A 72,089-nucleotide genomic window follows, 5' to 3' on the forward strand; every position below is an offset into this window, starting at 1 on the left:
AAAATAGAGCCACTCATAAGAGAGTTCCCACAATTTCACGCTCGAGAGAAAAAACAAGATGACTGCGGAACGAGTGTCAGCTATCAACAGAGAAATACAAAAAAACATTTAGAGAGACGATGCGGCCTGACTATTCTTAGATATATGGCAAGAAAAAGTATTTACTTCTAACCAAAACTTCCATTTGTTTGTTGGTATTCTTGACTTACCGCGTAGTTATGTCAGTTTTTACATCGCGTGCAATAACCCGGTTTTTCTCAAGTGCGAACAGCTCGACGTTCGACTGGCGACAGTTACAATCCAGATTGTAAGTAGATCGAGATCAAACTGAGTCGTGGATTGTGTGAAAACGCAATATAACACTTTAATTAGACAAAACGACAAAAGTTACATAAACCCAATATATAATATCCAAACCCAATTAATATAATTAGCAATATAAATTTCAAAAGCAATTAGACAAACTCGTTTATTTTTAAAATAACAAGAATAATTTATGCAACTCTATACTTAATTGCTCAAAGTAAACTATATGAAGCCAATTCCTTCATAGAAATACAATATTCGGAGTAATCCACTGTGCAAGAAGTTCTCTTCAAGCATGTAATAAAGCACACTCTTGCTTCTTTATATAGTAGAATGCTAATATAATTTCGATTTTTCAACTTTGATTTAGTAAATTAAGCTGAAAAAAAAAGTTTACAAAATGTGTTGTTGTGACAACTTAATTCTTATTTCTTCTCTCCATGGTCATTCTTATTCCAAATATTGGGCGAAGCACAACGTCAGCGGACACAAAAATTTTATCTCGAGGATCCAAAGAGTGAACTTTGAACTGACGAAGTACGTTCGCTAAGATTGTCTTCATCTCGACCATTGCATATTTTTGTCCTGTAGTAAAAACAATTCCATCGTAAACTATTGTATAAAAATTACAGTAAATGCATCAACTACTTACCGATACAGTTTCGTGGTCCTGCAGAGAAAGGCAGGAAGGCGAACGGATTACGCTTCTCGCAGTTTTCTGGTAGAAATCTGTCCGGGTCAAACACTTCGGGATTTTCGAAAACAGTAGGATTGTGATGAATGGCGTGAATGCAAATAACGTAAGATGAATTCGCTGGCAAATTATATCCGTCTATAAATTATAATTTAATCTTAAATAAATGATTTAGAATTTTAACGATAAAATCAATAAAAATTATTAATATAACGACATACATAAATTCTTACACCGAGTTTAATTAGAAAAGTATCATTGAGATCATATTGTTGTATTCTGTATCTGACATTGAATTCCATTATTACTTAACATTATCGGAATGAATCGCAGATTTTTTGAAATCGTTTCCAGCTTGAGGATGTCAATGGGACCTTTTCAATCATACTCATCATTTGAACAATTCACGATGGAAACGGGGAAATTATCATGGATTTCTGGTAGGGTATGGGTCCTGGATTAACGGAAACATCCTGGTATCTGGTGTGGTATGGGTCCGATTATATCCGGGTCAGATCGTCCATGAAAAATTTTTGGCCGTTTATACACAAACCCGAATCCGTGTCTTCGAGAGACCACAGTAAAGTTTTTCGGCCCATTCAAAGAATTTAGAAATGCGGTCTTCTAATCACTTTAATTCTATTATTAGGTTTATTTTCCTCACAGTAAACTTAATTTAGAAATGATTATGATGAAATTTGTAATAAATTTCCACTAACCAATGACATCTGCTGATCAAATTATACAATATCCTTCAATTGCCTTTTCTCTCTCACTACAAACACAACCATCCACTTTACATACATTGTAATAATCCCCTGTAGTTCTTATTTATACAGTACTGAAAGGCTCACAATACGTTTTTTTCTGTGAATAATTGCAGAGTTTTAAACTTTGCAATATGATGTAAATTGTAAGAGTAAGGTAATCGTTTGAGTGCTTCAATGCGACTATTTGACATCTTATTATTGGAAACGTTTAATTACCCATAAGATATTACTTAATTTTATTTTAATAACTCCATTCTCTTTTACATTATCAAGACCTCCAAACTAAATTTTTTATTCAAATATGATCGATTGAATTACAGTCGTATTTTACAATCTTGTAGTATAATAATGCAAATTTCCTAACATATTAAACAAAAATTCGACCTCACTGGAGAATAATAAGTAAAATCTAATAGAACATGAGAACATGATTAAAACTTACCAACTTTCAGCGATGAAGGATTTCTTCTAAATATAAAAGGAACAGGCGGATATATTCTTAATGCTTCCTACATAAAGGAAAATTGTATTACATCATTTATAAATATATTATTATTAATACTTATAATTGATTATATATCAAATGTTTTCTTACAATGTGGAAACATAATATTTTTGAGCTATCAATATATATTAACAAGGACGACGCCAGCCAATGGGTAAGAGGGGGGCAAGATGATGTAAATTGATAGAGGATATGAATTGTATGTAGGTAAAATAGAAACGATTCATAAAGTTTTAATCATTTACTATGTACCGGAAAAGAAATATCTCAAATAAAACATTTTCTTTAACTTACAAGAAGCCTAAGAAGATTATTTTAATTAAAACTTAGCATTTAAATAACTTTTTCGAATTTCTAGGGGAGGGCAGCTGCCCCTCTGCCCCTCCCCCTGGCGACGCCCTTGTATATTAATGTAAAACGTGTATTATTATATATATAAATTCATCTTATTTTCAAAATTTCAAACTTGTCAATTTTCAAGAATCTAGAAAAAAGTGTGTAAAAATAATACCTTAATAACACATTCCAAATATTTCATTTTCTTTAAATCGTCTGTTGTAATCTTTCTGTCGACTTCATCGCCGAAAATATGGTACAATTCTTCATACACTTTCTGTTGGAAATCATCATAAAGGCCCAAAAAGTACAGAGTCCAACTAACGCCCATAGTAGAAGTATCTTGACCCTGATATAAAGTAATAAAAATAACGAATTATTTCATATGACAATTTTAAATTTTACAACAGAATGGCAGTGTTCTGTCTTTACAGTAAAATACATACAGCTAGCATGATGCCATCCACTTCCTCTCTGATATCTTCTTCACTCAAAGTACCATTTTTCATGTGATGATAGAGTAACATATCTAACAATGCTCTTCTCTTTTTAATTCCAAAACCTTCTTTATTTTCTTCAAAATTATCGATGACCTTATTCTCTTTCATCTGTTCTAAGAACATTTCTTTCTTTTCTCGAATCACCTACAATGTGTTTATAACACAATACAACGTATTTGTAGAAATTAATTTATAATAAATAATACAGTGAGCATAATTATATATATATATATATATATTTATACATAATAAATAGGTAAATTGTATAAATTTGACATTCTTAATTAAGATCAAATGATTATTCCTCTAATTTTCTTTACATCTCCCAAGTAAAGAACATGGAAAATTTATTTACATTTCACAAATTCGTTAGTTTACCTCGACAGAATAAGTTAATCAAGTATTTGACGTCTTAACTTAATTAATTACGGTAGATATTAAGATTTAGACTTACTTTTCTATCGAATTGATGAACAACTTCGATGCCTTTATTGAATTTCTTTCCCAAGGGACTTAGATTGAAGATAGGAGAAAACCAATACCACGGTTTTGTGAACCATTGAAGAACGCAAGAGGAAATACTGTTTGGAATAAAAATATATTATGTTTTTATTAACTTTCCATGTTTAGATATACACGGAACAAGATTATTTAAACAGCCTTACGTATAATACGATAAATGTAAAGTATTATATAATTTATAACAGTTGGAATTTTAAATGAAAATTTGTAATAAGAGCTAATACTTTTTGCACTCCATGAATTTCAACATATGTTAAGACAAATTTATTCTACGGTCATAAGTAATACAGTTAATGCTTTCACTTTACTTGCTGTTATGTTTACATCACAAGTGCATTTATTTCTTATCATGTCAAGTTTGAATCATCCAGTTTTTTCTATTTTATGCAAATCTTCACGTTTTGTGACAGGTTTGTCCAGTATTTTGTCTTAAAAATACTGGACAAATCTGCATACTTCCTTTGGTAGCTCTACTTTTCGCCACTACTGTATGTATGTGTTGTTTGTTTTTGTTTAATATCTCAGGATGAGATAAAGATTAAGAAACGAAATTTCGCATGGTAGCTTCTGCATTGATGTTATTAAATTTTTACGGTTGCAGGTTAAAGTTGTAGAGAGTCAGACGTTGGTCACATGTCACATCTCCAGTGAAGCAGACTTTATGAAAATATTACATGTTTGCATTTACACATTTTTAAAAATAAAACTCAGCTCTACACTCTAAATTAACCGTTTAACCATTTTATAAAAAATAAAAATACAGAAAAATCAGTTGAAGTTTACTATCTGGGACCATCATGGCCGCGCTTCTGGTTCAGAGTACTCTCGCTCTCAACGACGTCTGTCGCAAGCGATACGCAATCACGTCACTACCTAACCTAACGCATTCACGCAATAAAATATCCTAACTTAGGTTAATCTTACCTATGGTGCCAAAATGGCGGCTCGTTTCTGATTCCTGCAAACAGAAGAAAGGAAACAGTGGGATGCACTAACCTAACCTATTCTAATAAATTATCATAATTATTGCCAACTAAATTATTAGGGAATAGGGGTAATTTATTATTCTAATAAATTAGGTTAGGTTAGAACGTGCTTCCCCTCTGTTTCAGAGACCAGCCGCCATGTTCGCTACCATAGGTAACATTAACCAATTTTTCTTCAGTGCAATTGACACCCTTCTTCCTCTTATAACCTTTGTCCATCTTGATTTTCACTTCTAGGGCAGCAGGAACAGTTGCAGGTTCCTTCCATATCGGCAAACGTCCCGCACCTGGATAGATTCTGCATATGCGTTGTATAAATATTTCAAATTGTTCTCCTGACCGCAGTTGTTCCCACTTCATTAACATTATATACATAAAAGCAAACAAATAAGAATCGCACAATTGAGACATAATTCGGAAAAATCAGATAACAAATAACGAATGAAATCTACAGTGGTCCAATTCACAAATTTCATTATATATATATAAAATTGATAACTAAACACACTCAAATAAACTCAACAGTAGGATTATCGACTCACACATCACCCACACGAAACAAATTTGCATAATTTCTCACAAGTATACATTTACGTCGTATAATAACCGATTTGCATATCGACACGACAATGTCGCCGGCGCCGCCTACCGACCATTTCTAATCGCGTCTGTACTTGAGATTCCAGAAGGGCGGCCATGATGGTCCCAGATAATAAACTTCAACCGAAAAGTCTTTTAACAGATGCCACGAAACACAATTTTATTCATTTATTTATAATGGTTAATAATATAAAAGTTATTTTTTAAACAAAATGGAATAACAGCTAGGAAAGTTACGCAACTTGTTGGTAGATTTTTTTGTAGGGTTGTTTCGTTGATTAGTATAAACTCTATAATCAGTTTCTTCTATTATTTGACAAGATTTTGTTATCATTTTCGAATGCAACTACACAGTACTCAGTGTTAAATTAATTAGTAATTATTGAATAAACGCATTATGCAATTTGATTTCTTAATTTCCAACGTTTTAACTCCCTACAAGTGAATGTAAATGTAAAAATTACGATTTGGCATGAATTCTTAATAACATAATTCAGGAAATAATTTATTTTCCTTACACTATTGAATTGTACATATGTGGCTTATTTCAGGAACCAATTAACCTAACTATCAAGGATTAATTGCACTTTTAATGGTATTATTTTCTTCTATGAATGTAACGTTTAAATATTGAATACGTTTAATTGAAAAATCTTACACAACAGTTGTCATGTATAACTATAAATTGGTTATTAGACTTTAGATTATTTAACTATAATAAGGGTGGAAACAGTAATATAACAGAAATGTATTCTTTCAGACAACTTACTCTTGAATTGCATGAGCGTAGGCATTATCCTCTTGGGATTGAGAATGGACATGTGCCCCCATGGCCGTTTCTATTAAAGTAATAAGCACAATACGTAATCAACTATAATAATTTTGATGAGCCATCGAATGTTTACGTTTTGTGAGTTCCTACCTCCGATTATGTCGAGAGCGCAAAGATTAACCACATCAACAATATCAAATTCGCCATTTTCCGCTTGTTTCTTTAACTTTTCTACTAAAATATTCGATTGTTCATTAAATATATCTTGAAAATCTTCGAGAATTCGAAAATGGAAACTAGGAGTTATCAATTTTCTTCTATTTCTCCATTTATCGTTTGTACTAATAAATATAATTGTTACAAAAAATGTATTATTAAATTGTCTTTAAAATGTATCTACTTTACCTTGTAAGAAGAGCCTGTCCTAGCCAAGGATGAAGGATATCATAAACCCAGTCTTTATTGATGATTGTAGCACTCTTTAGAACTTCCTATACATTTATATATAAATGTTATAAATTACACGAAGTAAATTAAAATTTAATTCGGTATTAAACAATTCTCAATACCTGAGCCGATTCTGGATGATAAAACATAAAGTACTTATGTCCACCCCAGGTAAATCTTGCTAATTTTTCCTCCAAGTTCATCATACAAATTCCCAGTCCATACTGAAGCATAACTTGAAAAATAAAAGGCGACTTAAGTAAAAATATAGGAAAAATGGAAAACTCAATTAGCCGAGTTGCAATGTTTAATTATATTATAATGTAAATTAATCGTGGTCTGCAGACCTTAAGATTTCCGTATCTGATTTAATTTTTTACGATTATGTTTTCTCTGTGCATCATACTTCTGATAATATTCGAGTCATGCCGGTCATCAATCTAATTTCGTTCTCTAGATTAACAAAGAACAGACAAAGAAATAGAATGAAGACAGCGGAAATAAACAGGTCTGCAATTTAAAATTTGTAGCCCAATTTTGTAAAATAATTGTTTTAAAAGATCAATTAGATGTATCTATTGTATTTGCTGATATTTGAATGTTTGTGTGTATACCTGTGTTTATCATATGATATACACTGTATGTAAGTATACATATTTTTGTGTATACATGCGTAAGTGAATTCAGTGGCTTTATCCACTCGTCTACTTGTGTGCTAGTGCACACTTCATACTATTCTTAGCAGTATGAAGTGTGTTTTATTAAGCGTATTAATACGATTTTTAATAAACACGTTCCCACATTTCTATCTTTTTAAAGGAAATCCACAATCTCTCACTTTTTCAAACACTTCTAGTTCATTAAATTACGCAAATATCTATACATATTTAGTAAAAAATCATTTACAATAATACTTAAAATAATATTTTATAGACTTTTCTTTAAATCATCTAAAAATTAATTCTTTCAACATTAATGTTATCGCTAGACAAAGAAGAGTTGATAAATACTTACATGAGCCACAGAGTATTTCATAATTTTGCGCTTTGTTAGGGCAGAAGAGAAAATTCCAAAGAAGTGACAAACTTGAGATTGTTGGTAACTCTTTATACAGTTTCAATTCGTTTTCAGGCTCATCCGTTTTCTTTGAAACTACAATAAACAAGTGTAATTGGTAAACTTCATTATAGTTCATGCAAAATACATTCCAACCATTAATGATGAAGAACGTATTTAATAAATCGAAGATTTCTAGACGATTATTTTGTTTTAAGTAATTTTATTTCCTTAATTAGGAGTTATGTTATCGACTTATGTGAAAAATTAAGCTTTCTTATGTGAAAACATGAATGCAAACAAGGTTTCATCACTGTGGTTAGGGGAACAATGTATCTGAATAGCTACAAAATATAGATGTTTTTGCATGATTTTAATTGCAGGTGCTTTAAACGACGGACAACCATACTTTGCGTATGCATCGTAAAACTGAAGTATAGGGGTTTATTTTAACAAACACGAAATTTTCATAAACTAAAGATGCATTTCTCGTGTGGTATGCAGCAAATACACGTTACCACTACCATTAAGCGAAGAGAGCGGTATTACATATTATTCAGGAGTCTGTATATAGGTATTACATTATAACAAATGGGACATTTGAGATTGCTTCAAACTTGATGGTTAAAAAATAAAATTTTAGCCGAGATACAAGCGAGAAAAAGTAGAGGTACTCGGCAGAAAGTGTTTTGAAAGGCTCACACAAAATCATTACAGATTTATTAAATGAAATTTTGTCTTGCAAATCCACAGATTTTTCCATAACCAAAGAGCGAATGTCTTTGGTTATTCTGTATATTTACCCAAATAACATTTTAGCAAAGTTTTGCCTGTGAAATTAACTTCTGAAAATGGTTTGACTGGATTAATACTGCAAGAACTGGAGTCATTAAGCCTAAAAGTTGAACATGTGTGTTGGTGAGGTTACGCTAATGAAGGAAATACGCAAGGTACCCATTTCAGTGTCCAAAGACCAATTTTAAACCAAAGTTCCGAAGCCTTTTTTGTTTCCTGTACGTGCTATTTTTTGAACCTTTGTCGTTAGTGACGTAGCGGTAGCTTCTAGGGAAATCACGAATATTTATTCATCGGTGTAAGAAGTGTTTGTATTTTGTGTATTTCAACTATCAGATGAAGAGCTTTAAAAATAGGTAACATCCTTAACCTGGAAAGGCGTAACTGATACGAGATTGAAAAGTTCTATTGATTCATTAAACCCAGAGATAAAATATACCAGAAGTATTGTGTAGAAATTTATTTGAATAATAATATGGTCCATCGTTTCGGCCAGGTCTAAACGTTGTATACAATAGTCAGCTTCTAGGATAAACATTACCTTCCGGAGCTTGTTCTTCACATACTCAAGGGAATTTTTGAGTCTTTTACGGAAAAATGCCCTCTGCGCCATCAAATATGGTAATTGATGAGAGAATACAAATAGTATCTCAATCCACGTGTAAGCCGTGTACAGACTACGTTGGGGAGCCGTCGTAGTACAATACACAGATAGTTCACAAATGTGTTATAAACAAGTGTTTGCAAACACTTCTAGAACGGTTAAGCAAAAACCTTTCAAAGATTTAAAGTTTAAATATTTTTCAATAAAACAATTACATTAACGTAATAAAAGTTAATCAAACGTCGAAACCTGTCAAACGCGGCCGGAGTTGATTTCATAATATTGACGAATGGAAGAAAAATCGCAATTGAATACTGTAAAACCTGTAAAAAACAGAATCTTAATATCAGTCCGGTTTACACAGGCTTCACTACACTAACTACACCCGCGCTCTGTGTAAGGTGGACGCATGACGTTTGTTTATTATTTAAAGTTTACTTCCTAACAAGCGAATGTATACTTATTCTATTAATACACATAATAATGGTAGGTTAGGTGAATGTCTTGTTTTAGTATATAGAAAACAAAACAAAAATATCGTCGGTCTAACTGAAAATAAAGACCTCATATTAGCAAAAGAACAATACTTAGGAGTTTTTAAAAAAAGGCACGTAGTCGATCAGCTAATCCTGTGTTTCCAACAGTACTCAAGAGACTAAGGAATTAAACAGACCCATACGAATATAACATTAAGTAAGACTAGATATATATCCTTATTACTCGAAAGAAATTAATAATTATATTTAAATTAAAAATTTGGCAGTAGATTCATAACGCTGAGGTTCTGAGTGGATAAAATAAAAATACGTAACACTTACCAAATGAGTAAATCTTATCCCAAACATTCGTGCTTGTGGAGTCGACAGACATCTTTCTTCTTTCACTGCTGAATACTTTAATGATTAAAAACGTTCCTGAAATAAAAACTACACTTATTACCAGCAAGTGATTGAGGAGTAACGCCGTCAACATTTTCTTGTACGTAACAGATGATTAATTCGCATCCTTCTGCGTTTTATAAGAGAAATTTGTTTGTTCCTATTTGGCCTTGAATTTTATTGTTTCTTTTATTCTTTTGGAAACTATTGAAAACCCTGTTTGCCTGCGTGTCTTGCAACTTAATTCGGAGGAAATTATCATAAAATTGTTATGATTTAACAATAAATGCAATATTTCTAAGCAAGTTAAGTGATTAAAAAAAAAAACAGGTACAATACGTTAAAATAGTTAATTCGCATAATTAAGGAATATTAAATGCATCTTAATTAAAACTAGAGACATTTAATCGGGAGGTCACGTGCCAAAAGTGCAGATCGTCACTGAAGTAAATACATAAATGCTTGCATAACATTAATTATGTAAGCTTTCGTGTGTTTACTTAAGTGACATAAATTGCACTGTGTGTAGGAGGGAGACAGAATTTTTTTCATTCACTTTAAAGCTTTCGTCGACATTTTATGAAATTTTGCATGGAATTTTGGACATTATGGGTATTAATTCTGTTCAATTTTGGTGGTTGACGGTCGAAGGGGTGGAAAGATATAGGAGAGTCACTTATAATATCTGGAGTGGGATCGGACTTAATTAATGAAGGTTTTACTCGTTATTACCATTTTCAGTTTTTATAAAATTCGTCTCTGCCCTTAAAATTAAGCTTTCTGCCATTTTATAATACGGTAATTAATTATCATCATCATTAATTCTCTGCTTAAGAAGCAGCAAGTTTTAAAGCTTCATCCACTTCATCCTCAACTTTTCTCTGTTTCGCACCAATGTGCTTATTCACTCGTATCTAATGCCATTATTTAATTCGTCCAGCATCTTCATTATTCCTTTTTTTATTATATTAATTAATTATATAATTAATCTAAAAAGTTTTTAAATAAAATTACATAACAGATGACGTTACACAATTTCAACCGTTTTTGCCGGGAAAGTCACGCAACTCATTCGCTGATCACTTTTACAATGATTAAGCTTAAAAGTTACATCAAACCGATATAAAACTAAACAATATCGTAATTTGGGGTAACTTTGGCCCAAAAACGAGAAATATTTATTTCCATTGTTCCAACTCCACGTGTTATTTAAGTTACTGAATTTTGATAAGAAAAAGTAGGTGACAGAAGTAGTTACATGTCCCCAATGGTTATACGTAGTTTGTGCTTTTGCATGAACTACACGTAACACAGGTGCTGTACATCGTGCTTTACGTGCTTTGTTATAAATGGCTATTTGTACGAGTTATGTACTGTACTTGCTGTACTGTACGTGCTATGTTAGAAATGGCTGTTTTCATAAGTGAATACGCCAACAACACCTGAATGGAATAACCTCCCGGATTTTCTTTTGGTAAGTACATTTTATGTACATATGTATCCTTTCTGTTGATTTCTTAGTCGACTTAAATCATATGTAATAAATTTATGACTTTGAATAAGTCTAGTTCAGGATTTGGAGTAATAGTAGCTCATGATAAGTTTACTGTATTGTTAATTTTATGCTGAACACAAGCTCAACGAATGTGTTACACTCAAATCAATGACTTGCAGCTTCATTATTATTCCATATTACCCCACAGCATAGTAACTTTATCCTATACTTTTAATAAGCTTTGGGGCCTTAAAACCTCGACGACACTCAAACTTACTAAAATGTATCTCCTGTTTCGTGCTGCAATACTAACCAAATATATATATATATATATATATATATATATATATAATATTGAAATTGAAGTTTATTAAATTAATAAGATCTCTATAACATTTTATACGGTATAATTACACTTATTTTCATTTTATAAGTGCGCACAATGCTTCGATTTATCCGACGTATATAATAATTCGTGTCAAAAGGTAAATTATGTAAGCTGACAGGTGAATTGAATCGGCAATTTGTATTTAAAATGCTGTTTGCATTTACATCAAGCATTTATTACTTTAAGAAAAAAGTAAAAACGATTTATATAAGTCATTCTTATTAGAACAATTAGAAACAAGAGTGAATAAAGCTTTTCTTTTTTTATTAAAAAATACAAAAGTAATTTTATATTTCGCCAATTAAAAGGAAGAAAACAATATTGCTTTTTCAATTTAATGCTTTGTAACTGCAGTATAAGTCCAATCATACTTAAAATGGGTCCAGTTTCATCATCTTATTCCTGGTATGTGTACCAATACTGGTAAGCCGACAAATACCAGTTGAGATATGCGAGGCTTTGGCTCGAATTGGCAGTCGTAACTTGCAACAAATGTGAGTTGCTTCACACGTATCAACGTCATGTGATCATCTAATAAGAGGCAGAAACCATGTAATGCTGGCCATGTAACCATGTAAATGTCAGTCGTCATGTTGGCACAAAGCAGCCAAACCTGGAAATGGTTTGGCTGCTTTGTGCCAATTTAGGCTACTATTTTTCTGTTTGGCGGATAAAAATATTGTTTTATCTCTGGTTATTTTTTGGGCTTCCAAATCAGCAGCGAATTAAAAACTTCGATACACAAACCAATTATCATTTTATATTCCAGAGTCGTCGCGTTAAAACAAACCTAGCAAAATGAACACATAAAATAAGTCTTTGATTGACTTGACGTTGACGACTTTGATTGACTGCTGATTTGAAAATTTGTGCTCTTCAAGGTCTAATGGGAAACAGCTGACTTTTTCTTTTTTAATAATCCAAACTATAAAGCAAGTCTCTAGAAGCAATTATCCCTCTTGAGATTTTCTTTATTCTTTTGTGTTTCTTATTCACTCTTTTCGAATGACAGTTTTGTAAAGCGAAGAATTTCGAAAGAGTGAAATTCCTTTAATTAAATAGGCATTATAATGAAATAACTACATCCTGCACGAGATAAATTGGCTCATTTAGTTCTTGTACAAAACCTACCGTATACAGGAGCTGTACTATTTGGAGGAGTCAACAGCTTAGATGGAATTTTCACTTATTTTCTGTGGCTATTATTCACTGTCGTGACAATAAAACTCAAAACAAACGTTCTCATTAATATTTCTAGTGTGTCAGTTTTCCTAAATTAAGTCTCGTCCTTGAGATAAACTCCTACAGGGCACTATTAATCACGCGTGTGTATTTATCAAAATTTGTGTGAATTTTTGTTAACTACACGCGAATTATAATTAAATTATTATTTAGATCTTAAAAATATGGAACATATATATACCATAATGTTTACGGCATTATAAATGCTAGAAAAATAAAGAGACATGTCCTACTTTTCAGTACAGTGTGGAGAACATCTATTCATAATTTTGTATTAAGTCTGGTAAATTTATTTTATACAAGAAAGCATATAATACAGTGAAATGTATTCTTTTATTGATAATTTTAGATATATTTTAGAGTATTTATTCTAGTCACACATTATTAAAAGGTTCTCTTCTTCTGTCTAAAGTATTATAATTTATACGATATTTTTCAGTTTATTAATTTGTAATCATGAACTATATTTTGTTCGCGTGTCAAATGCGTAATAGCTTAACAAGTTTTTCTCCAAATGACAGAATGGGAACAATAACTTGAACTTTGAACTAGTAAAATCTATTCCTTTCATAAGCTGACACTTCAACTGCACTTGTCAGCAAGCAATTTAACTTGGTTTATAACATAATCGAAGCTGCACTGTCAAGAATTTTAACTAAATGTGTAAAATATTTTAAATTTTACAAAAAGAGAGAAACTTTTATACATGTTTTCAATTATTTTTTATTAATATTTTTAAGAATTTTTAAAAAAAATTACTTATATTCTCAATTGTTTAAATGCTATTCACTTCCTTCAACTGTTTACGGTTTCTGTATTTCTCTTTGATTTCATTAATTAATGAAGCTACGTAATTCATGACGTAAATATAATGTATTTATTCATTTATTCATCGAAAATTTCTTAAGGTATTGAATTGAAACTGGATTGACTGGTATTTGTAGCAACAAAAGTAAGGAAGTACGACTAAATTTCTAATAAATAATTAGAAATTTTTGTGACAGCTTTTATCTGGAAAACAAATAATTTAATATTTGTAGGTTACAACACAATTAGAATTAATTTTCAATGATTGTTTAGAATATTTTCTGGTTTGACTAATTAAATCAACTGTGTGATTCACGATGTTAAAGGGTTTCATCTCAACCACCGATACTCGAGTGTTAAAACAAATAAGAACACTGAGAATAAGCGTAGACACTTCATTACTTGCTCTTAAAAAAAGTAACCAAAGTAAACAAGAGTCTATTGAAATAATTCTTGTCCTAATCTCTTCCCACTGATCTATTACACCGCAGAAATTTACACTTATTTATTTATTGAACACACCGATTTTCCATTGTATTGTACGGTAGAATAAAGGAAAAATACAGGTAAAAATTATTTTTTACGTTTTCCAATCCGGTCAATATTGAATTAAGTTTCTTGCATAATCGGCCATTATTCTGTAGTGTGTTGATACTCCCTCTTGACAAGTAATATGACCCGCTAAATTAGGCAATCGGTTTTAGTAACAAGTTAAATATATTATAGCAACTTTATTTAGAGGAAAACTAGCAGAAAACGTTTTCTAGTGCTGCATTACACCTAAACAACTTAATAATTATTCTAAATATTTCAAGAATATACGAAAGTTTAATGGTGTTTTTTACATTTCGAAACCGCTGTAATTCGAAGTACAAGTGTTATCGAAGTTAATTCTTGTTAATGAATTGTAGTACAACACCTAGTCTTACTCCTATGTGAAAATCTATGTGATTACCTATGAAAATATTGTTACACGTTTTTAACTTAAGATTTTATAAATCTATTTATAAGACAAGAAGATATTTTTCTCGAAATTACTCTCCCGTATTTAAAATCTCGGTACGAGTAAGCATTGTTTCTAATGGACAGACTATTCGCATTGTGAAAAAAGTTATATGATTTGCATTGTTTCAGTGTCACGAAATTACGTTCCCGGAAATGCGGTATACATTGTATATTAATAATGTAACTAAAAAGAACACGTCACTTAAACACTGGTTTTCTTACAGTTATTGATAAAAAATGTGTTTTATATCAGTTGTAAATGAGGAGTGACAATTGAGCAGTGGTAAAGAAGGGATGATTTTCATTACGTCATAATTGAGTCGATATTTTTCTTATTCTCTCTCACTATTAATTTTTTTTTTTCAATTTAATTTATTTAATGGAAAGTACGAGTGCGTTAATCCTTATTTCTTCTTATTTTAATCCTTATTTTACTGTACAATCAGTAAAAGTTACGACTTATTTCTATTTTTTGAATTGTTTAACACGCTAAATTTAGTTGACTTTAGGAAAAGCAAACAAGATTTAAATTAGTTTTTTTCTTCTATGAATATTTAATTCTAACAATAAATTTAATACAATTAATTCTATATTTAAAAATTGAAATTATGTCATTCTCTGATACTTAGTAAAACTAAAAATTTGGCTATACATTCTATAGTAATAAAATTATTGCTTAAGCATCATCCCTGAGGTTATAGGTCATCCTTGACAGCTAAATTTCCCAGTTATCGCCTCTGACCTCAATATTTTTTTCTTTACTCTTCCCCCCCCAAAAATAATAATAATTTAAATAATTCGTAAATTTTAATAAAAATTACAAGTGAGAATATATAAAAATTTCTAAATTCTGTACGTTCCTTTATCGTTTTTGGGTTATATTTTGACGTTAAACTCGAATTTTTGTGTGTGAAGTGATGGGGATGTATTACAAAAGTTTTCATTCCGTAATTATTACAGCCTTCGGATAAATTTACGAATATTTTTATACGTAAATCGATTGTAAAATCGTATTATTTATATAAATAATTGCTTAAAAAAATAGAAATAATTATAAAATAATACCTGTATTATAGCTTTCTAACGTGGTAGAGATGAGTCTACTTTCATCAAGGACAGAATATAGTAATATAGATTTGTTCCTCATAGAATTTCGCTTAACCTATCAAATAATTTGGCACTTTTTTCCTCCATCCGCGTGCATGTCGCTTTCTGAATACGTTAGAAATTGACAAACCTCGATATAGAGTTTGTCTAAATAGTGCAACTCTCGTATAGCGCCAATGAATGCTTATAACCGAATCATTCTTTTAAAATAAATATTAGAGAATCCTTTGGTATTGTGAATTAATAAATGCACGGTTTTGCATTGTAAGCGACCTTATAACCAAATTATGTGAATTCTAAATCTCAGACTCGAGTCTGTTATTAGATATCGTTCCTGTATCAATTGTTCTTACTGTTTCATAGAGGATAGGAAAATTGTGACAATATTATTGTTAATTGTCTACTTGGACTTTACTTATTAATAAGACTTTATAGTGGTGTTTAAAGATTGGCACAGTAATTAGAGTTTGTTCAGGAAAGAACAAAATTTCTTTATTATATCACCTGTAGTAATAATTTCTGTATAAAGTCCTATTAATAAGTAAAGTCCAAGTAGACAATTAACAACAATATTCGAATTAAGGACAGTAAGGCTTTCACAATTGTTTGTGACAAGATCATTACCTCGTGTCACAAACAATTTTTCTCCAATTCTATAAAATATACTGTAAAACTATAATACATTAATTTCATTGTTTTTATTATAGAAGAATTAAAATTTTACATAAATCGATAAAATAATGTTATATTTACAGATAAAATTATTTACTATTGTAGTATTTCCTTTTATGAAGGAAATACTTAACAAAAATTAACACTGTTTATATTTGAAACCGAAAATTACATGTACACAAGTAAAATTGTATACAAATATACATTTTATGTACAAAAATATACATATGCTTACATACAAAAATAATAAACGTGTAATATGGTCTCCTCATCTAATATCAATAACCAATTTAATTCATACAAGTTAAACTGATGATGAAATTATATTGGTAAACATCATAAGTATGTTTAAATAATAATCTTATACAATATTAATTTACTTTGCGATTAACAAGACACTTTTCCTTATCCCTCTTCCTTAATCCTTATCCTTTCCTTTCCTTATTCTCTTACTCCACTTAATTCTGTACATCCAAATGAATGGAGAGAACTATAATCTTCCTAATTAGCGCTATATATAATTAAAAGTTTATATTAATTTCTCTCATCGTTTTTTGATGGTCATTCTTATTCCGAATTTCGGGCGAAAAATGATGTCACCGGATTCAAAAATCTTATCTCTGTGGTCCAAAGATTTCACTCGAAAATGTCGAATAACATTGGCTAAAATTGTCTTCATCTCCAACATGGCGAATCTTTGACCTGAACAAAGGTGAATACGTCAGAAACGCAGAAAGGACTTAGTCTGGTGTCGCAATTACTCACCTATGCAATTTCGTGGACCGGCAGAGAACGGTATAAAGGCAAAGGGATGACGTTTCTCGCAGTGTTCTGGTAGAAATCGATCCGGATCGAACACTTCGGGATTTTCGAACACCGTTGGGTTATGATGAATCCCATAAATGTTTACTGTAAGAGATGAATTTGCCGGCAAGATATAATCACCTGAAAGGAAATTTAATTGATTTCCATGCAATTTATGCCATAGCTTCAATGTGTAATTACTTTCAAAATGTAATACATACCTACTTTCATATCTGAAGGATTTTTTCTCAATATGAATGGAACCGGAGGATAGATCCTAAGTGTTTCCTGAAATTACTCCTATATTTTAAAAAGTTCTCGAGTACCTGATAATTGAATCAATTTTTGTTTTATTTTCAAAAAGAATAAGAGACCCAAATTTAAAATTGTGATCACTATTTTTCTAGCACTGGATCTACTAACTACTGTTTAAGTATAAAAATAAGTAAAAGTGGCGTAAGTTTACATGATGAAAGTTTATATTATCTGTACTGTATATGGGCACTACTGTCGAATCTGAGGGGACTTAGCTACCTGACAGTCTCTAGTGTTTACAAGTCTGGATTGTTTATACATAAAAAATCTGAGTTGTAATTTTATAAATGGAATCTAATTACAAAAGCTTTTCTGAATACTTTGAGCTGGAGAAAAGCCTAGAAAACATCGGAAATATTCGATCGTCTTTGCCGTAAGATACTATCTAACAAAGTGTCATCCTTGCTCACCTATTGGCTTAGTTTAAAACTAAATGGTTACCTTGATAATACATTCCAGATACTTCATTCTTTTAAGCTCTTCGGACGTAATAGATTTATTCATGTCTTCGCCAAAAATCTCCTGCAGTTCCTGGTACACTCTCTCTTGTATATCGGGATGCAATCCGAGCAGATAAAGAGACCAACTAATTCCCATAGCAGTTGTGTCGTGCCCCTAAAAAGAAAATTGTTCAAACACAAACATTTTTATTTCTAAAGTCGTAAATGAAATTCATTTTACTTCGAACATAAAAGTGTCAACTTCTTCTCTGATATCCTCTTCGTCGAGACTTCCATCCGTTAAATGATGATAAAGTAGTAAATCAAGAAATGCTCGCCTCTTCTTCACCCCTACGACTTCTTTCTCTTCTTGAAAGTTGTCGAGTGTTTGATTGTCTTCCAGTTCTTCGATCAGTTTCTGTTTCTTTTCTCTAATTACCTGAATTGTTTTCATTCTTTGATTACTTTAATGGTTTAACAATAAAAACAAATAAACTTGCCTTTCTGTCGAATTCGTGAACAGTTTCGATGTCTTTGTGAAATTTTTTTCCTAATGGACTCAAGTTGAAAATGGGACTGAACCAATACCAAGGCTTTGTGAACCATTCAGCAAGTGCAAATGTTATTCTGAATTATGAAATAAAATGTGGTTTATAAATTTTTCAATCTTTAAGAAATATTTTAGAATTACATTAAGTATATTTAAAATATAAGATAAAGAGATTTAAAAAAAACTGAATGTGGTTCTGTTGCTTATTGTTACAGTTTTCATTTATAAAGCAATATCTAAACGAAAGTTGTGATAATGCTATTGATTTAATGGTCAAGCTGGGCCACCGAGTGGGAAGCAGTGCTGGGGATGTTAATCCTTCTTGGAGAAAAAATCACAGTAGTTGTTCCAATACTTATTAAACTAACTTTTAAAACTATTTTTTACTAATAAATAAACGTTTTACGTAATTTATTTCTACAAAACCTGTCATTCGTTGTCATCTACTGTAATTACGATTACTCGTAATATTATAATTGAGATCATCGTACAATAGTCGAAAGAGATAGAGATCAACGAAAATATTAATTACGAAGAATTAAGATAACACGTTTACAATATATCTGAATAGAAAGGTTTTATTTAGATTTGTCATTAACCATTTTTTCAACTTACTCATTAATGGCAATGGTGTAATCAGTATCAGATCGATTTTGAGCGTTAATATGCATTCCCATGGCTGAATCTGTAAATAATAATAAAAATAATACACGTAATTTACACCTTTCTTTCTAAGGTTGCCAACATTCAGAGTAGCAAAATTTGAAAATAGAGTGAATAAAGACCAATTTCAGAAAGTGCTGAGCCAAAAAAACATTGACAAATAAATATGAGAATATTTATATTTCTATTGATGATTACGAAGACAATGATACACTCCAATAGACGAGGAAGTTAAAGCGTCAGACTGTTACTGTGAGGAACACCAGAAAAAAGATATTTCATGGGTTCCATTTAGAAATGTCGGGGGCGCCGTACCTCATTATCCTGCTGCCTCCTATCGTGGGAATGGCCGAACTCCCAATGGCTATGATCAAAGCATGTTGTCTTATTGAATGAGCATAGAATGGAGAGAGACAAGTAAAAGAGAATCCCGAAATGTAGAGAAATCTGAGGAGTTTACAATGAAAGGTGCCAAATTTTCATAAGCAAACAAACAAAAGTTTAAAAATAAACATTCTTATATCCTAATTTATTTTTCAAAACATTTTCAAATAGTTTTCGTCTTCCGGACATTTTCTTTAAACAACTGAAATTCCGGACAGTTGACAACCTTATTTCCTACAAGTACACATTGAATAATTCTTACCTCCGATAACATCCAAAGTGCAAACCGTAATCAACTCATCCATAAGAAATTCTTCGTTTTTCTCTTTCTTCTTCAACTTTTCAATTAAAATGTTTGATTGATCGTTGAAAATTCCTTGAAAATCTTTGAGAATTCGAAAATGAAATGCTGGAGTTAATAATTTTCTACGATTTCTCCACTTATCGTTCGAACTGTTTCCATCGAAAACAAATAAATCAATACTTTAATTAATGTGACATATTCAATCGTAGTTTACCTTGTTAGAAGACCCGTCCCCAGCCATGGATGAAGAATATTATAAAGCCAATCTTTGTCGATTACGGTGTAACTCTTCAGTACTTCCTGTGTTAAATAATCAATTGTTAACCTTAAAAAACATGTAAACAGTATGTGTTAAAGCAACTATACCTGAACCACTTCTGGATGAGATAATGTAATGAAATGATAGCCACCCCACGAAATTTTGAGCAATTTCTCTTTCAAGTTTACAATACTTGTAGCACTAATTATTTGAATAATAACTAGAAAATTTATTTAATAAATAAGACATTTACTGATCGTTATTCGTAAAGAAATTTCGTAGATAATAATAAGTTTATATCACAAGATTTAAATAAATATTCTCAAATTATACTTACGAGTGCCACAAAGTTTGCGAAAATCTTGAGCTTTTACTGGACAGAAAATTAGATTCCAAAGAAGGGGCCAACTGGACGCTTTTGGTAATTCGTTTTTTGATTTATTTCTGCTCTTTTTCTTCCATATATAGAGAATTGATAGAAGTATTGCAAATCCCATAATTAATTTCCATTCGTGAACAATTTCCATTTCTAAGACGATCATTTACACCCGCTTCTGTTTTCGATAGAAAATTTGCTTTAAATTATATATGTGAATAATAATTATCTCAATAATCACTTTTATCGAAAAACGTTAAGAAGATAACCCACATTTCAAGGATGTAAACATTAGATGTTGTAATACATCTCTATTTACAATGATAATATTTGCAGTTCTAATTAAATTCACATGTATTTGCTCGAATTTTATTATATCAGTCTGTAATTTGGAATGTATTGAAATATAATCACAACAACAGAAAAATTTTAAATAGAAGTCGATAGCATTTGAAGTTTCTGAAAAGATTTCTGATAATTTCATAATTCTTTTCCACATTTAATTAACGACTTAACATAAATAATTGTTTATGGAATTGTGCTTTTTATGGAAAATATTTTAGTATTTTAAAGATAATATTTATCTGAGATTTTATCGAGCAGTTCAAACCGCTATTGTATCTGATATCGTTTGTTAATTTTGTATTGTATACGTCTAAACGTTGCAGATGTTATCTAATCGAAAATATTGCGAAACAACTCGACTTCAACCCTTTTCATCTTTGATGATACGTTGACAATATAAACATTTTCCTTCTAATAATAATGTATGCAAACATCACTTATCTTCATTAAATATAATTGATTTTATGTGTGTTTGATCATTGAAGATACTTGATGATCAAAAGCAAGTGTATGAAAATGTAATTTGATGTAAATTTACAGTATACTTATAATTATTTTTAGAAAAGAAACATTTGCATTTGTACTTTGTACTCATTTTATCATTCATAATATAAAATCAGTTATGAAGTTCTTAGATAGAGAAGATATTATAATGTATTTTTGTTAAATAACGATATGAATTGTTCGATAAAATCTAAGTTAAATAGTTTTATGATTATTATTCCATAGTGCGTGTTTAAAATAAATTTATAAGCAAAGCTTCGAAGTTATCAGATTTTTTTTGAAAGGGCTCGTTTTTTATTTAACCCACTTAATTAACTGTTGTGTTGTTGATGACATGTTAAATTCTGGACTGCTATAACAAAGTTTACTTCTATGAAACAGAAAGCATGTAAGTTAAAATTAATTGACATGATACAGTCCTTGCCACTAATTAAGCCGAGGATCGTACAGTATTCAAAGGGATGTTCAGCATGTAAGTTGAGTTAACTTACTGCTAGTTCCTGAAATTTCAAAAGCATCGCAATAAATTAATCCTTTATATTGACTTTACTTAATTTAAGGAGACATTTTGGCTAATAAGCTACCTATTGCGATTTAATGGAGCGCGCTTGCAAATAAATGGAAGATGATTGCAGATATTAATTTGGTTTATTTGTTTACGACAACGAGCCACGTGGGCGATCTGACGAAAAAGTGGAGGTAGCTGCCAGGATGTCTTTATTTAGAAACTGACCCTTATTTAGATATTACTACCGTGAAGAAAACTCATGAAACCACGTGGCTAGCCCGTTGGCCAGGAGTGAACCCAACCACTAACACCAACCATAACCACTAACCTAACCTAACTTAACCTAACCTAATCTAACCTAATTTAACCGTACCCAATCTAACCTAATTTAACTTAACCTAACCTAATCTAACCTAATTTAACCGTACCCAATCTAACCTAATTTAACTTAACCTAATCTAACCTAACCAACCAGACAGCCGGATGGCCGAGAAGTCAAGATGGCATACTACCGCTATGGAGACCCAGGATCGAATCCGAACGGGTCGAATAATCCCCAGGAATTTTTCGAGGGGTGGTCCGTTCGGATATGTCGGGCCCCGTCCCTCACCACCCGGTCGCCCCATTGTGGGCATGGCCGAACCTATAATGGGCCTTTTAAAAGAGATCTTCTTAGTGCCCACAGGGCGGAAAGAGTTAAAAAAAACCTAACCAACCATCACCACCAACCACCACTGTTCAGTGGTTTTATGAGCTAGGCTGCTGTTTTTTTCTTTTAACAATTTAAAAAAAATTTTATTTTTTATCGCATAAATGTATTTTACTTGTCACTGTATTAAAACAGGCGATAACTTTTTTCGTTATTTTGCATACAATTCAGATCAGTTATGAGCAACTTTACTAGATACAGATCACAACTAAACACAGTCGGCTTCCAGTTAACCAAAATCATTATTTCCTTATGGACTGGCAGGCTTGCCTGCTGAGTACTAATATTATTAATAGTCTCCAGTACAGCACAATAAGTGCTAAAATAATACACGATAATGGCATGCAAATTAGGTGGTACGCAAAACTTTGACTCGATTTGGCAGTCATAACTTGCTACAAATGTGAGTTGATTCACTCATTAATTTTAATAAACTGTCTGATAAATTGGTAATTTGTGTGCTAAGTAAGGAATATTTTCCAAAATTTTGAAAACTGAACTATTTTGTCAGAATTTATAATATTCTCTAAAAAGTTATTTTTAGATAGTAGCAAAAATTGTAATTTTGAAACTTTTATCTAACTTTTCGATCACGCTAATACGACGTGAAGTATAACAACAGTGTTTACATCAATATCTACACAGTTCATTTTATCTTTTAAAGTGTTTTCGATGCAACTGATTATCGCGATAATTATATTCAAGATAAATAATTTAAAACTGATTGCCTATCGAAAACAGAAACAAAGTGAAAATGGTCGTATTCAATATACAACGTGTTTACGAATGGAAATTAGTTATTGGATTTGCAATATTTCTTTCAATTGTCTATATATGGAAGAAAAAGAGCAGAAATAAATCGGCCAACGAAATACCACAACTCTCCACTTGGGCCTATGTCTGGAATCTGATTTTCTGTCCAGTAAAGGCTCAAGATTTTCGAAAACTTTGCGGTAAATGTAAGTATGAGCATTGATTTGAATGTTGTAATGAACTTTTTAACATTTATAAATTCGCTTTACAAATATCGATTAATAAAACGTAACGCTTTATTTATTCAATGACTTTTCTAGTTATAATTCAAATAATGGGTGCTGTAGTGTATTTCATCCTTGAAAGAGAAAGTAGCAAAAGTTTCTTGGGGTGGCTATCAATATTTTGTGTTATGTCATCCCGAATCGGCTCAGGTATAATTACTTTAACACATATTATTTACGTGTTTTTTAAGGTTAACAATAGATTATTTAACACAGGAAGTACTGAAGAGTTACACCGTAATCAACAAAGATTGGATTTATAATATTCTTCATCCATGGCTGGGGACGGGTCTTCTAACAAGGTAAACTACGATTGAATATGTCACATTAATTAAAGTATTGATTTATTTGTTTTCGATGGAAACAGTTCGAACGATAAGTGGAGAAATCGTAGAAAATTATTAACTCCAGCATTTCATTTTCGAATTCTCGAAGATTTTCAAGGAATTTTCAACGATCAATCAAACATATTAATTGAAAAGTTAAAGAAGAAAGAGGAAAACGAAGAATTTCTTATGGATGAGTTGATTACGGTTTGCACTTTGGATATTATTGGAGGTAAAAATTATTCAGTGTTTACATGTAGGGAAGTGTTGAAATTAAACAGGCTATTTATGAATATATATTAATACTCACAGATTCGGCAATGGGAGTTCATATTAACGCTCAAGACCGATCTGATACTGATTATGTGATTGCCATTAATGAGTAAGTTAAAAAGATTCTTAAAGAGAAATCTGAATGGAACCTTTCTATTCACGTCTGTTTTTAACTTGTTTCCGTAAATTAATAACTTATGAGTTTCTACGGATTTTTTCAATTCTCCCTTAATCAATATTTTCGTTTCTATTTTCATTGATGATTTCAGCTTTACTGCTAAGATTATTCATGATTGAATTAAGTGACGATGCATTGTAGGAAAAAATACTAAAAATGTAAAACATTTTTTGTATTCTTTCCTACGATGCGTTGTCTGTGTTCTGTGTTAACCTGACTTGAAAAAAAATCATAGGACTGTAGTGACTCTATTCGTATAAAATTAATACTATTTATACTTACAGGAAATAGCATCATTAAAACTGCTTTGTTTTAACAAAGAAGCGTTTTATGTATTTTATTTCATAATAAAGAAAAGCTAAAAGGGACCCGCGAAGAGGAAACAATACTAAAAATGTTTTGCATTTTTAGTATTCTTTCCTACGAGTACTCTAACTATTTTCCATTGAACGATGCAATTAAGCATATTAGTGTAGCAGCATCAGACTAGGTGACTATAAGTATTAAATTCATATCATACTTGTTATTACACTTGTGATTATTAAGTCTATCTTTATTGGGCACTATCCAATTCTTTCATATCGACAATAAATGATACTGCTGGCGAAGAAAGAAATTAATTCCTTCTGACTAAACATAAAATTCCTAAGTACCCTTTACGCCCTAGAATGCGGTGCAGGCTAGAGATATCGAAGTACCAATTTGAGAGCGAAGACCGTTAACTTTCCAGTCTTGGCAATAATACCATCGAGAGCTTACATAGTGTTCGAAAAACTAAGTGGTGTCCTTTTGCCTTTTCGCGAGTCTCTTTTGGCTTTTTTTATTACGAAATGATATACGTAAAATGCTTTTTTATTAAAACAAAGCCGTTTTAATAATGTTATTTCCTGTTAGTATAAATAACATTAATTTTATATGAATGGAGTCAATATAATCCTGTGATTTTTTTTTTCGTCAGGTTAACACACAAGCTGTGTTTCTCTCTGATAGTCCTGTTCGGGCCTCAAATTAATTGCATTATCACAACTTTCTTTACAATGTTGTTTTACGAATTAAAACTGTAACAAAATAATATATTTATATTATATTTTAAATATGCTTAACGTAATTACTAAACTCTTCGATGTGGGTTCCTGTCCGTGGTGAGGGGACCTCCCAGAGATGGTTTAGTAACTCTTCTTTACCATCCCTGGGATCTGAACGCCCACCCACGTGTTTGCCGTGCGTGGTGACCCGTATGCCGGAAAGGGGGATCCTGGTAGTTGAGGGGCAACATACCATCCCCAACACACTGCTTTGGCTCTTCGGATAAACGGGAGGCTCAAATCAGGCTCCGTTTGAGTCAATCGGCTGGTCGTTGAGTCATTGTTCACCTCGGCTTGGAGTCAACCGATCGATGCAGACCGGACGGACACATCAGACGATGTGCTTTTCTTGACTGCATTGTGAGGGTATAGCTCCTGGGAAACCCTGATGTGACAGTCTATGGGAGTCTCCCATGTGACAACATCCCCTCGTTGGGCCCCATGGTGGGTGTGGTCACTAGGAGCTGAAATCTTATTTATCAATCATGGATACTAAAAACAATCCAAAAAACTCCAACGAAAAGACAACCAGCCAGCCATCCTACTTAATAGTGCATGCTGCTGGAGAAACACCTTTATCAAAACGTTCCCCTTTTCTGATTCAAAAATTGTTTCAATCTACAGTAGGAAACCTGAAAAAAATACAAAAATTGAGGTCAGGAGATCTGTTTGTAGAAACAATCTCACCCCAACAATCAGCAAAACTTATGGCAATAAAGACCCTCGGAGACATGGAAGTCACTGTCACCCCACACAGAAGTCTAAACTCATCACGTGGGGTGATATCAGAGATTGACCTAATGTCTGAAGACAAATCAGATATTCAGATCGGCCTTTCGGATCAAGGAGTTACTGCAGTCCGACGCATCTCTATTCGTCGAGGAGGCAAGTTAATTCCAACTAAACACCTAATTTTAACATTTAACGAACCGACATTGCCATCTTTCATAACGGCAGGATATCTGCGCTGTCCAGTTCGCCCATACATTCCAAACCCGCTGCGTTGCTTTAAATGCCAGCGGTTTGGACATTCACAAACATCTTGTAGAGGGAAAGGTGTATGCGTTCAGTGTGGAAAAGAAGATTACGAGAGTACCGAATGTACAAGCACTCCATGCTGCGTAAACTGCAAAGAAGCCCATCCTACCTATTCACGGAAATGCCCTGCATGGCAAAGAGAAAAAGAGATTCAACGGGTGAAAATTGTGAATAATATACCTTACCCCGAGGCACGTCGCATGGTCACTTCAAGTGCACCACTGAAACAAAAAACATTTGCTGCTGCTCTGAAATCCACAAAGACATGTGAAGTTCAGACAGACATTTCTGGTTCCCCAAAGGAATCTCTCACTCGCCATGCGAAATGTCTACTGATCCCATCGAAAGATACATCAGAAAAGGAGAACGTAAAACCTAAAACACCACTACCTAAAACAGGGGTAACAACCAGAAATGTGGGTTCTAAAAAGGCAAGTAAGAACCCACTAAATAAACAGAGAGTGAAAGCAGCTCTCTCTAAATCTAAAAAATCAGAGGCTCAATCTATGAGTGAGTTCTCTGATATCTCTGATGAAGAGAATAATATGGAGGTGACACAACCAATGCCACCAAAAGGAAAATCATCTGTGAAGTTAAAGAGGGATACCTTCACAAAAAATGCTGCCTCAACAAACACATAATGGATTACAAAATAATCCAATGGAACTGTCGTGGTTTCCGCAACAACTTCTCTAACGTTAAACACTTGACATCATCTACCACATCTCTTTGCGTGGCACTCCAGGAAACACATCTAAAACCTGGAGAAAAAATTTCTTTAAAAGGATTCGATCTTTACTGTAAAGATGATGATGGCCACACCCGCGCCAGTGGAGGTGTGGCTATACTGGTTTCAAACCGCATCCCATCCTTACCGGTACAAATAACAACAGAGCTGCAAGCTGTGGCAGTCAGAATATCTATGGGCGTAACTGTCACAGTTTGTTCTATATACTTGCCACCAGATGTCAGAGTCAATGAGGATGAACTCGATTCCTTGGTTGAACAGCTGCCAACTCCATTCCTTTTACTGGGTGATTTCAATGGCCACAATCCAATGTGGGGCAGTCCCGACATCAATTGTCGTGGCAGGGCCATTGAGAGATTTATAGGTAATCACCAACTATATTTATTTAATACTGGAGAAGTGACATACTTCCACACCCCAACAAGAACATTTACTGCCACTGATTTATCATTAGCTAGTCCAAATCTGTTTTCAGCGTTTACATGGGAGGTTGGATCTAATCCACTTTCCAGCGACCACTTCCCAATATTTTTAAAATATCGAGGCAGAGAAAGCTGTGAAACAGCCTGTCCACCACGCTGGAAACTCGAAACCGCAGATTGGCCTGCATTTTCCTCTTTGGCTAACATCACTGAGGAAATGGTCAATACTGCTGATATCAATGATGCAGTCAAAGTTGTTACTTGCAGTATTATTCAGGCAGCCGAAAAAACAATGGGGAAAACGTCAACCAGATATCCAAAACATCCAAAATTATGGTGGGATCAGAATTGCGAGGCAGCATTTAAAAAGCAAAAGAAAGCATGGGGGATTTTCAGAAGATACCCCACTGCTGAGAATTTGGTTGCTTTTAAAAAAGCAAAGGCAAATGCCAGAAAAATAAGAAGGCAAAGCCAAAGGGATTCTTGGAGGAAGTATGTATCTAGCATAACATCTTCCACCAGCTCAAAAGCAGTCTGGGATAAAATCCATAAAATTAACGGGAAATATGCTTCTCACTCTCTGTCCATGCTGGAAAATAATGGCACAATAATCAGCGACATAAAAGGTATTGCTGATTTGTTGGGTGAGACATTTTCGTCTTCATTTAGCAGTATTATGTATACAACAAATTTTCAGGCTTATAAAGTCCAAACTGAAAAACAATATCTAAACTTCCACTCTTCATCTAATGAGGAATATAATGTGCCATTCAGCAGAATAGAACTATGTACAGCAATTTCTCGTTCGGGAAATACTGCTGTAGGCCCGGATAAAATCCATTTCAGCATGATTAAAAATCTGTCAAACAATTCCCTCAGTAATCTATTGAATCTGTTTAACAGAATATGGACAGAACATATTTTCCCTGACTCTTGGAGGCTATCAATTATTATTCCCATTCCCAAGCCAGGTAAAGACCGCAAGAATCCCTCTAATTATAGACCAATTTCTCTGACTAGTTGTCTCTGCAAACTTTTCGAGAGAATGGTAAACAGACGTTTGATGTTCCTCCTAGAGGAAAAGAACTACTTTTCAACACATCAGAGTGGATTTCGTAGGAACAGAAGTACCACGGACAATTTAGTAAACCTTGAAACATCTATACGCGAAGCGTTTGTTAGACGACAGCACTTAGTGTCTGTGTTTTTCGATATAGAGAAGGCCTATGATCGCTGCTGGCGATACGGGATACTCCGTGATCTGCACAAATTCGGATTGTGGGGTAATTTGCCAACCTTTATAAAAAACTTCTTGCAGAATCGAAGATTTCAAGTTAGGATTGGCAACACTTTATCTAGGCTTTTCACACAAGAAGAAGGTGTTCCTCAAGGTTGTATTTTAAGTGTGACTCTGTTCCTAATCAAAATTAATAGCATAGCTAAGTGTCTTTCTTCCAGTGTGAAACACTCCTTGTATGTGAATGACTTTCAGATCTGTCAGTCTACTAACATGAGTTTTATTGAAAGACAACTGCAAACCTCTCTAAATTGCATAGACAATTGGTCCAAGACCAATGGTTTTAGTTTTAACGTAGAGAAGACCTCGTGCATCCACTTTTGCCGAAGGCGTGGTTTGCACCTGGAACCTGCAATTTACCTAAATGGGGTTAAAATCCCAATGGTCAACGAAGCAAAATTTTTGGGTGTCGTGTTTGACCATAAATTGACGTTCTTACCACACTTGCGCAATTTGAAGAGTAGATGTTTAAAATCTCTGAACCTTTTAAAGGTATTATGCTGCTCATTCTGGGGAGCAGACAAATGTTCAATGCTCAGAATATATAAAGCCCTTGTTCGCTCTAAGCTTAATTATGGATGTATTGTGTATGGCTCTGCGCGAGAATCTACTCTTCGGATGCTGGATCCAATCCACCATCAAGCATTGCGTTTGTGCACTGGTGCGTTTCGAACTTCTCCTGTCCAAAGTTTGTACGTAGATGCTTATGAGCCTCCACTATCTCTGAGGAGAGAGCAGTTGTCTTTGTTCTATTACATTAAACAGAAATCTCTGGTTAAACCTTCAGTTTATTGTAGAGTATCAGATACTCAGCTGAAAAGATTATTTACAGCTCGCCCAAGTCGTGTCCCTACATTTGACATTAGAATGGAGTATGTAAGCAGCACGATTGACCTGGACACAAGCAACATTTCACAGGCCGAGGTCGATAATATATCACCTTGGTCAACTCCTGTGATAAATGTTGACATTAGCTTAAAGCAGTTTCCTAAGGAATTCACCCTGGACTACATCTATAGGCAGCACTTTGCAGAAATTTAACACCACGACAGGAATTTAATTCCTATTTATACTGATGGATCGAAATCGGTTGATTACGCTGGCTCAGCCTTTGTCTGCCAGGATAAGATCGTGGCAGAACAAATTGCATCGAATTTTTCCATCTTTACTGCAGAGTTGCAGGCTATTTACCTAGCCTTAAAATATGTAATTAGGAAAGGTCATCGTCGCTGTGTTATTTACACTGACTCAGTTAGTGCACTTCAGGCTTTGATCTCACATGAACCTAGTTCTCACTCTATAGTGATTAAAATTCGCAAACTGTTTTGCCATCTTATTGCGAGTAATATTTTTGTAAAATTTTGTTGGGTCCCAGGCCATGTAGGTATAAGAGGGAATGAAGAAGCTGACGCAGCTGCAAAGTCAGCAAGTCCTTCTCAGCATACAATGTTTATTGAAGGAGGTGACTTGAAGCTGGTTCGTTAAAAAACGACTAGCAGAGAGATGGCAAAATGTGTGGAACGAACAAGTCCACAATAAACTTTACGAGATCAAACCTATAATAGAAAATTGGACACACAACAAACAGTATGATAGGAGATCTGAAGTCATTCTTACTCGTCTGAGGATTGGACATACTCGGCTTACTCATCAATACCTTTTGAAGGGTGATGACCAGCCAGTATGCCAGTATTGCATTTGTACTTTAAGTGTTAAACACATACTTTGCAACTGTGTTGCTTTTGATCAGAGTCTCAGACAGCATTTCGAAAATGCAAATTTGAGAGAGATATTGGGCCAGAGGCCAAATCTTGATCAGATACTGAACTTTTTGAAAGTTATAAATATTAATAAAGAGATTTAACTTATTTATTTATTTATTTATTATATAGTTATATTTGTTTTGTTCTGTTTATTTGCACTTGTTTATGTTTTCGTGTTATATTAATATTTTATGATATATATATATTTAGCTTTGTTTAATTTTATCATCTGTGATGGCGCAGCATAGCCTATATGGCTTTTGTGCCAAAAATCTAAAACCAACCAACCAACCAACCAACGTAATTACTAAAGTATTTTTAAAAGTTTGAGAAATGTTTCTGTTACCTGAAACATTTATAATACAGCACACTGTGTTTCATAATTCAGAATAACATCGGCACTTGTTCAATGGTTCGCAAAGCCGTGGTATTGGTTTAGTCCCATTTTTAACTTGAGTCCACTAGGAAAAAAATTTCACAAAGACATCGAAACTGTTCACGAATTCGACAGAAAGGCAAGTTTATTTGTTTTTATTGTTAAATCATTAAAGTAATTGAAGAATAAAAATTGGAAACAATTCAGGTAATTAGGGAAAAGAAACAGAAACTTATCGAAGAACTCGAAGACAATCAAACAATCGACAACTTTCAAGAAGAGAAAGAAGTCGTAGGGGTGAAGAAGAGGCGAGCATTTCTTGATTTACTACTTTATCATCATTTAACGGATGGAAGTCTCAACGAAGAGGATATCAGAGAAGAAGTCGACACTTTCATGCTCGAAGTAAAATGAATTTCATTTACGAATTTAAAAATAAAAAAGTTTGTGTTTCAAGAATTTTATATTTAGGGGCACGACACAACTGCAATGGGAATTAGTTGGTCTCTTTATCTGCTCGGATTGCATCCCGATATACAAGAAAAAGCGTACCAGGAACTGCAGGAAATTTTTGGTGAAGACACGAATAAATCTATTACGTCCGAAGAGCTTAAAAGAATGAAGTATCTGGAATGTATTATCAAGGTAACCATTTAGTTTTAAACTAAACCCTTAGGTGAGCACTTTGTTAGATAGTGTCTTTACAGCAAGGACGATGGAGGATTTTCGATTTTTTCTCGGCCCTTCTCTAGCTCGAAGTATTCAGAAAAGCTTTTGTAATTAGACTCCATTTATAAAATTGCAACTCAGATTTTTTGATGTATAAACAATCGAGACTCGTAAATACCAGAGACTATCAAATAGCAAAGTCCCGTCAAATTCGTCAGTAGTGCCCATATACAATATAGATAATATAAACTTTCATCATGTAAACTTACGCCACTTTTACTTATTTTTATACTTAAACAGTAGTTAGTAGATTTAGTGCTAGAAAAATAGTGATCACAATTTTAAATTTGGCTTTCTTATTCTTTTTGAAAATAAAACAAAAATTGATTCAATTATCAGGTACTCGATAACTTTCTAAAATATAGGAGTAATTTCAGGAAACACTTAGGATCTATCCTCCGGTTCCATTCATATTGAGAAAAAATCCTTCCGATATGAAAGTTGGTATGTATTGCATTTTGAAAGTAATTAAACATTGAAGCTATGACATAAATTGCATCTAAATCAATTAAATTTGCTTTCAGGTGATTATATCTTGCCAGCAAATTCATCTCTCGCAGTAAACATTTATGGGATTCATCATAATCCAACGGTGTTCGAAAATCCCGAGGTGTTCGATCCGGATCGATTTCTATCAGAAAACTGCGAGAAACGTCATCCCTTTGCATTTGTGCCGTTTTCTGCCGGTCCACGCAATTGCATAGGTGAGTACTCGCGACACTAGACAAAGGCCTTTACGTGTTTGTAATTATTTACCTTTGTTCAGGTCAAAGATTTGCCATGATGGAGATGAAGACAGTTTTAGCCAATGTTCTTCGACATTTTCGAGTGAAGTCTTTGGACCATAGAGATAAGATTTTTGAATCCGGTGATGTCATTCTTCGTCCGAAATTCGGTATTAGGATGATTATTAAGAGACGGTGAAAGAAACGATATTCTCCTCTTCTTGTACATATGAAATCTATAAGTGTTTAAAACACTTTGGTTAATGTAACGCTTGGTGCCAAGATGGCGGCTTGTCTCTGATTCCAGCAAGGAAACAGTGGGACGCACGTTCTAACTTAACCTAATCTATTCTAATAAATTAATAAATTATCATAATTATTAGCAACTAAATTATTAAAATAAACCTATTTTGCTCGGTATTTAATGGTTTGCTCGGAAGATTTCCATAGACTTTTGAACGTTTGCTTAATTTATTTTCTTTTTCGAGCAGATTTTCAGCACCCACACCTTTTCTGTAGTCTAGCACAGATCCTATTTCATAGAATTTCTTTGCAATGATTAAACAATAGATTTTTGAATGGCACTGACATTCTAGAATAATTGATTTTTAATACTTTTTGCTCAATAATTTGTGATTCGGAAAATAAATATTCTTCCGTAATAATAATAAAGTACTTTTATTTTTGTATATAGTCTCCATCTTGAACAGAGAGTACCGCATATTTTAAGTCTTGTTTCAGATATGGAAACTTAACAATGGAGAAATTATTTGTATTTGAAATTGTCAAGTAAATACTAGGACCGTCTTTATAATTATTTACTTTTATTCATGAAAATCGATCACATTATTTTTGTTTCGTGTTTATGTTAGTTACACCTCAAAACTGTATATGGTTTACATAGTTCCTTTGTATATAATTAAAGTAAAATATCTTAATAATTTTCAGATGAAATTATACACAAATAATTGTTTATATTTGTTTTACTGTTATCCAAGAAAGCTTTTGATATTCATATAAACAACAGAAGATCACATGTAAATAAATCATTATTCTATCGATTTGCTTTCTTGTATTTATTCTAAAATTCAAATTTATATATTAACATATTGTAGTTTTATATTGTAGTTGTGGGTTCTCACGAACAACTACTAATGTTCAATGGTCTCATCCACTCGGCTACTGATGGGCGCTTTTTTGTATGGAATGATTTCCATAATTTTAAGAGAAATAATAAAAACAAATGATAACATATTTTTTAGAACGCTTTTTTTAGCGAGTTTCCTTATCCCTATGTAAAACTTGGGCTTCAAGAGCACGTAAACTTACATGATAATGACCACTGGACAGATCTCGTGGATTCTACACTTGTTCTCTACTAGATTTTGAAAAGTTTCAAATCTGATGTGTCATTTTCTTAGTGAGATTTATCTATAATTTTTCACAATATACTTTCATACTTACGAAATCAAGACTGGTGTCAAGTTTGAGTCATACATATTATAGGATACTTTATATTGTAATAGTTACTTGTTTTATCTGAAAGTCTACATCTTTAATTGATAAGAGAACCCGATCTATCCAGTTTGTGACCAGGACCTTTTACGTAAACAAACACAGATTAGAATTTGGACAAAGTTTCATCCTACAACATCTCCGAACAGTTTCTTTAATTTTCATTTACATTTCGATGTACCCGCTGTTGTCGCGTGAACACTACATCGAGTTGGCCACGGGTTCGATTCTGAAACACAGGCTGGTCACTTACAGTTTTTTTTTACTTTAATTTATTCGTGTCTAACGTGTAAATAAAAGCTAAGATAGTCGTAGAAAGTCTTCCTCTTGGCAGATTACCCATGCTTCATTTTGCAGTATCCCTTCAAACACAACCAAACCAACGTGATCGAGTCTATGAAGGAAAACGTTAAAAAAAAAGCGAAAATATTCTGATTCAATTCAAGAACAAAAGCGAACATTTTGCTATTTAAGTTTAATATAAATAAAAAAAACGAAAGTAAATAACTTAATTTCACTTTCAACAGTTTGATGATATTAAACTGATATCTCAGTGTTATACTGGTGGGACGATGTGTTTGTTTTGTTGTAATTATATTTTGTGATAACGTTATCATTCGAAAAAGTGAAGATCAGAAACGTGCAATTTATCTTTAAGCTTAGGATAGATGATGAATGACTTTGATAAAATGATACAAACAATACCAATCGATACTGAATTATTCAGTTGAGGTCATCTTGATTAAAGTTAAATACAATTACAGAGTTTGTTTTCTAAATCTGAAATAATTTGAGAAACACTTTCTTCTTTCTTTACTTTAGTTATAAAATTCATTTAATAGATGTTTTTACTCTTTTAACTGTTTCATTGCACAACTAACATTCACAAAATAGCCTGACACCTCAACTATCAAATTTTTTTTGTGTGTATTGGTTTTGAGTATTTTTTGGCATTAGATACATTTAAATAAAACTAAGTATTAAGCATATTAATAATACACAGTGCAAGCCTAATTTATTATAAAAAAAAGTTTCCACCTGTATACAAAATTTAGTAATATTCATATAGAGTATAATGTGAAAACAGGATTTTTAGCCTTTTTAATTAATTTAGGTAAAAAAAATTCTAGTCAAGTTTTAAGTCATAAATCCATGAGGTTATTATATATATAAAAACCAAACTGTTGTACGAATTTTAAAAATTTGGGATATTTAGCTATTAGGATTGATTGTAAATTTTTTGTCTATGTACTGTACAGTATGACAATGCAACATGAATGCTTCCTTATAAGAAGCATTACAATTTATTTCAGTGTAGCTTTAATCTTTTCTTCTAACACCAACAGCTAGATGTCAATTTAAAAGTTAAAGTTGGTAAAGTTAAGAAAATTTATGTTAAAATTGTGAATTATGGCAAATTCTTCCACCCTCATCTGGGCTTAATGGTAATGTATAACACACTTCTCAAAACTTTAACACTAATTCTGTCACTAGATCCTAGTGAGGCTTTGAGGGGTGAGTTATGGAATATGGCAAATAAATTTATTATATGAGACGATGTTTAAAATTATGTTAAAATTAGTAATTATGCCACAATTGGCAACTTTGTTTTGCAATGAATGATGTTGAGCTAGACATATCTGCCATCACTGAAAATTGAACAATGCTGCCAAAAATATTAGGACATTCAATAAGCAATGCACATAGGTCTTTCTCTTAAGCAATGTTTTTTTTTTTTTTTGTTACAAATCCAAATATACTTCATTATTCCCCAATTAATTGGTCACAAGTCCCCTTATTCCACATAGTCTCCATTTAAATCTAAGGCCTTACTCCACTTACATGCCAGTTCAGTACCAATCGGCTGGTCTCTCTCTCAGCCACTTCCTGACGTATTCTATGATTTGCTCATCGTTGTCATATCGCTTCCCTCGGATAGCATCCTTCAGAGGGCCAAACAAATGAAATTCAGAAGGCGCAAGATCCGGGCTGAAGGGTGGGTGAGGAAGAGAGTCCATCTAAGATTTATGATCTTTTGAAGCGTGTGCAGGCTAGTATGTGGCCTCGCGTTATTGTGTTGAAAGAGAATTTGGTTAACATTTTTATGGGGACAAAAGTAGTACAGTAGAAAGTCGTTAATCGGAACCCCGGTAATCGGAATCGCCGGTAATCGGAACGATTTTCAGTCGGACTGTGTCGTGCTGAATCGAACGTTTTTGATACTAAATTTACTTCTAAAGTATAATTTTCATGTTTTTATATTCTTCAATATATTTATTTTGTTTGCACAAAATGAAAAAATAATTTTTAACGATACGATAGCCTCGATTATTATTATAAAAATTTCCGTTAGGCTTAAAATCGACGAAAATTCAACACGAAGCGACACGCAACGGAGAAAAATTTGAACATCGGACAGGTTAATGTTTTTTTTCGTACATAATCGGTAATCGGAACAAATTACTAATGTAAACAACCCCAGTCCCCAAATGATTCCGATTAACGACTCTCTACTGTATATAAAATGTTTCTTCTAGCCGTAATCGTGTAGATGACTTTTTATTAAAAATAGCTAAATTTTTCAATTCTTTGCTTGTTATGAGTGTTTTTTTCCTATTTTATTTTAGTTTTTGACATCTCCCACAACATTTCTTTACCAAAAAATACAATAGTATTTCTGACTGGTATCACGTGGGGGCAATATTTTTAACAAAAAATCATCAAATTTTAACCTTTTATCACAGAAAATAACATATAACCTTCAAAATCTCATAATCTCATCTCATAAACAAACACATCTCATAAACTCATTAAAATTCCCGCCAAAATTTTAATTTACATTTATTAATTTAGTATTGTATTTATATTTGTTTGGTTTTTTAGTAAATTTAAAAAGAAAAAAAGCTGAAGTACAAAGTAGTGACAGCGATGAGCAGGATGAAAAAGTTAAAAAGAGAAACAAAATGGAGATCGCGTCGTATGATTCTAGCTCGTTCACGGCAACGGAAGATGCTCAGTATCAAAAAGTAGATCAAGATCCTAATGCTGATGCACGTCTTCGTGATGATTGTGTGGGTGACCAGGATGCAAATTCTACGATGGATGACTGCAACGAAAATGACATTGGTCGATTTGTTGGGCAAGCGTCCATGTTATTACACGAAAAGAAGAAAGAATTGCTTGAAAATTGTTGGATGCCTCCTAGGGCTTACGACTTTGTGAAAGACGCCGAGCATTTAAAGAGAAAATTTAATTATTCATGGTTGGAAACGTACTCGCCGTGGTTGGTATATTCTCGATGCCAAAAAGGTGGCTTTTGTAAATATTGCACGTTGTTTCCGCCAAATCCGAGTTCCGTTAAAGGTGTATTAGGGTCATTTATCGTAAAACCATTTCGTAAGTTTAATGATGCTCACGATCAATGCAAAAAGCACATGAAAACACACTTTCATAAGGAGGCACTGGAAGCTGCTAGATCATTTTTAGGAAATTTGCCTGTCGATGTGCAACTCAATAAATACTCTCAGAGCCGTATTGAGGAAAATCGAAGAATTATAACGTCGATCGTTTCTTGTATTACATTTTGTGGATCCCACGACTTAGCGGTGCGAGGTAAACATTATGGTGAAGGAATTCTTGAGGACTTGTACCAGCTGCGAATTGATGCGGGAGATGTGGTTTTGAAGAAACACATCGATCATGGGAAGAAAAATGCAAGCTATCGATCGGTTGATATCCAAAATGAAATTATTAGCATTTGTGGAGATGTGCTTAAGGAAGATATTATAAAAGAAGTAAAAGAAGCAGAAGCATATAGTGTATTAGCAGACAAAACAGCTGACATTTCTGGAACAGAACAGTTATCTATTGGACTGCGTTATTTTCATGAGAAAAACAACGAAGTTCAAGAAGCAGTGGCGTAGCGTAGTGGGGGCGGTAGGGGCGGTCTGCCCCGGGCGGCACTTTTAGGGGGCGGCAAAATTTCACAATAAATAATAATACGTTGTAAAAATTTTTGTAATAAATGTGATTATTATATTGTAAAACATATATACATGACTTTTTTATTTGTAACCTGTACAATACACGATAATGATGATTGTTCTTGCCGAAAAGTTTTTTAGAATTACTGTGTATTTTAGTCTTTTAAATTGAGATACCTAAATAAGGGGGCAGCGAAATTTCCTCCATCCCAGGCGGTTGACCCCCACGCTACGCCACTGCCAAGAAGTATTTGTTGAATTTGTTGAGCTAAAAGGTCTGGATGCGAAATCTATCGCACAAACCATTGATGAATTTTTGACAAAAGAAGAACTTATTTCAGTAAAATGCGTTGGATTAGGATTTGATGGTTGTTCGACAATGTCCGAAAAAGAAGGTGCTGTACAAGCAATCTTACGCAAAAAATACACTAAAGCTTTGTTCTTTCATTGTTCTTCGCACAAACTAAATCTAGTAATCAATGATCTCAATGCTCTGCCTGAAATTCGGAACACCATAGGAACCACGAAAGACATTATTTCATTTTTTCGGGAATCAATTTTGAGGAGGAAATTAATACCTAATACAGTAGAGACTCGTAAATCGGAACCCCGGTAATCGGAATCGCCGGTAATCGGCACGATTTTCAGTCGGACTGTATCGTGCTGAATCGAAAATTTTTGATACTAAATTTACTTCTAAAGTATAATTTTCATGTTTTTATATTCTTCAATATATCTATTTTGTTTGTACAAAATGCAGAAATAATTTTTAACGATACGATAGCCTCGATTATTATTATAAAAATTTTCGTTAGGCTTAAAATCGACGAAAATTCAACACGAAGCGACACGCAACGAAAAAAAATTTGAACATCGGACAGGTTAATATATTTTTTCGTACATAATCCGTAATCGGAACAAATCCCTAATCTGAACAACCCCAGTCCCCAATTGATTCCGATTTTCGGTTCACTACTGTATTTCCACGCTCTGCGAAACAAGGTGGAGCGAGAAACATAAAACCATCAGAGTTTTTAAGGATAATTTTCATGTTATAATGGAGGCTTTAGAAACTTTATCGCGTGATGGAAACAGTGCGACTCGAAATCATGCATTTCAGCTCCGTGCCGCCGCTTCAAGAGTTTCGTTTATTCTGTGCCTTTTGTTGATAGCCAAATACTCGGTTTTGATGGAACCCGTGGTAAACGTACTCTAGTCTGTAACTTTGGACGCGATCAAGGTTTTGCAGCACATTAAGAACATTATGCAATTGCTTAAAAGACACCGCGATGATGCCGATAAAGTCACAGATGAAATTTTAAGGGATGCTTTTGTCATTGCAAAAACACTCGGACTGGAGGAGGACATGACATCAGTGCCGCGCATTTTTGGAAGACAAATTTATCGAAGCAACCATCCAGCAAGAAGTCCTTCAGAATACTGGTAAAGGTCTTTAATAATACCATACCTGGACTCCATTATTACTTCTCTTAAAAAACTATTTGCAAAAGAAAATACTCCATCATTCGCATTATCTAAATTACACCCGGCGCAAATGCAAACCATGTCCATGGAAAGTCTCACAAAAGCTTGCCAAACTTTTTCTCAATTTTACGATTTACCAAACATTAAATATGAAATTGAACTGTGGCAACAATTGTGGCAGGATAAACCCAATCTAACTGAGCTGGCCGTTGTGGATGTTCTAAAAGAAACGAAAACTTTTTTTCCCGAAACGAGTAAAGCGCTAAAAATTTTGATTACTCTACCGTGCACAACGTGTACTGTAGAGCGATCCTTTAGCAGCCTGAGACGAATGAAAACCTGGCTAAGAAGTACCATGGTGGAAAGTCGCTTCAATGGTCTTGCAATGATGAGTGTCCATAGAAAGATCATCAATGAGAACATAAGGGATTTTAATAATAAATTAGTAGAAAAATTCACCAAAAACCCAAGAAGATTATGTTTTAATTAAAATAATCTTCTTAAGCTTCTTAAAATTTATGAATCGTTTTTATTTTACCTACATACAATTCATATCCTCTATCAATTTATATCATCTTGCCTCTCCCTGGCCCGTTGGCTGGCGACGCCCTTGCCTATCGTTAGTACGAAATTTCGATCTCTAAATAGAGAAGCTGCGCAGAGATTCCAAATTGAGATGAAGTCGCTCAAATTCATCATCATCGATGAAATGTCAATGATTGGTGCAAGAATGCTTTACATGATCGAGAGAAGATTGAGAGAGATAAACCCCGAGAAAGATGAGCCTTTCGGTGGATTCTTTATCTATTTGTTTGGAGATTTTCGTCAGCTTCCTCCTGTTAAAGATACTTCTCTCTACTCGAGTGTTTCTTACGATGTAATGTCCCAACAAGGTAAATTCGCATTTGATTCTTTTGAGAAGTTCATTGAACTTAGTAATTCTCATAGACAAAATAGCGCAGATAGTTCCTTCACAGATATCTTACAACATCTAGCTTCGGGTGATTTCTCTGATACATGTCTGAACATTCTGACGACAAGAAATCGAGCCTATTTATCCAGAGATGAACTTGATCAGTTCCAAACGGCAGTAGAACTATATCCAAAAAACCGAGTAAACCGAGTTTTTTAACATTAATAACATTATTGCCTATGTATGTCGGCCGGGACCACAGAAAACTGACTGACTAACCTACGGTGTCGAGTTATCCGGGTGTCGACTTATGCGGAGTCGAGTGTATATGATTTTCTCGTGCGACATTTAAACCTTCCAGGTTATGATGAGTAGTGTGATTATCTACAGAGCCGTAACTAGAGTATGGCCAACGTGGCCCTCGCCATAGGCGCCGATTTAATAAAGGCGCCAACGATTGGCCATACTCTAGTTACGGCTCTGTAGTTGGACATTTACAGTAGTTGGCCATTGTAGTTGGCCATTTGTAGTTGGCCATTTAATAAAGGCGCCAACGAGAATGTTTCAGAATAGGCCTAATATGCATTCGAAATTAATAACACAAAAAAGTCTATATTTATATTTATATAGTAGTTATAATCTGTAATTTCTACGAACATATATTTTAAAATAAACCACCATTTTTATTTTTATTTAATAACAAAAATTGAAAAGACGCCATTTTTATTCGTTGCCATAAACGTCCAAAATCCTAGTTACGGCACTGATTATCTACAATTAATAAAGCCGGTCTGTCTGCTGTTAGTCTTGTTTTCTCAATAAACACTTGTAGCCAGTTGTTAAAGGTGTTAGTAGTTATCCAGGCAGAATCAGAACACCAAGCTTGAGAGCCATTGGGAGCTCCGTGCAAAAGACGTTCATACATTTTCTTTCTTTCTTTAAATATAAAGCAAGGTGGGATACAGTTACCAGTTCCACCACAAGCACAGATCACTGTGGTAAGTTGCCCTTTTTCTGCTGTTGCTACGACCCCTATTTGTTTTCTGCCTTATACAGAAATTACTCGAGGAGGTTTGGAAGCACTAGTCTTGACACCAGTCTCATCGATATTATAGATGTCATCGGGACGCGACTAAAAGTTGTGTTGAGAAATAACGCTCCACAGGTTATCAGAGAACCGATCCACCTGCGTGCGATTAAAAGCAGAGCAACGAGTTAAAGCTGTGGGTTCCGGTGACCTATATGTTAGTTGGGGATGCCTTTTTATAAATCCGTCAAGCCATGCCCTCCCAGCCTTCTCACATGTAAAAGGATGCGGTATTTTAATTTGAGTCGCATCCTGATAAGCTAATTGCTGTAGACTTTGTTTTGTTAAACCATAAAAAAGCATGTCTCGTTCAATAGCAAGGTCACAAATTTTTCGCTCTATTTCTTTTGAAAAAAATACGTTAAAACCTACCCAGGTTTTTGGACGCGTCATCTTTTTTGATATGGCGAGGTAAAGTTCCTATCGAATTTCCATATTTTTTGACGCTAAGCTTATTGCTGTAGTTTTAGCTTCATCCATCGCCATCTGCATCGTTTCTTCAGTCCAAGAATCTCTGTTGCTCTTTCTTATATACTTGTTCACCATCTGGAAACAATTACATCCTCAATTAGTTAGATAAATTGAAAACAGAAATCAAAATAATTGCGCGCGGGCAACATAGAAACTATTCCACCTTGCCCTAAAATGCAATTTTCCATCTTGCCCATGTGCCCATTGCCAATAATAATATCAACGCTTTAAAAATCCTTGAATTTTTTAGGGATACTATAGATTACCACCTATGGAATATCGGGACATTGAGTATATATCTGAACTGAGGGGACCGAGACGAGTTCAACGATACTCTTCTTTTGGACCGGAGACGAAAAATATGTTATCATACTTTTTAATGTTTTCATGCAGACGGCATCATAGGTTCTAGTGCTGCCATCTCGCGGTAAAGTCTGCAAACAAATTCAAAAAAAGCACTCTGAAAGGCAAGAAATTGCACGAACAGTCGAATGCCACTTCTTTTTTTTTTCTTTTGTTTAAGAACTATTGTGAATTAATAACTAGTGACGGTAAACAATCGGCGTTAAATTGTAAAAAAAAACGACAGAAAAACGTTCTTTTTAATAAAATAAGCTGCGGGGAGGAAGCTCTATCAAAGTGAAGATGTTACGAGTATCACAAAGAAGTTCAAAGTTGAAAAATTGCTGTAACTGACGATCGAAATAATGGACAACACAAAATTGCAATTGTTTGTGCTGATGGAAGAGCAGACGTTGGAAAAATTACAGACGGTTGCAAATGCAGGCTGTATGTGGAACATAACATGGCCTTAAAGAACTGAAAAAAAAACGTAAGAAAATTGATATTCTTTGTTGGCAATGCCAAGCCTCATACAAATGTTGTAATTATTAGTTATGTGGCGGAACGTGGTGCTAATGTTCTACAACTTTATTGTTTCCCCGATCTAAGTCCTAATGAGAGCCGTAGCGATGTTTTTGACGCTTTTGCTGGCGAATTAGATTTTTTGTCCACTGTATACTAATGATTGCAAAGATTGAGGGCATTAAGCGCCCCCAAACCTATCCATTGAGTTGATGGCCGAGTAATCAAAGTGGCAGCCTACCGCTCTGGGTGACTAAGGATCGGATCCGGACGGCTAGAAAAATCCCTAGGAATTTTTCGAGAGGTGGTCCGTCCAGATATGTTGTCTGTCACCACCTGGCCACCCCGTTGTGGGCTGGTCAAACCCATAATGGGCTTGCTAAAAGAGGCCCTCTTAGTGATTACAGGTAGGAAAGAGTGAAAGAAACGGTCTATACATTGCTAAGGCTCTGGTTCTAATAAGTTGATCTTTTACCAAACAATGTATGGAATTCATACGTAACAAATCGAATAAAATTTTCCCAACCCTTAAAGAAGTTGACTTCAGAAAAAATTTAGAAAATTCACCTTCAGGAAATATTTAACTAAAAGACGATTTCTGAATAACTTTGTAAAATGTTTCCTGAAGATAAATTTGTTAAATGAAAGTTTATTGGACCCAAGGATGATAATTTTGTAATGTTAAACAAATACTTTATATCCTGGCGTAGTTTGCATTTTAAATGAGTTAATAACAATAATAGGTAAAATTTCACCAATTTATGTTTATGTGCACCGTCATAGCGGTGGTCGCGACTGTACGTGCTCTCGACAGACCTCCTGGGGGAAGCTGCCGGCAGGCCGCCGATTGTTTAATATTGTTTGATGAAAACTTATCTTCCACTGATGTAGTGTTCAGAAATGTTATCGATGTTTTGTGGTTAAAAATGTCGTGGGAAGATGGAAAAAATAAAGAAAATGTGAAAAACGCTAAAAAAGTCAAATTTTTTAATATTTTTGATTGTTTTTTGTGACTAATCTCTCGATAAAAATCTCCCACACAGAAACCGGCCAGAAATGTCAACGTGTTTTAAAGTAAAAAAAGTTGAGGGAGATGTATTTTGAAAGTTATATGTGATTTTCAGGGGTAAAAGGTTAAAATTAGATGATTTTTTGTTAAAAATGTTGCCCCCACATGATACCAGTCAGAAATACTATTGTATTTTTTGGTAAAGAAATGTTGGGGGAGATGTCAAAAACTAAAATAAAATAGAAAAAAACACTCAAAACAAGCAAAGAATTGAAAAATTTCGCTATTTTTAATAAAAAGTCATCTACACGATTACGGCTAGAAGAAACATTTTATATACTACTTTTGTCCCCATAAAGATGTTAACCAAATTCTCTTTCAACACAATAACGCGAGGCCACATAATAGCCTGCACACGCGTCAAAAGATGGGCTACCCTTCCTTACCAACCCGGATCTTGCACCTTCTGACTTCCATTAGTTTGGCCCTCTGAAGGATGCTATCTAAGGGAAGCGATATGACAACGATAAGCAAATCTAGAAGGGGCTGAGAGAGAGACCAGCCGAGTGGTACCGAACTGGCATCTAACTGGCGTAAAGACTTAGATTTAAATGGAGACTATGTGGAATATAATCCCAAAAAATACTTAAAATCAGTACATAAAAAAAAATTTGATAGTTGAGGTGTCAGGCTATTTTGTGAATGTTAGTCGTGCAATGAAACAGTTAAAAGAATAAAAACATCTATTAAATGAATTTTATAACTAAAGTAAAAAAAGGAAAAAGTGTTTCTCAAATTATTTCAGATTTAGAAAACAAACTCTGTAATTGTATTTAACTTTAATCAAGATGACCTCAACTGAATAATTCAGTATCGATTGGTATTGTTTGTATCACTGTATCAAAGTCATTCATCTTTTTTCCTAAGCTTAAAGATAAATTGCATGTTTCTGATCTTCACTTTTTTCGAATGATAACGTTATCACAAAATATAATTACAACAAAACAAACACCTGTCCCACCAGTTTTACACTGAGGTATCAGTTTAATATCATCGAAGTGTTAAAAGTAAAATTAAGTTATTTACCTTCTACGACTATCTTAGCTTTTATTTACACGTTAAACACGAAGAAAATTAAAAAAAAAACTGTAAGTGACCATCCTGTGTTTCAGAATCGAACCCGTGGCCAACTCGATGTAGTGTTCACGCGACAATCAGTGGGTACATCGAAATGTAAATGAAAATTGAAGAAACTCCGTCACTCGAAGATGTCATAAAATGAAACTTTGTCCAATTTCTAATCTGTGTTTATTTACGTAAAAGGTTGTTGTCACAAACTGTATAGATCTGGTTCTCTTATCAATTAAAGATGTAGACTTTCAGATAAAACAAGTAACTATTACAATATAAAGTATCCTATAATATGTATGACTCAAACTTGTACCAGTCTTGATTTCGTAAGTATTAAAGTATATTGTGAAAAATTATAGATAAATCTCACTAAGAAAATGACACATCAGATTTGAAACTTTTCAAAATCTAGTAGAGAACAAGTGTAAAATTCACGAGATCTGTCCAGTGGTCATTATCATGTAAGTTTACATGCTCTTGAAGTCCAAGTTTTACATGGGGATAAGGAAACTTGCTAGAAAAAAACGTTCTAAAAAATATGTTATCATTTGTTTTTATTATTTCTCTTAAAATTATGGAAATCATTCCATACAAAAAAGCGCCCATCAATAGCCGAGTGGATGAGACCATTGAACATTAGTAGTTGTTCGTGAGAACCCACAACTACAATATAAAACTACAATATGTTAATATATAAATTTGAATTTTAAAATAAATACAAGAAAGCAAATCGATAGAATAATGATTTATTTACATGTGATCTTCTGTTGTTTATATGAATATAAAAGCTTTCTTGGATAACAGTAAAACAAATATAAACAATTATTTGTGTATAATTTCATCTGAAAATTATTAAGATATTTTACATTGATTATATACAAAGAAACTATGTAAACCATATACAGTTTTGTTGTGTAACTAACATAAACACGAAACAAAAATAATATGATCGATTTTCATGAATAAAAGTAAATAATGATAAAGAAAATCCTAGTATTTACTTAACAATTTCAAATACAAATAATTTCTCCATTGTTAAGTTTGCATACCTGAAACAAGACTTAAAATATGTGTAACTCAAAGAGTTTCTGTTCAAGATGAAGACTATATACAAAAATAAAAGTACTTTATCATTATTATTATAGAAGTATATTTATTTTCCGAATCACAAATTATTGAGCAAAAAATATTAAAAATCAATTATTCTAGAATGTCAGTGCCATTCAAAAATCTATTGTTTAATCACTGCAAAGAAATTCTATGAAATAGGATCTGTGCTAGACTACAGAAAAGGTGTGGGTGCTAAAAATCTGCTCGAAAAAGAAAATAAATTAAGCAAACTTTCAGAAAGTCTATGGAAATCTTTTGAGCAAACCATTACTATTACCTGGCAATCAACGAAACGATTGAACGTTTTGATTAATGTAACCCTTGGTGCCAAGATGGCGGCTCGTCTCTGATTCTAGCAAATAAACAGTGGGACGCATGTTCTAAAATACGTGTATTTTAATAATTTGGTCGCTAATAATTATGGTAATTTATTAATTTATTCAAATAGCTTAGGTTAGGTTAGAACGTGCGTCCCACTGTTTCCTTGTTGGAATCAGAGACGAGCTGCCATCTTGGCACTAAGTATTACACTAACCAGAGTGTTTTAAACACTTACAGATTTCATATGAACAAGAAAAGAAAAATATCGTTTCTTTCACCGTCTCTTAATGATCATTCTTATACCGAATTTCGGACGAAGAATGACATCACCGGATTCAAAAATCTTATCTCTATGGTCCAAAGACTTCACTCGAAAATGTCGAAGAACATTGGCTAAAACTGTCTTCATCTCCATCATGGCAAATCTTTGACCTGAACAAAGGTAAATAATTACAAACACGTAAAGGCCTTTGTCTAGTGTCGCGAGTACTCACCTATGCAATTGCGTGGACCGGCAGAAAACGGCACAAATGCAAAGGGATGACGTTTCTCGCAGTGTTCTGGTAGAAATCGATCCGGATCGAACACTTCGGGATTTTCGAACACCGTTGGATTATGATGAATCCCATAAATGTTGATTATAAGAGATGAATTTGCTGGCAAGATATAATCACCTGAAAGCAAATTTAATTGATTTAGATGCAATTTATGCCATAGCTTCAATGTTTAATTACTTTCAAAATGCAATACATACCAACTTTTATATCGGAAGGATTTTTTCTCAATATGAATGGAACAGGAGGATATATCCTAAGTGTTTCCTGAAATTACGCCTATATTTTAAAAAAGTTATCGAGTTCCTGATAATTGAATCAATTTTTGTTTTATTTTCAAAAAGAATAAGAGAGCCAAATTTAAAATTGTAATCACTATTTTCTAGCACTAGATCTACTAACTACTGTTTAAGTATAAAAATAAGTAAAAGTGGCGTAAGTTTACATGATGAAAGTTTATATTATCTATATTGTATATGGGCACTACTGACTAATCTGTGGGGACTAAGCCACCTGATAGTCTCTGGTATTTACGAGTCTGAATTCTTTATACATCAAAAAATCTGAGTTGCAATTTTATAAATAAAGTCTAATTACAAAAGCTTTTCTGAATACTTCGAGCTAGAGAAGGGCCGAGAAGAGATCGAAAATCCTCCATCGTCCTTGTTGTAAAGACACTATCTAACAAAGTGTCATCATTGCTAACCTATGAGCTTAGTTTAAAACTAAATGGTTACCTTGATAATACATTCCAGATACTTCATTCTTTTAAGCTCTTCGGACGTAATAGATTTATTCATGTTTTCACCAAAAATTTCCTGCAGTTCCTGGTACACTTTCTCTTGTATATCAGGATGCAATCCGAGCAGATAAAGAGACCAACTAATTCCCATAGCAGTTGTGTCGTGCCCCTAAAAATTAAATTCTTCAAACACAAACTTTTTTATTTCTAAATTCGTAAATAAAATTCATTTTACTTCGAACATGAAAGTGTCAACTTCTTCTCTGATATCCTCTTCGTCGAGACTTCCATCCGTTAAATGATGATAAAGTAGTAAATCAAGAAATGCTCGCCTCTTCTTCACCCCTACGACTTCTTTCTCTACTTGAAAGTTGTCGAGTGTTTGATTGTCTTCCAGTTCTTCGATCAGTTTCTGTTTCTTTTCTCTAATTACCTGAATTGTTTCCATTCTTTAATAACTTTAATGGTTTAACAATAAAAACAAATAAACTTGCCTTTCTGTCGAATTCGTGAACAGTTTCGATGTCTTTGTGAAATTTTTTTCCTAATGGACTCAAGTTAAAAATGGGACTGAACCAATACCACGGCTTTGTAAACCATTGCATAACTGCCGATGTTATTCTGAATTATGAAACACAGTGTGCTGTATTATAAATGTTTCAGGTAACAGAAACATTTCTCAAACTTTTAAAAATCCTTTAGTAATTACATTAAGCATATTTAAGACATAATATTATATTTAAGACATATTATAAATATATTATTTTGTTACAGTTTTAATCCGTAAAAACAATATCGTAAAGAAAGTTGTGATAATGCAATTAATTTGAGGCCCGAACAGGAGTATTTGAGAGAGACACAGCTTGTGTGTTAACCAAAGTTGAAAAAAAAATCACAGGATTATATTGACTCTATCCATATAAAATTAATGTTATTTATACTAACAGCTAATAACATCATTGAAAAGCTTTGTTTCAATAAAAAAGCGTTTTACGTATTTTATTTCGTAATAAAAATAAGCCAAAAGAGACCCGCGAAGAGGCAAAAGGACACCACGTACTTTCGAACACCATGTAAGCTCTCGATGGTATTATTGCCAAGACTGGAAAGTTACCGGTCTTCGCTCTCAAATTGGTACTTCGATATTTCTAGCCTGCACCGCATACTAGGGCGTAAAAGGTAATTAGGAATTTTATGTTTTGTCAGAAGGAATTAATTTCTTTTTTTTTGCCAGAAGTATCATTTATTCTCGAATTGGGAGAATTGGACAGTGCCCAATAAAGATTGACTTAATAATCACAAGTGTAATAACAAGTATGATATGAATTTAATACTTATAGTCACCTAATCTGATGCTGCTACACTAATATGCTTAATTGCATCGTTCAATGTAAAATCGTTAGAGTACTCGTAAGAAAGAATACTAAAAATGCAAAACATTTTTAGTATTGTTTCCTCTTCGCGGGTCCCTTTTAGCTTTCCTTTATTATGAAATAAAATACATAAAACGCTTCTTTGTTAAAACAAAGCAGTTTTAATGATGCTATTTCCTGTTAGTATAAATAGTATTAATTTTATACGAATAGAGTCACTACAGTCCTATGATTTTTTTTCAAGTCAGGTTAACACAGAACACAGACAACGCATCGTAGGAAAGAATACAAAAATGTTTTACATTTTTAGTATTTTTTCCTACAATGCATCGTCACTTAATTCAATCATGAATAATCTTAGCAGTAAAGCTGAAATCATCAATGAAAATAGAAACGAAAATATTGATTAAGGGAGAATTGAAAAAATCCGTAGAAACTCCTGAGTTATTAATTTACGGAAACAAGTTAAAAACAGACGTGAATAGAAAGGTTCCATTCAGATTTCTCTTTAAGAATCTTTTTAACTTACTCATTAATGGCAATCACATAATCAGTATCAGATCGGTCTTGAGCGTTAATATGAACTCCCATTGCCGAATCTGTGAGTTTTAATATATATTCATAAATAGCCTGTTTAATTTTAACACTTTCCTACATGTAAACATTGAATAATTTTTACCTCCAATAATATCCAAAGTGCAAACCGTAATCAACTCATCTATAAGAAATTCTTCGTTTTCCTCTTTCTTCTTTAACTTTTCAATTAACATGTTTGATTGATCGTTGAAAATTCCTTGAAAATCTTCGAGAATTCGAAAATGAAATGCTGGAGTTAATAATTTTCTACGATTTCTCCACTTATCGTTCGAACTGTTTCCATCGAAAACAAATAAATCAATACTTTAATTAATGTGACATATTCAATCGTAGTTTACCTTGTTAGAAGACCCGTCCCCAGCCATGGATGAAGAATATTATAAATCCAATCTTTGTTGATTACGGTGTAACTCTTCAGTACTTCCTGTGTTAAATAATCTATTGTTAACCTTAAATAACACGTAAATAATATGTGTTAAAGTAATTATACCTGAGCCGATTCGGGATGACATAACGCAAAATATTGATAGCCACCCCAAGAAACTTTTGCTACTTTCTCTTTCAAGGTTGAAATACACACAGTACCCATTATTTGAATTATAACTAGAAACAGTCATTGAATAAATAAAGCGTTACGTTCTATTAATCGATATTTGTACAGCGAATTTATAAATGTTAAAAAGTTCATTACAACATTCAAATCAATGCTCATACTTACATTTACCGCAAAGTTTTCGAAAATCTTGAGCCTTTACTGGACAGAAAATCAGATTCCAGACATAGGCCCAACTGGAGAGTTGTGGTATTTCGTTTGCCGATTTATTTCTGCTCTTTTTCTTCCATATATAGACAATTGAAAGAAATATTGCAAATCCAATAACTAATTTCCATTCGTATACTCGTTCTACATTGAATACGACCATTTTCACTTTGTTTCTGTTTTCGATAGGCAATCAGTTTTAAATTATTTATCTTGAATATAATTATCGCGATAATCAGTTGCATCGAAAACACTTTAAAAGATAAAATGAACTGTGTAGATATTGATGTAAACACTGTTGTTATACTTCACGTCGTATTAGCGTGATCGAAAAGTTAGATAAAAGTTTCAAAATTACAATCCTTGCTACTATCTAAAAATAACTTTTTAGAGAATATTATAAATTCTGACAAAATAGTTTAGTTTTCAAAATTTTGGAAAATATTCCTTACTTAGCCCTTCCAATTTATCAGACAGTTTATTAAAATTAATGAGTGAATCAACTCACATTTGTAGCAAGTTATGACTGCCAAATCGAGTCAAAGTTTTGCGTACCACCTAATTTGCATGCCATTATCGTGTATTATTTTAGCACTTATTGTGCTGTACTGGAGACTATTAATAATATTAGTACTCAGCAGGCAAGCCTGCCAGTCCATAAGGAAATAATGATTTTGGTTAACTGGAAGCCGACTGTGTTTATTTGCGATATGTATCCAGTAAAGTTGCTCATAACTGATCTGAATTGTATGCAAAATAACGAAAATAGTTATCGCCTGTTTTAATACAGTGACAAGTAAAATACATTTATGCGATAAAAAATAAATTTTTTTTAAATTGTTAAAAGAAAAAAACAGTGGCCTAGCTCATAAAACCACTGAACAGTGGTGGTTAGGTTTTTTTTAACTCTTTCCGCCCTGTGGGCACTAAGAGGGGCTCTTTTAGGAAGCCCATTATGGGTTCGGTCAGGCCCACAATGGGGCGACCGGGTGGTGAGGGACAGGGCCTAACATATCCGAACGGACTACCCCTCGAGAAATTCCTGCGAGATTATTCGACTCGTTCGGATTCGATCTTGAGTCTCCATAGCTGTAGGCTGCCACCTTGACCGCTCGGCCATCCAGCTGTCTCGGTGGTTAGGTTCGATTAGGTTAGGTTAGTGGTTATGATTGGTGGTAGTGGTTGGGTTCACTCCTAGCGAACGGGCTGGCCACGTGGTTTCGTGAGTTTTCTTAACGTTAGTAATACCTAAATAAGGGTCAGTTTCTAAATAAAGACATCCTGGCAGCTACCTCCACTTTTTCGTCAGATCGCCCACGTGGCTCGTTGTCGTAAACAAATAAACTAAATTAATATCTGCAATCATCCTCCATCTATTTGCTACCGCGCTCCATTAAATCGCAATAGGTAGCTTATTAGCCAAAATGTCTCCTTAAATTAAGTAAAGTCAATATAAAGGATTAATTTATTGCGATGATTTTGAAATTTCAGAAACTAGCAGCAAGTTAACTTACATGCTGAACGTCCCTTTGAATACCGTATGATTTTCGGCTTAATTTGTGGCAAGGACTGTATTATCTCAATTAATTTTGACCTTACATGCTTTCTGTTTCATAGAAGTAAACTTTGTTATAGCAGTCCAGAATCTAACATCTCATCAACAACACAACAGTTAATTAAGTGGGTTAAATAAAAAACGAGCCCTTTCAAAAAAATCTGATAACTTCCAAGCTTTCCTTATAAATTTATTTTAAACACGCACTTTGGAATAATAATCATAAAACTATTTAACTAAGATTTTATCGAACAATTCATATCGTTATTTATCAAAAATGTATTTTAATATCTTCTCTATCTAAGAACTTCATAACTAATTTTATATTATGAACGATAAAGTGAGTACAAACAGCGCCGGTTTAAGCCTCTAGCAAGCCCTAGACAAAATTTAAATTGGGGCCCCATTTAAATAAGTTGCTTCTAAACAAATCTTATATAATGTGACATTAGCGTAGCTAGCATGGGTGACACCCGGTGCGGATATCGTGGTGTCACCCCAAGTCACACCGTAGTGTCACCCTTTTTAACTCTTTTATAAAACACTATTGAATTGTAATATCTTCGCACTCGACTTGAACGCTGTATCGTATATGCGATGTCGCGACATATAGGTGTAGATTTAGAAAATAAATCATAACCATCCATACATCGGTACTACCACGAGACGCGGCCCTAGGAATATATCTAGATGGCGAGAGATTCCGTGGCGTTACTTCTGACCCACGGGAGGCTGTTGACCTTTTTTTTTTTTTTAAGGCAATGGCTAGTCGAGAGGAGCTTAGTAAGAAAAGAATTGTTAAGTACAGCATTTTCTGTCCTATCGAATTTCTTAAATTTAACTCATTTTCAAACAGAGAAATCTTCTGCACTGAAGCCGGGCCCCTCCGACTTACGGGCCCTAGACATTTGCCTACTTTGCCTATTCGATAATCCGGCCCTGAGTGCAAAGTACAAATGCGAATGTATCTTTCCTAAAAATAATTATAAGTATTTTGTAAATTTACATCAAATTACATTTTCATAGACTTGCTTTTGATCATCAAGTATTTTCAAAGATCAAACACACATAAAATCACTTATATTTAATGAAGATAAGTGATGTTTGCATACATTATTATTAGAAGGAAAATGTTTATATTGTCAACGGATCATCAAAGATAAAAAGGGTTGAAGTCGAGTTGTTTCGCAATATTTTCGATTAGATAACATCTGCAACGTTTAGGCGTATACAATACAAAATGAACAAACGATATCAGATACAATAGCGGTTTGAACTGCTCGATAAAATCTCAGATAAATACCATATTTAAAATACTAAAATATATTCCATAAAAAGCACAATTCCATAAACAAATATTTATGTTACCTCTTAACAGTGAGGGACGAGAATAGTCGTCCAAGGCGATCGAGTGGCAGTGGTGAGGGACGACTATACTCGTAAAAAAATTCTTATAAAATAACTGGACCATTTCGTGAAGTTTTAGAATTTTCACGAGTAGTTGGGTTCTCCAACTTTGTTTTGGAATATTTTTTAGTTCTTGAGAAATTACAAGAAAAGAGAGAAAATTAAAGTAAATATGAAATTTTACACGGCCATTTATCGACATAAATCGAATTTAAATTTCCCGCCGTCATCTGATTGGCTCGCGTCAGAAAAAAAGTAGTTGTGACTTCTGTAAATGACGCTATTGCGAGAGCACCGACACAACCCGAAAATGTAAACAGCCTACGTCATTAGTCTAACGGTCCTTGTCTGACCTACTTTTTGTAAAATCAACATTACAGTAAGACGTAGTAATTTATAGTAAAACGGTCTTCTCTAATATTCATAGTACTTTGTAAGCTTGAGATTTCAATTTAATAAGTATTATTTAGTTTCAGAAACATTACAAATACGTCATTAAGTAGGAGAATAACGAAAAACTTTATTTTTTGGTATAATACAATTTACAAAATTCAAAAGTTTGTATATCGTAATATTACGAAAAAATTACATCGAAACATACAAAGTCAACTAATTTACTTAAGTTCAGTTCATTATACCACTGTCCATGCTTTTGCCTTCCTCAGTTTTGTCAAACAAAATTCGAAATCTTTAATTAATCCTATAAATCCGAGGGTAGGAGATGGAGGATGATTCCTATCTTCTCTACCTCTTAACGGCACAAGACCTTGAGGTCCGACCTCGGTTGTCGAAAGGATGATTAAGGCTCGAGCGGTCAATGATTAGTTACGGATTTGGGATCGTAAGATCCGGTTTACGTCAGGAACTGACACCAATCTATCAAACTTCTCGCGGATAGATACGCGTTTTTCGGAAGCATAAGATGCCGATGATGAGGCTAATGGAGGAAGAAACGCACACTCTTCTAATATTAAACAAAATACCCGTTTATTTTGAGATTGATAGGGAATACATCAATTAACGTATTTGGAAGTATTTATATCATCGAATCGAATTATTAAACCGCGTCTCGAGTGATCGGAGAGAGAGAGTTTACAAAACATCGCGAGCAGGATAAATACCTTAGTGATCCGGAGATTTGTGATCCTGAGATTTGCACAAAGTCCGAGGAACGAGAGTTCGCTTGAAAATAAGAGTCAATGGACTGTAGATAGATGGAATGGACGGCTTCAACGGCAGGAGATGATAATCCACGGCACACACACACTTGACAGTTGTCGAAACTCTTTCTCTCTCTCTCTCTCGTCATCTTCGTTCGTTTTTCCTTTTATTTCGGGATCTTGGGTTCGAGATTTTGTGAAGTACGTCAAGGGTGGAAGTCCCTTTTGACCAATGGTGAATTACATGATATAATTATTTTTCAACAGTTAACTCATCTTCTACAAGGAAGTATTACCGTGGGAACGATAGTTTATGATTAATTTTTACGAGAAAATTTGTCGGTGTTTTTCCGTTTTTTTGTTTCTGTGTTTGATTTAACCCTAACTGTCGAAAATCGGTTGGCAAATAAAATAAAATTTAATCGAATCTCGTTATTCTTATATTCGAACCTTCACATCACCGCGGACTTTCTAAAATCAAGCTTACTCCTGACGAGCAAGCTGGATTTTTATGAAACGGATGAGTTAACGAAGTTGTTCCGGCTCTCTCTCTCTCTCTTTATATATATTGTACCGCGTTACAGTATTATTTCCCGTTGTGTCGGAAGTTATTGACACGTCGCGATAACGTTGTTGACAATTCGTTGTTAATTACTCTCTCTCTCTCTCTCTTTTCTCTTTATTTAATAACTCTTTATTTAATTTCTTTATTTAATTTAACACATTTAATGTCTCTTTTTTTTTTAATAACACGTTTTTGACATGTTTAGTGACGCGCTTAGCGTGATATTTGTTTGTAAGAAATTACGATTTAAAGCGGTAAAATATAGTTTATTATTATGCAAAATTTTCAAAATTAAACAAGGTTATTGGGTAAAGTTAAATTTATTGAGTTCATTATTGCGTTCCCTCTTCGGTTTCTTGGGATCCTCTTTTTGTGATTTTGGGAAGTTGGCCATTATTTCCTTCTTTAATTGGGCTGGCCTTTCGTTTAGGAATTCGACTTCGTTTAGGAAGTGGGAGGACCCAAGGTCGATCCTCTACTGGGCCTCGACTCCTCAAGGCGTAAGATGTAGTTGGTTGTTCCTCGATAGAGGGTGTAATCTCTGTTTCTTGTTCTTCCTCAGATTCGGATTCAGATGAAGACTCGAGTTGAGATTGTGCCATTTCTGCAAAGATAAATTCGTCCCATGGATCAATGGTGGAAGGGGGTTCTTCCGAAAGGGAAGGTTGTTGGATAGTCGTGGTAGTCGAAGGTTGGTTTACAAGTTCTTTCTGGTCGAATTCTTGTCGAGCAATAACATGTTTGAGACGATTGGCGTGCACTTGAATTTGTTTCTTTGTATCTATATTTTCGATGATAAAATTGACGGGACTCAATTCAGTTACAATTCGAAATGGTCCTGACCACCTAGGTGCTAATTTACGTTTTAATCCAATAGGTATGGTAACCTCGTCGAGAAATACTCGGTCGCCTACATGATATGTGGGTATTTTGTGAGTTTGTCGATGGTGTATTTGTCTTTCTTGAGCAGCTTGCTCGGCATGTTTCTGTGCTACCTGATGAGCTTCAGCCATTCGGCATCTAAGTTCTGATGCGTAGTTGTCGGTGACGTCATATTTCGTTCGAGTGGGGCTGGTTACAAGGTCAAAGGGATAGGTTGGATCTCTCCCATATAATAAAAAAAAAGGACTGTCGTTGGTAGATGCATGAATGGTTGTGTTATAGGCAAAAAGGGCATAGGGGATCCATTCATCCCAGTTTCGCTGATCCTTAGCGACGTAATGGGCGAGGATGTCGATTAAGGTTTTATTGAATCTTTCTACTACTCCATTGCATGCAGGGTGATATGCTGTAGTAAGAAGTCGTTTGATTTGTAACAATTCGCACACCTCTTTAAACATTTTAGATATCAAATTAGGTGCTCGATCAGTAAGTAGTTGAACGGGAGTTGAGTGTCTTAAGACGATATGAGTAACGAAAGCCTTGGCTATAGTCTGGCTTCGGGTATCTGCTAAAGGTATAGCTTCGGCATAACGGCTGAAATGGTCTATAAAGACGAGTATATATTTGTTCCCTTTGGTAGTAATAGGTAAAGGACCTATGATATCCATAGCAGTTCGTTCAAATAATCGTGTTAAAGGAGGAAATAATTGTAATTCCGCCTCTTGTCGCTTGTCCTTTCTTTTTTGTATAGCGCAACGTTGACAGCTTTGACAATAAATTTTGATATCTTGTTTCATAGTAGGCCAGTAAAACAATGACTGGAGTTTTTGTTGCATCTTCTGAGATCCTAAATGACCTCCTATAGGTGTATCGTGATGGATACGTAGAATGTAAGGGATCAGTATAGATGGGATGACTAATTGATTTACGAATCTTCCTTGTGGGGAAGGAAATTCATGATATAACACTCCTTCTTCGTCGAGGAAATAGCGTTGTATGTCTTTTGCGTCATCTCCGTCTTCTAGACGTTGAATAATAAGTTTCCATTTCTCCTCTCGTCTTTGGAATTCCCCGATTTGTGATTTTGAATAAATGGGGTCAACATCGTTGACTGTAGAAATATGTCGGACAGGGATTCTGCTTAACGCGTCTGCGTTTTTATGACAACTTCCTGCCTTATGTTTAATATCGAAATTAAATTCTTGTAAGAAAATGATCCATCGGGCTATTCGCGAGTTTGTTGAAGAGTCCTTGTTGCTAATTAACCATCTCAATGGTCGATGATCTGTAATTATTGTGAACTTTCTCCCATATAGGTATGGTTTGAAGTATTTTGTAGCCCAAACTACAGCTAAGCACTCTTTCTCAGTTGTGCTGTAATTCTTTTCGGGTTTTCGGAGTATCCTACTAATATAGGCTATAGGTTTTTCTCCATTTTCATCCTCCTGGGATAAAACTGCTCCTATCGCTTCGTTCGAAGCATCTGTCGAAAGTATAAATGGAGTCGCAAAATCAGGAGATTTTAAAAGCGGAGCTGAAGTGACTATTTCCTTTAGCCTTTCGAAACTACGTTCCTGTTCTTCTCCCCATTGAAACTTGGTATCCTTCTTCAGTAGATCAGTCAGTGGTTTTGCTATTTTAGCGTATGAATCGATATGTCGTCTATAATATCCCGTTAATCCTAGGAAAGACTTAATGTCGTGTACATTTGTTGGCCGGGGAAACTGTAAAACGCATTTGATTTTATCTGGATCTGGTCTGATCCCTTCCTCCGAGACGTCGTGTCCGAGGAATTTTATCTGTCGCTGAAGGAAGTGACATTTTTTTGGTTTTAGTTTTAGTCCTGCATCTGCGAGTCTTTGGAAAATCTGTTCTAGACGAATCAAGTGAGTTTGGAAGTCTGGACTGAAGGTCAGTATGTCATCCATATAGACCAGACAAATTTTTCCTTTCAGACCGTGTAGTATAAAATCGGCAGCCCGTTGCCAAGACGCGGGGGCTCCGGAAAGTCCCATTGCCATACGATTCCATTGGTAATGACCGTCCGGTGTTGAGAATGCGGATTTTTCCTTGTCTCGTAACCCCAACTGCCAGAAACCTGACAGGGTATCCATGGTAGAAAAGTATTTCGCTTGCCCGATTAGGCTAAGTGCTTCTTGCACGAGTGGTAAGGGATAAGGATCTGTCTTTGTTATTTTATTTAATTTCCTATAGTCTACAACGAGACGCCATGTTTGATCACGTTTTTTCACCAGGAGAGCGGGAGCAGACCAAGGTGATTTCGAATGTTCAATGATACCTTGGTCTAAAAGTCCGTCGATGATTTTATTCATTTGTTCCCGTTGAGCATAAGGGATTCGATAAGGTGGCTGATATATGGGTGTAGCGTCTCCGGTGCGTATTTCGTGTTCCACGATCGGGCAGTATCCCAAATCATAGTCGTTGACGGCAAATACATGTTTATATTTATATAATAAGTCTAATAAAGGTTTCTTTTTGTCCTTTCCTATGTTGGACCAATCGAATAACTGTCCAAATTCTTGCTTGTTTAGAATTGAGGTAGAGGGTTGGGCGTTAGTGATTGGGTTGATGTTCGGAGGTTCTGTTTCTTCTACTGCCTCATGGAAAGTTCCAATGCAGTCCCCTTTTGATAATTTCCTAGGTTGAGTAGATAAGTTTGCTATTCGAACTGGGACTTGACCGTCCCTTGTCGTTTTAACTACAGAATCGACTCCCACTACATCTTCTCGATTGTTTATTTCTGTTTCTATAATTCCTATTTCACCCTTCCGTTTTATTCCGGAGATCCTTGCTGTGACAAAAATCTCTGATCTGGGAGGAATATTACAATCTGTCAATAATAATACTTGTCGGATTAGTCCCTCCTTGATGGGGTTCGTTGAAACGAGAGGTGTTGTTTTCTCATTTTGTGTGGGTGATGTAGAAACAACTTGGATTGGTTTACCTCTGCGATTTCGTTTTTCGCGTTTCCGGTTTGGCGTTATCCTTTCTACTCCTGCCTTCCGGAAATCGATTTCCTCTCCTCCTCGAAATAATATTTTTTCCCGTGCCAAATCTATAGTGAGGCCTTGAGCTTTGATTATGTCTCGTCCCAACAGGCCATCGAACGGATAAGGTATTTGATCTTCTACCACGTAACATAAGTACGAAAAATGCAAGGGTCCTATTAAGAAGCGGAATTCCATGGCTCCATATGTTCTGATTCCGTGTCCTGTGACGCTTTGAAATAATACCTTTCTTTCCCTCTGTTCGAATTTGTGTTTAGTCGCTCGTTGAGCGAAGGATCGAGATAAAAGGGTTACCGTGGAACCTGTATCTATGGCCAGTCGAGCCGGGTAGTCATTGATAGAACAACATAAGCTAGGTTCAAAGTTTTTGGCCACTATTCCTACTCCTACTCGAGGTTTACATTCTCTGTGCCTACCGTTGCTGTTTGTAGTTTGTGAATTCGTCCGGGAGGAGAATGAGGAACCTTGTCCAACATTCCTGCAGTTTCCGCCATTTCTTCGCCAGCTCATTTTGTTAATTCTCCCTTGCGGTAGGGGTCGAGATTGAGATGGAGTCTGTCGTGACTGAAATTGGGTTGTTTGTTCGCTTGAGCTATTGTGGTCTTCCCGTCGGGTTTGTTGCCTTCCGCCTCGTGTACCTCCACCATAAAAATTGGGTCGAACATAACCGCGTCCTTCTGATGGGGATGAGTAATGTTGTCTCCCTCTATTCGCCGATTGTATTCCTCTCCGCCGCCGATTTTCCTCCTTGTATTTTAGTTCATTCAATTGTTTTTGTAAATGCGCTATCGTTGCGGTTAGATTGCTATTTGTGTGTTCCGGATTATTAATCGTTCTAATTATTCCTCGAGGGGTTTCTGTTAATTGGAGCACCGTCTCTTCCCAAATGGCCGCTTTGACTGCATTTTGAAATGTTTCAGGATTTTTAGACATTACGGTACGTTTTATTTTGTCATTAAGACCGTTTACAAATTGGACGAGTAGTCTCTCGTCTCGTTCTTTAGCCTGACATCGCTTGATTATTTCCGTTTCCCGCGCGTCGGCCCCTGTCTGTTCGAGTATCGTTTCTGAAACTAGGCCTTGCAGCCGAACCGCGTATGTTTGTACATCCTCATCGCGTTTTTGTATACATGCATAGAATTTTTGCAGTCTAAGTGCATATGGCTCCTTTTCAAATCTCCGCGTCATCTGCTGTTTGAACTCATCATACGTGTCGATCGCTCGCATTCGCTCATCTTTCCACGCGAAATCTCTTGCTATGCCTGTCAGTTTTAGCTTCGCAACTCCGAGACATTGCGCTTTTGTCCATCCTGTCAGTTTTGCTATTTCATCTAGCGAGTCAAAGAAGTCCCTTATACGCAACCCTGATGTGTCTCCTGAAAATGTGGGAGTTAGGGGAATCATTCCCGACATTCCGGAGAATGCGCTTCCTCCTGGATTACCGTCTCCAGTTGTCTCCATTCTCGATTCTTAGAATCGCCGGAAAAGATGTATGGGGGTGAGATGTCGGAACGAATCGAAACAGATCCCACTTCTGACCAACCAGTGTGAGGTTAACCGAGGGTAGGAGATGGAGGATGATTCCTATCTTCTCTACCTCTTAACGGCACAAGACCTTGAGGTCCGACCTCGGTTGTCGAAAGGATGATTAAGGCTCGAGCGGTCAATGATTAGTTACGGATTTGGGATCGTAAGATCCGGTTTACGTCAGGAACTGACACCAATCTATCAACTTCTCGCGGATAGATACGCGTTTTTCGGAAGCATAAGATGCCGATGATGAGGCAATGGAGGAAGAAACGCACACTCTTCTAATATTAAACAAAAGTACCCGTTTATTTTGAGATTGATAGGGAATACATCAATTAACGTATTTGGAAGGATTTATATCATCGAATCGGATTATTAAACCGCGTCTCGAGGGATCGGAGAGAGAGAGTTTACAAAACATCGCGAGCAGGATAAATACCTTAGTGATCCGGAGATTTGTGATCCTGAGATTTGCACAAAGTCCGAGGAACGAGAGTTCGCTTGAAAATAAGAGTCAATGGACTGTAGATAGATGGGATGGACGGCTTCAACGGCAGGAGATGAAAATCCACGGCACACACACACTTGACAGTTGTCAAAACTCTTTCTCTTCTCTCTCTCGTCATCTTCGTTCGTTTTTCCTTTTATTTCGGGATCTTGGGTTCGAGATTTTGTGAAGTACGTCAAGGGTGGAAGTCCTTTTTGACCAATGGTGAATTACATGATATAATTATTTTTCAACAGTTAACTCATCTTCTACAAGGAAGTATTACCGTGGGAATGATAGTTTATGATAAATTTTTACGAGAAAATTTGTCGGTGTTTTTCCGTTTTTTTGTTTCTGTGTTTGATTTAACCCTAACTGTCGACAATCGGTTGGCAAATAAACTAAAAAATTTAAATCGAATCTCGTTATTCTTATATTCGAACCTTCACATCTTTAATTAATTCTATAAATATTTAAACGCCATTACTATTCGAATGATATATCATTATATCAAGCTGAATTTTACATAATTTGGAACTGTAATTACAAATATAAGATTATTTATGAGATGTGTTTGTTTATTTTAATGTTTTTTAATTAATTAATTTATTATTACTTCCTACCCGTATACCAACTTCTATGGTTTTACGAGCACCTACCACAATCTATGTGTTGATCCTGAACCCATCCTGTTGAGGCCGGATGGCCGAGCGGTCAAGGTGGCAGCCTACCGCTCTGGGAAACCCGGGTTCGAATTCCGACAGGTCGAATAATCCCCAGGAATTTTTCGGGGGTGGTCTGTCTGGATATGTCGGGCCCTGTTCCTCACCACCCGGTTGGACCATTGAGGGCCTGGCCGAACCCATAATGGGCTTGCAAAAAAGAGGCCCTCTTAGTGCCCACAGGGCAGAAAAGGGTTAAAAAAACCCATCCTGTTTCCCTAAGCTAGTCCTGCATCTACCCAAGGCGATCCGGAGCAGGCTCGACAGGCACTCTGTGGTAAAGGAAAACCTCTTCTATGAGGAAAACCTTCACCAGGACCAGCCGCTGAGCCCAAAAACAAATTCCAGACTAAAAATTCTCAGTGTTTCCGATGAACTGAAAATAATAGATCAGTTGAAAAGTGTGGCTAGTTGAAATTTTGTTACGCTTAACATTGATAAAAATTCAACGCGAAGTAGGTTAATAGCGATGTATTAATTACATGGGATATATATACTATTAAACTATACTAATAATGTATTTTTTCATACTTTTCGGTTATCCGTTTTTTCAGCTATCCGACCAACCCATCCCCAATTGAGTCGGATAATCGATGCTCTACTGTTATTAGTTATGAGGGTTACTACTACTAGGAAAATTAATATCGATTATTTTGCGTACGAGAACCACTGCACTCGATCAGTGTCAATAAGTAGGTAATAAATAAATACGAGATGGTGAACAAATTAATTATTAACACAAAAAAGCTAAATACGTTTTTAGGCATTGACAATCTATGATGAATAACATGGATGCAAAAATACTCACCAAAAAACTTTCTTATGTCCATATTATACTCAGACCCGAAAATTTTACGGTTTGCTTTGCAGATTTATCCCGGTAGGGGTCGCATCAATTATATCTTAACAGTTTAACTTTTTTTACGTTTTTCTTTTAGATATTATTTCTCGTTTTGTTTAGTAATTAAATAAACATATATGTTAACTTTGTAAGCCTTAGTTAATTATTTATTAACATTTGAATTTATATGTTAAATTTTGGGAAAATTTTTATAAGTATCTGAAAAATTCTAACTATTTAAAAAAAACATGAAATAATTAGTGATGATAAAAGTTATTTTTATTATAGAAAAGATATGTCACTTTATGATTTAAAAAAATTATATTTATTACAAATGCATGGCATCGTTTTTACATTCAACATAAACACGCATAGGTGTGCGTTTCAGGTCGCATCGCGCGGGAATTATAAATCGGGCAATAAATGACTTAGCATTTAAATAATTTTTTTCGCATGTCTAGGGAGGGGCAACTGCCCCTCTGTCCCCCCTCTGGCGACGCCCTTGACGATAGGAAGACGAAGAAGAGAATGGATCGTAAAGCCATCAATATTGATCGCTGCTGCTCCACGTTTTAAAAAGAAGACTTGTTTAAACTTATTATTCTATAAAGATTCTTTATATTTGTTGTGTGTCCAGTTAGCGACAACATTTACCTTTCAAAATTACCGTTTTTAATGCTTGTCATATTTTCCGACCACCAGATGGCGCTTCTACACGTGCGTGCAGGAAGCGACTAACACTTGACTTCATGCATTCCTTGTCAACAAAATAACTCTGGAATGAGTTGTCCGATCTTGATGAAATTTTCCACGACGACTCGCCATCACTCAAGAACAAACTGATTAAAATTTCAACTCTCAAAAATGATCCATACTGAAGAAAAACACCTATATCCAGTTCTACAAAAACGGATCATTTTTGAAAGTTGAAATTTTAATCAGTTCATCCTTGAGTGATGATGAGTCGTCGTAGAAAATTTTATCAAGATCGGACAACTCATTCCAGAGTAATTCTGCGGACAAGGAATGCACAAAGTCAAGTATTAGTCGTCACTACGTTCCGACAATTATAATAAAATTTACTTATATTTACGAGAGATATCGACAATTTTCTTATGAAAAAATGTATCTTGATAAAATTAATTATCTATATGAATGAAACTTTCAATAATACATTAGTTACAATGACTGACGTTCCTTTCTTACCATTTCTGTAGTATGTCTTGTGTATTAAACACAGTTTCCTAGATTATAGCATAATAATGTGTAAAAAGACTAAAAATTGTTCATTTGTAAACACCGATACTATCACATAAAAAGCATACTGTGCCTTCTGTATATTTAACGCCAGTTATTGGCGATTGAATTTTTTTAAATAAACCTGTTTATTCCGTAATTTGACAGAAAGAAATTGTTTATGGCCGTATTTCATATATCTAATGTTTTTCTCGTGATATTATTTGAAATATCGGAAAAAATATATATGTAAAGGTCCGCTTTTAGCGTAGCAGGTCGAAAAGCCACGGGACCGGGATAATTGGTCCCACCTGGCGTTGGGGCTATAAACGGCCGGGAAGAACAAAGGGGTAGTGTCTCCGTTGATGGGTACGCGTCAATGTGTCTGCCATGTGTTGCTCGGTTTGAGAAATGTAAACAAGACACGGACGCGACTGTAAGCTGCGTCGTCGGGAAGAGGGCCGACGTCTTTGGAAGCTCCCAGGGGAAAGAAGAACCTGATTGGTCGCAAGTTGTCGCCGTGGAACTCTTTAAATTGTAAGAGTGGCGAGAGGAACGGGAGAAGGGCGAGAGACCGGATACGTGGTAGTCTCTGACACTTAGGAAGCCCGTGAGGTGTAGAGAAAGTGTTCTCCTCTTAGGAATTCCTCTGAGAAGGATTAGTGTAGAGACCGGACGGCCACACGATTGAGCCAACTCCGCAAACCGACCGGAGTTCCCCCAGAGTCTAATAGTCGTCAGCAGACAAGCTGTTACGTGAGGCACCACACCTTTGTTGCATCGTGTGTGTAATGTTGTCAAACTTGTACATCCTGTAAATATTTGTTTTGTAAATAAACTGTAAATATTCACTGGACTGAGTGTGGAGGTGTAGCTTTCCTCGAACCATCATACAGACATTCTCGAGTCGTAAGAACCAACTCGAGACGGATCATCGTAAAGATTGTAACGGACTACATAAGGATCTTCACTATATACATTTCTAATATGGACATACATCAATATTTTTATTTCTGAATATTATATTTCGATACTTTTATCTTTTTTCACTCAGAACAATGTACTTTTATTTTAAAAAATTAACTTGTTACCAAGATAAAAAAGTCGAAGTGGGAACCAGGCTGAGAATGACAATGAGTATATGAGCTCTGTTCGAGGGATGTCAGCTTATTCGTCCCATCTTTGATATAATTCGTTGTTTTTTCTCTATTTACACTCAATTTACGTAAAAATTATTCTATTGTCCTGTTTATAATTAATAGCTTGTCTTTGTTTCTGTTTACTAAATGGAATTTCACAGTAAAATATTCGGAAACTAAATTATAAAGGCCAAACAAATTAAATAGCTTAATTTTTACAATATCCACTTAAAATGGATAAAAGCATTATTACATATTTATTATTTATTCGTGCATATCGACGTATTTCGAAGAAATAATCATTTATTGTAGAGTTTTTTATAAGCTGAAAATTATTCTGTTGTCTTTGATGAATTTGTTACAGTTTACTAATTTTTACAGAAACATTAAATTTTAAACGATGATATTAGTTAAAATTTATTAATATGTACAGTACACCAATATTAAACTTTAGACACATTTCTTCGTATTTCTTGGTGATCATGTGACCGAAAGCTATTTTTATCTTGCCGCGGGAATTTTGCTACATTGATCTTTGTCATATCTAATTTGCATATTAGTGATAGTACATTACTAATCTTTATTAAACAGATCTAGACATTTTATATTATTTAAATATTACTGTATTAGTAAAATAATTATATAAAATTTTTAGTATTTTGCAAGAAAACTTCAATTCAGGTGACACAAGAGTCATCCATGGTTTGCGGGAGAATTTTTTATATCTAATTTGCATAATTATAATGGCAAATTATTAATTTTTATTAAACAGATTTAGTTATCGTGTATTAATTAAATTCATCGGGCTTCATGAAAAATTTTTTAAAACTTTTAGCATTTATTCAAAAACTTTACATCATGTGATGAAATTTTTCACAGTTGCATCCTATATTAATCAGTTGGCGGCAGAATTTCGTAGATTGCGGTTTGGTGTTTCTCGTTTTTTCGAAGTTCACTGCGATAAGTTTTTATTACGTGGATCCATACATTTTGCGTTGTTTTTAACGGATAAAAGGTGGAATTTTACTCTGAATTTAGAACTTCTTTCAGAATATTAAAGAAAAAAAAGAAAAGTTGGAAAATAATTTATTTTTACTGACCTTTGGATATAACATATGGATATAAATGAAAGTATGTGTTATTGGGCTACAAATTTATTTGTGTTTATGTGTATTGTTGTACTGTAACTTACTTTGTTTTACTATGTTAGAGAAAGTAGGTCACACATTGGATTTCTGACAAAACTGTAGGCTTTTTCAGAGTGAAGAGGACCCTCTCAGAGAAGTGTGTTTTAGGGAAGTTATGCTTCTTTTTTCTGATGGATGCCAATGGTGAAAATTGGTTTTAAAATTAAATATCGGTCAATGACGATAACATATGTTATAAATGTGAAGATGAATATAAAAATATTTCTACATTTTTTTATTGTTTTGTTGTTTCTTAAAGATTAATTTATTTAAATTTATTATATGTAAATTAAGTTTATTTACAAAATGCTAATATTTTAATCCGCTTTAATATTTCGATGTAAATTTGAACAACGAATTTTAAAATTTTAAATAAAAGACATACTGAAATTTTCTTTTATTTACAATGATTACGTTACTTCTACAGTAAGTAGAACATGAGACGACCTTCACCCCCATTTTAATCTGGGGGGAAATAACGCCAGGCGACGTAGTTGTAAACGTAACAACCTTTACGTCATCTATTGTCGTGGATGAAATTCGTTAACTGTCAATTACATTTTCTTGAATTTGATTGGCAGGTTAGAAAATATCGTCATGACTTAAATACCTAAAACTTTAAAAAATTATATACAGTTATGCCTTTATGGCATTTATGCAGTTTAGCAGGTACGGAAAAATTTTTCAATTTTTTTCAAAATTTGATTATAGTCAAATTTGATACGCTGATTACGAATATGGTATTCATTTTCGCCCCAGTCAATTATAAATACATTAAAAGAATTGTTTTAATTTTTTTTTATTTTTAAGTAAGTAAAAACAAAAGGGAAAGGTTATTTCTGTCAAAATGTGAGAAAGGATTAGTTTACAGCTTCGGGATTCGCTAGGCGAAGGTTTAAACTAAACAAACGTTTAAACTGAAACAAATACACTGGTAGTCTGTTGTGTCGAATTCGTTGCTTTGAACACGATTTTCTAGTCGATAATATTCTGAAAGTTTTATTTGAATATGTCAAATAGATTTCCAAATCTTACGGAATTTCGCCTCAAAAATTTATTCCAAATATCGGCCACTAACAGGGAGGCGATTAACTGGGCTCAACAACACGGTTTGTTGAAAAGAGTGATGATTTGTGATGGCAATTGCGTGGGATACAACGAAATGTGATTAAAAAACAATAATTCTATGGATGGTGTCATCTAGCGTTGTTCAGCAGGTCGGGTTTGTAGGAAACAGGCATCAATTCAAAAATTTTCATTTTTTTCGGGAAGCCATATTGAATTTTCCAAGATCTTGCAACTGATGTATCTGTGGGCTTATGTAGTAGATAAGCAGGATTTTTTACAGAGAGAGTTGAAAATCGGAAGTGCCCATACGATTGTTGATTAAAAACAATTTTGTAGAGACATTTGTCACGAATATTTTTTGCTCAATCCGATCGTTCTGGGAGGCAGAGGTCATACCGTGGAGATCGACGAAAGTTGTTTTGTTAGTCGAAAGTACGAACGTGGTCATCGCGTTAGAGAACAATGGGTTTTTGGTGGTTTCGATGTGGAAACAAAGGAAAGTTTCATGGTGACGGTAGACAGGCGCGATGCTAGCACTTTGTTGCCTATTTTGCAACAGTTCGTGCTCCTTGGGACTACTGTTGTCTCGGATTTGTGGGCAGCATACAATACAGTGGGGAATCTGGGATATCAGCATTTGACCGTAAACCACTCGATTAATTTCGTTGACCCCCGTACTCACGCTACAACCAATCACGTAGAATCTGTTTGGCAGAAAGCCAAGGAAAAAAACAAACGCAGATTCGGTACCCATCGTACTATGCTAGATAACTATTTGGCAGAATTTTTGTGGCGTCAGCGTTTTCAAAAGGACGCATTTCATAACTTGGTTGAGCATGTTCGTTTAGTGTATCCCGAAGCAGACAGTGATTACGTTTTATTTTTATTTTGTGAAATTTAGTTAAAAGTTTGTTAATTTTGCACTGGCGTATTTTGAAAAATAAAAAAATAAAAAAATTTTAAAAAATTTAAAACAATTTTTTTAATGTAAATAATTGACTGGGGCGAAAATGAATATCATATTCGTAATCAGCGTATCAAATTTGACTATAATCGATCAAATTTTCAAAAAAATTGAAAAACTTTTTCCGTACCTGCTAAACTGCATAAGTGCCTAATTTCTTTGCGCATATAATTATCTAGTTCTAATTTCGAAACATTTATGGTTTTTAGTGTTTATAAGCGTGTTATTTAGACGTGTCTACCAGTTTAGTGCTAAAACCTAGAACTTCGTCAAAGAAGAATACAAAATTCAATTAGCAAGTAGTCCCTTTATTAGCAGATTAATTTGTTGGTAGATTTTTTTTTTTTACATTTTAAGTGTAATTAGATGAAACTAAATGGATGTGAATATAGAAAGTAGAATATAACAAGACTGGTAGATAAAACTATTATTACGTATTACTCGATCAGAAAATGTTCGAAAAATTTATACTTGAAGAATTTTGTTTTGATAATTATGGCCTAGTGTTTATATCGAAAATATTTTTCAGTTATATTTGTAATTACAGTTCCAAATTATGAAAATTCAGCTTGATATAATGATATATCTTTCGAATAGTAATGGCGCTTAAATATTTATAGGATTAATTAAAGATTTCGAATTTTGTTTGACAAAACTGAGGAAGGCAAAAGCATGGACAGTGGTATAATGAACTGAACTTAAGTAAATTAGTTGACTTTGTATGTTTCGATGTAATTTTTTCGTAATATTACGATATACAAACTTTTAATTTTGTAAATTGTATTATACCAAAAAATAAAGTTTTTCGTTATTCTCCTACTTAATGACGTATTTGTAATGTTTCTGTAAACTAAATAATACTTATTAAATTGAAATTCAAGCTTAAAGTACTATGAATATTAGAGAAGACCGTTTTACTATAAATTACTACGTCTTACTGTAATGTTGATTTTACAAATAGTAGGTCAGACAAGGACCGTTAGACTAATGACGTAGGCTGTTTACATTTTCGGGTTGTGTCGGTGCTCTCGCAATAGCGTCATTTACAGAAGTCACAACTACTTTTTTTCTGACGCGAGCCAATCAGATGACGGCGGGAAATTTAAATTCGATTTATGTCGATAGATGGCGGTGTAAAATTTCATATTTATTTTAATTTTCTCTCTTTTATTGTAATTTCTCAAGAACTAAAGGAAATATCCTTTAGTTCTTGAGAAAGTTAGTTACTTCTTAGTTCCCAAAACAAAGTTGGAGAAACCAACTGCTCGTGAAAATTCTAAAACTTCACGAAATGGTCCAGTTATTTCATAAAAATTTTTGTACGACTATAGAGTCCGAGCGCAAGTTACTCGCGCGCCGCTCTGGTGGCAAATATTTACATAACACATAGGAGTTCGCTAAAGAGTGCATATGCGTTATATCTGAGACATTTCGAAAACCGTACCTAGTTCAGTAAATCGCTTATTGTTTTTTAATTTAGCTTTTAGTTTTAGTTTAGCTTACTCGAAATTAAACGCCCTTACACGTGTAAAGATTTTTAAAAAAATTGTTGATTTCGAGACAAATGAGATATTTGTAAAATATTTAGAGTTTAAAAGTTCTAAACTTTATTTAAAAGAAAATAGCATATATTATACACAAATCCAATTAGCTTTATATGTAACAAATATTCAATTTTCTTATTTATTTATCTATAATGATGTACTGTACAAAATGTAATACTTAAAGTGGAAAAAAATGAGACGTTCATTTATTCACTAGAGAAGATGCAAATGTTCTACTTTAATTATTATTTACCTGCAATTGTAAATAGTATTAAGTTTCAGTGTTTTCACAATAAAAAAATTTCACCCATTTATAATTGGTGGCTGCAGATTTACTATTACTGCACAAACAAACATTATTTTATCTACATATGGAAGAAGTGAAATGGGTAATCTACAGTTCAATATTTCAAAAATTTTAATTCTACCAATGGTTCTCTCAACGTAAATTCTTACACGGGCAATTTTGTATGTTTTGTCTATTTCATTAGCACTAAACTGATTTTAATATGGAAAACTTGAGTTTCAGAAACATTGTTACTAGTCATGCAAATAAAAAATTTTTAAGTCTCCAAGTCAAAAAGGAGGCATAATTAAAATAGAATTTTTTTTTCGACACCCAATTTAATTTGAGGAAACCCTCTATCAGCTATAACAATATCTCCCTCCTCCAGTTTTTGTAGAATATCACAATCATTTGTCATAAACGAATCTGTACTTCTTTCTCCATACCCACTAGAAATAAAAGCTATGTCCTGATGGGGCAATTCCAATTAAATATTTTACAGTATAAGCAGATTTATAGTAGGAATAAAACTGAATTTGATGTTGAACTGATGATGGCTTCTCAGTTTTAATTTCTGTACAATCGATGATTACTCTTGTTTCAGGATAATTTTCTTTAAATGATTGAGATAATGTATCCTTAATAGATAATTTTGTTGGCCAAATAATCCAATCTTCTGTTGCAACAAAAATAATTTCTAAAATTTGTAACATCTATGTTTTAATGGTGGTTCTATGAATTCCAAACAATGCACCTAATGCTGAATAGCACAAACCCAACTTTAACTTCATTAGAAAAATTAGTAACTTATTTTCCCAAGACAATTCATAAATTCTAACAGGACTGTTTGGAAGCATGTCTAAAAGTAAATTGAAAACATCGAATCCTACTGATATTAGATCTTTTAAAGATTGATCATCATGAAAATTTGCTACACCACTAAAATGACATGACCTATGATTTTCTCCACATTCTTTTGAAATCATTTTAATATGGAAAACTTGAGTTTCAGAAACATTGTTACTAGTCATGCAAATAAAAAATTTTTAAGTCTCCAAACCGTTCGTTTGTAACCTCTGTTTGAGTTTCAAAATCACGTTTTTGTTTTTGTTTAGGGTCTAAAAAATTGTTTTCAATTGCTACATCAAAGGTGTCTTCCTGCTTCTTCAAATAGGATATTCCTTCTGTTCATTAGGTGTTTATATCTCTTCACTGACTGTTCGTGTCGACAATTATCTTCATTGCTTTTTTTTTCAGGATAGATTGTTGGATTATAATTTGGACATCTTGGATCTTCACTTTTTTCCCCATCTATAAAATGCATACTGCATATCCGTGCTGATTTAGAGGGTAGCCACTGTGATCCGTTTTTACTAAATTTACAAGGATATTTTTATAAAATTATTCGTGTCAATTTTTTAAAAATTAACAATAAATTTTGTATTTCTTCCTTTTGTCTTTTAGCAAAATTTATCCAAATTTGGCGCTTCTGTTTAAGGTGTAGACCTGCCAGAAAACAATAAAATGAAACTTTCGGCGTTACATGTTTGATAGTGTATTAGAAAGTCCGAACACAACAATTTACTTTTGATTTACCCATTTTTAATATTATAACTCAAATACAAATTAAAAAACAATAAGCGATTTACTGAACTAGGTACGGTTTTCGAAATGTCTCAGATATAACGCATATGCATTCTTTAGCGAACTCCTATGTGTTATGTAAATATTTGCCACCAGGGCGGCGCGCGAGTATCTTGCGCTCGGACTCTATAGTCGACCCTCACCACTGCCACTCGATCGCCTTGGACGACTATTCTCGTCCCTCACTGTTAAGAGGTAACATAAATATTTGTTTATGGAATTGTGCTTTTTATGGAATATATTTTAGTATTTTAAATATGGTATTTATCTGAGATTTTATCGA

At 34.1% G+C, this 72,089-nt stretch overlaps 1 protein-coding gene across 1 annotated transcript; it reads right to left on the minus strand.

The window, feature by feature from the left end:
• Positions 1–357: 357 nt before the first annotated feature.
• Positions 358–50,723, minus strand: LOC136982136 (uncharacterized). The gene is made up of 24 exons (XM_067278560.1): positions 50,519–50,723; positions 50,291–50,403; positions 50,139–50,224; positions 49,883–50,073; positions 19,212–19,281; positions 18,547–18,673; positions 18,288–18,485; positions 18,048–18,221; positions 17,513–17,579; positions 17,253–17,432; positions 17,038–17,189; positions 15,774–15,870; positions 9,712–9,807; positions 7,453–7,590; positions 6,561–6,673; positions 6,397–6,482; positions 6,142–6,332; positions 5,989–6,058; positions 3,566–3,692; positions 3,058–3,255; positions 2,787–2,960; positions 2,213–2,279; positions 959–1,138; positions 358–891 (listed from the first exon to the last, which is right to left on the minus strand). Exons 1-24 carry the CDS (start codon positions 50,721–50,723, stop codon positions 725–727), a joined length of 3,267 nt encoding a protein of 1,088 aa, XP_067134661.1. The 3' UTR covers positions 358–724.
• Between the last annotated feature and the right edge of the window lie 21,366 nt (positions 50,724–72,089).

This window comes from Centruroides vittatus, unplaced genomic scaffold (assembly GCF_030686945.1).
Source record: "Centruroides vittatus isolate TY-2023 unplaced genomic scaffold, ASM3068694v2 contig_811, whole genome shotgun sequence".
Lineage (NCBI taxonomy): Eukaryota > Metazoa > Arthropoda > Arachnida > Scorpiones > Buthidae > Centruroides > Centruroides vittatus.

Bases quoted from the DNA above. Each gene is read 5' to 3' on its own strand.
- LOC136982136 (XM_067278560.1), bottom strand. From the start codon at position 50,723: ATGGTCGTATTCAATGTAGAACGAGTATACGAATGGAAATTAGTTATT. The intron at 17,190-17,252 runs GTGAGTAATTGC...ACCTTTGTTCAG, and splicing joins CGGTCCACGAAATTGCATAG to GTCAAAGATTCGCCATGTTG. The intron at 6,333-6,396 runs GTAAAGTAGATA...TATATTTATTAG, and splicing joins GGACAGGCTCTTCTTACAAG to TACAAACGATAAATGGAGAA.